Below are 66,214 nucleotides of genomic sequence, written 5' to 3' on the forward strand. Positions count from 1 at the left end.
GACATGTTGAATGAGAACCACTATCATGCGCACGCAGCTGCATGCAATTTGCCATTCTACAGGCGGAATTTTAAACGTTAATAACTTTTTTAAAAAGTCTCAATCAACAAATTGGCATTCTTAATTTTCGTCTTATTTTGATCTCCAGAATCTACCATTACAATTTTTCCCAGAGGTGGCCGAACACCCTGTATAAAAAATATAACCAATGATTAAAATCGCCATAGTGTACGAATGTCTATACTCTATGAAACAATTATAATGAGAATAGCTACTTTTTAACTCGCTTTCTCTTCATGTTTAATAAATTATCCTAAATTGTTTATTCACACGAGAAAAATATATTTTATATTTTTAATCCAGAAACATATGTTCCCACCTTGACAAAAAAGGTACCAAATTCAAAACTGAATATATTAAAACTTGAGTTATTCGTCAAAAATAGCTTGACATACTCAAAGTTTTACTCAAATACCTAATTAAGTATTTTCTTTTGATAAAAGTCAAATTTCGAGTATTTAGACAGTTTTATAGTTACTATATTTGTTTATTTTATCTACGTGTTTGTTAAAGCCTTTCTTTACAAATGAGCTATCGACGTATTCATCAGACATGCGCCGTGGTGGTTGGAGAATCTTCAATGAAGTTTACACTTTTACAGTATTGGCAGATTAACCTGAACCCTGAACCTGAACGCACGTTCGAGAGTCGAGACATTTTATCGTCTGCTTCGGTTGCTGAGAATTTGCATTTTATTGAAATTAAGAAGTTTCATATTAAAAAATGTTCCGTCATCTTTTAAGGCCAGTACTTCAAACTACGCGAAGTGGTAAGCCAAGAAATATTACAGCATTTTCCTATTATAATTCTGAAAATATTTTTCATTAAGGTGTTCTTACGTAATATCGGTTTCCGTTACTTTTGTCATTGTTCGAAAATGTTTGAAAACGATTATAAATCGCGATTTATACATATATATTTTTAAATTAGTAGAATGCTTGTACTATTTTTTACTAAAATAAATTTGAAACCCATTTTGAGTTACTTTCAACTTGTAATCATAATGTGCTCTACCTTCTGTAACATTTTTATTTGTAGTAATAACTGAAATGTTTAACAAATGTATGACATAAAAGAGGGTTTTTTAAACAAAATTTTTGACGAGATATTTTTGATTTTAGTGTTAGTAAATTCGCGTAAAACAATGTGTTTTTATATTAATTTAAATCAAAAGCTTCGTTCACTTTTTAATGTAATAAATTTTGTTGCAATTATTTTATTAATATTCTCTATTATTTTTTAACTGCTTAGTGAATAGCGATAAAAAAAATATATAGTGTACATATTCACGTGTTTGTGCTTGATGTGCTTCTACACACTTGATACACAATATTTATTTCCTTTGCATGACATTTTCAAATTATCTTGTGGCATATGTTACTGTTCATCATCGTGTTCATTTATATTTTCTAAAATTTTGCTAGATAAACTAATTACGGAATATACTTTTGCTAAACTTTTGATATTCTTTGCTGTAGTTCTATTGGATACTGATTCATCGAGTTTCTGCCAATATTGTATTGTTTTCTTAAGCAATAAGACATTAGTCGACTGATGACGGACAATCTACAAACTGGGTCAATGATACCCATCATTCGCAATTTGAGAGTTAATTGACACAAATTAATAATTTATAATATATGATTAAAGGTACACGTTCTTCATCTCACATTCCCCATGATGTCAGGCCACCAACTATGGATGAAGTAATTGTTCCAAGTGGTTCATGGCAAGAACATTACAATAAAGCTCAAACCAGATATAATTTACAGCTAGTATCGGGTGTTGCTCTACTTGTTGTTACTATCGTAATTGTATGTACCAATACAGCATAAATTTCTTTTTTAAATTTTATTATATCATTAATTTTTAACATTTTAATTTTCAGGGCAGAATCAATGGAACCCTTTGGCTTAATTTTGCTCCGCCAACTCCAAAACAGTAAATTATATCATTAATTAATTAGGTACTCAAAATGTAGCATATAATAAGTATTATAAGTTGTAATATTCCACTTGAACGAATAATACAGCACTTTTGTTCGTGATGACTGTTTTTTATGTTATTTTTAATATATTTACACACTCTCACAAAGTAAGAGTAGAAAAATTAATATTTATTTAAAAGGTACATTTTGTTTTTGATACCTGTGCCTTTGTTTATATTACAAAATCTATCTGAATCTTTAATAACATCGTCAAATACCATCAAGCTATGTTTCATTAAATAAATAATTCTGTTATCAACCTATTTTATAAGTTAATATAAAGTTAAACGATTTTTGTGAAAATTAAATATTTACATTCTATTCTTTTTAGAAAATTATATTACTTTATTGTTCTATTATTTCATCTAAATACTAAAATTTATTACGGTGTTTTATTTATTTTACAATTGGGTAGTAGACTTCTTAATGGGACCTGGCTATTTCTGAGAAAAATTCTAAAATGTCTTGTATAGTAAACTCAAGTGTTACCATACTATCTGGATAACATCTTTGAATCAGTTCCTCTATATATATATACTGCGCAATGAATTCACCTTGCATTTCACGCCAAACAACCTGCAATTAACAAATTCATAGTATATAATAATACAATATTAAATTAGTTGTAGCAAATTTTCTTTCTACTTACTTGTAATAAATTTTCTTCTTCGCATAAATGTTTCTCAACTTTTCTATACAGATTTTCTAAACCCTTTTTAACTTCTCGGGCTGGGTATTCTTTTACAACGCGTCTAAGTTCTTGTTTACTAAAAGCCATTTGATAACTGACTTCGGATTCTTTAACTCCAGCGCCGACTTTGGCTTGTACGCCTTCAAAGAATAGCTGCAATGAGAGTTAACTATTACAAACGAAGTCGGGAAAAAATTGTAAAAATAATTTAAGGAATTTAAGCAACAGACATTAAGTTTTTCTAGAGGTCTTCCAAAGTATTGTGTAACGTACGCACGTAGAGCATCTTGATATTTTTGTTTAGCTTCCTTACGTTCATGATCAAGCACAGATATTTTTAATTGTGATAAAAGATCGTATAAATGATGAAAATTTTCTATAACACAACATAATTGTTACATGATTAATATAATGAGATAAAAAAAATTAATAAATATCTTACCCATTTTCACAACTTCTTGCGGGGTTTTATGGTGTTCTCTACTGTGGATGACGATAGCTTCAAACATTGTACTCACTACTTTAGTATACCACTTCTCAAGATCAACTTTTCTATCCGAGTTTCTGAAAATTTTTTCTGCTATTCTTGCAAATGGTTCAAAATTTTCAACATATGGCAATATACCACATTTATTTCTACGATTCACTTTTGTATCGCATAAAATTGACTGCAACTGTGTTTGCATGAATTTATCGAATGCTCTCTTAACTTGAATTAAAGCAGAAGCAAATGTCATGGACAAAAAGGAACCAGTGTCTTGGGCTGACATAACATGTTGCGATAAACGCACTAAGACATACATACACCAACTGTAAATTTGATATCAAATAATTGTTATATAATAATAGAATTATTAAATAAAATTAAAGAAAAGCTAATTTTAAATATAAAAATGTTGTCAAATAAACTTACAAACTATCAATTTTGTCTAGAAAAGCAATAAAATTATTCAATTCAGTTTCCAATGATGGAAATATAGCTGCCATCGTCGCACGCACCTCTTCATTTACTTGTCTTTCTAACTTTTTACTTGCTGTAGAGGTTACTGATCCAGGACTTGCAGCTCCATTACTGACATTATCTGTTTCTTCTATTTCACTACTCTAACACATTCAGAAAAATATTTAGTTTTTAAATGACGCAATAAATCTTGTACCAGTATAATTTACGTACTTTCGACGGAGAAAGGACAGAATCCAATTGTAGAAATGAAATACAAAAGGCTTGCTCTGCAAGACAAACTGGTTGCATTTGTGAAAGCATACAGTCGAGAACTGAATCCAAAAGATTTCCATCCCCTACAGGTGCCCATATATCGCCACTCAATAGACAAATAGGTGCTGGATTTAGTAATTCTTCTGCTTTCTGTCCGCTAGATCTTGATGTATTAGCTTAAAAAATGTTGCTTTATTAGAAAATAAAATGCATCGTTATAAATACGAAATGTTTTATTATACCTTGGAGACGTTTGCAAATAAGTTTATTTTTTGCTTCCTCAAAAAATCGTTTTAAATCCCTTTTATATAATTTGCTCATTGTATCTGTATAAACTTTGGTTAATTGTATAAAAGCCTTATTATCTAGTGCTCTTAGTAATTGCATTAACTCTGTGTATGGTTCAAGTTCATGATGAACTGCTTGATGCGTTGGGAGAATTAAATCTGCCATAGACATTGACATGTCTCCAACATCATTACCCTGTAAAATCGACAATTTATTACACATCTTTTTGTTTCTAACAATAATATACTTCTTTTCTTTACTAAGATATATTACTCATGTTAACACACGTACCAAGTGTATAAAAAGGTTATTTAAATGCCTAGCCACAATTACAGAAAATTTTGCTCTGAGCTTATCCAGTCGTCTTTTTTGTTCAGTCACTGCGCTCAACTTATCGAGCCCTGGTGGCAAAGGAGCTGTTGTTGCTTTTAAAAGAGCAGCACCTGCTTGGCTAAGTCCTTCCTTCTCTCCTGGAAGCTCGGCTTCGCTCAAAATACGTTGATGAACTAGCGAAACATCTAACTGTGACTTTTAAAACAAAAATTAAAACTTTGCATAAATAAAATAAAAGTTTGAATAAGTTTATTAAATAATAAAATGTAGTCATAATACACTATTAAGAACGTGCGAGTAACCTGAAATTTGAGCTTGAACAACAGCTAAGAAATCGGAAAATTGAGGCAGAACCTGATACATTTCAGGCCAAATTGCGCCAAAAGGTCTCGAAACAATCTGGCTGCTCGAGATGCATTGGGCTCCACCTGAATTCGTCTCTTCTTTGATTGTCCAAACCTAAATTTTAAGCTATCTGCACACCTTTATATATTATACTATAATTATTATACATAATAATCATTTTGTACATTTTTGTATAATTTAATCTAAATATCTTTAAAATTAAATGTTTATATAAATTTAAAAGAAGAAGGCAGAATTATAACTTCCGTGTAATAAATTACTTACAATTACTGTGTTTAACTGATCTAACAAAAATTTTGCATTATTATTGGCTGTATGGATAGCTTGATTCTTTTGACCTACGCGGGCCATAACTTCTCTAATTCTCCCAAGCGCTTCATCATATGCTGCAAGACGAGCCTCGACAATAGAAGCTTCGGTTATTGCTGCTTCTATACTATTCATCAGTTGAGTTACTCGAGCTTCCGATGCCAAAACTGATTGTACATTTTCCTGTATTTGTTAATTATTAAAAATTGATTTCAAACTGAAAGTCATCAATATCAAATCACATGTTATAAACAGAAAAATTAAATTTTAAATATTATTAGATACAAGGTGTGTCTAAAAAATAATGATATTGATTCTCTAAAAATATTTATTACTAACTTAATTATAAATTAATATTATTCCCTTTAGAAAAAATTTCCTTGAGAAACTACACCTTTTCGGATATACAATCTTTCACTCTTAAAAACAGTACTGAAAGGCTTCAACTAAAATTACATAGAGTTAGTCTGTTACTAATCTTTTAGATGCTAAAAATAAAGTAGGAACATGCATTTCAACTGGCATTGAGTTTATACAGCGTTGCTAGTTCTCAAGAAATAAATTTAGTTTTATTACTTTTTAGACACGTTTTATATGTAATTGTAAATCATAAATGATAGAATTTATTTGAAATTGTTTATAATTAATTTAGTTAGTTAATAAGACTATATGATTCGCTCCTAATAATTTTTTAAATCTATGATTTTACCCCATCAAGAATGGAGAGATCTTTGGAAAGTGTTTCCATAAATAGTTCAGCATTAGAAACAGCATATTCACAGTTTTCCATCATCTGTTTTAAATCAGCAGTCTCTTTTTCAGTAATAGGTTGGTAATCTGATGAGATTGGCGATGTAAGAAGTTCTACACATATCAAAATATTAATATAAAGTAATTACTTAAAAATGTGTAATATTAAATAACTATTTTCATTTAAACTATAAATTCATTTTTGTATAATACAATAATAATATAAGTTATAAAAATGCAATTTGAAATATAGATTAAACTTTGTTATTTGTTACTCCATGGAAGAATTATTTAAAGTACAATGAAATATCAAATTAATAAGCAAATAAATCCAAATGATATTCATATTTCTTGAAAAAGAGAATTAATATTTACCTGGTGTAAAAGTAATACTGTCGCTTTCCTTCAATGAACTTGGATCTATAAGCCATTCCTTAGGAATATTTTTAAATTGTGGTCTTTGGGCTAAACTACAAGAATAAGTATACAAATTGCTTATGAATGTTCTTCGTTCTTGAACTGTTGTCACTGACCACTTGTAGATTTTATCTATATGTAATTCTATATCCATGGAATCATTTTTAACTCCATCCACGATTTGAATATCACTCAACGACCATGACTGTTTCTTTTTAAATACATTTTTATCATTTTTCTTTACTTGATATAAGAGCAACGATGGAGGTGTATCTGTAGTTGTGCTCAAACATAGAAAACTCATTTTCTTCTTTTTATATGCCTTACTCACATAACACACGCTTAGTAATTTCTCATCGCTAGGTGTAAACACTTCTCTTTGCAGTGTATGTCGTATCGCTGCCATAATTGTAGTTTAAATTTTTATTAACTTTCTACATACAACTTGGTTGGTAATTTACTTATCGATTTATAATTTAAAAATATCTATAAAAAAGAAATTTGAGTCATTATTATAATAACTTTTATAAAATTATATAACGTTTATGTACTCTTCACATATATTCTTGTTGTCAAATATACATAAGTTCATATACCTTAATTTCAGGACCATATTTTCATATGATATTATCAACAATTATGAATCAATAACAATGTACTAATTATGTCTTTGTTAAATTCTGATAAATACAGTATTTCTCTATGACAGTTCTCTATCTCATTGATATAACACATATTACAAATATGTATATGTTTGTATATTTTAATATACGTGGGCTCTTAAAGGTACATTTTCACGTGGCAGTAAACTGTTGTGACAGTGTAGCGGGTTTTTTAACTACAGGGTGTCCCAAAGATGTTGCGGGTCCTTAAAGGGGGTGATTCGGGGGATGATTGCAAACAACTTTTTCCTTTGTGAAAATGCTCTCCGGGGTTTCGTTAACGAGATATTAACAAAAAGCACCGACCAATCAGATCGCGCGCTTTCCGCCCGAGCTCCCATGCTAGCATGGCTACGCGCCTCGTAGCAGACGTAAACTCAGGGTATCGGAAAGGTGAAACAGGAATGGTATGCATTTTCTTCTTTATAGCAACTCGAAGACTTTCTGTTTCTCTTCTCTTCGGGCCCTTTCGAACCGATACACGTGGTGTATGTTTTCTATCTCGAGGCAATGGGTACATTGGCAGTAGAAGGACAGAACGCGGGCTTTTGTGAAAGTTTTCGTTGCACTTCTGCAGGCCACGTGTTTTTTCAGCAAATGCTGGTTTCTTTTTCTCTAAATTTTGTCCTGGTGGGAGTTAACTCATAATGGAACGAGAGAAGCTATTTCGGGGTAGTGGAAGTTGCTTGAAAAAAATCCTGTCAGTCAGCTAGCAAACCCGTCGTAGAAATGTACACGGCTCAAGAGTACTATAGGATGTTCTGGGTGTACGCCCGGAACAACGGGAACGCAAGTGCTGCTGTGCGAGCATTTGCGTTAGAATTCCCTAATATTCAAACGCCAAGCGAGGATACATTTCGTCGCTTAGCGTCGAGATTGTATTCAACGGGGTCCATGATGCCGCGAGGCAGCGAGGTGGAGCAATACTTTCATTAATAACAATCGGCCCCTTTCGGGGCCACCAATTTTTAAAACGTAAGAACAATACGTTTCACGACAAAAAAATAAAGTGATCAGTGTTAGTAGCCGTGCAGTGAAGTGAATATTCGATACGTTGACCTGGACGCACCTGACATTGCGACCCTTAACTTTGGGTAGTGTCGTATACCTGGGATCAGCTGTGCACTGGGCTCGTCCATCGATGACCAGGATCGGTTCAGTGACCGGCTAAAGAATGATGTCTAGGGACATTTTGCCCGATCTGACAACACTGGTTCACTGGTCGGAAAGTAATAAAATTAACAAACGATGCATTCCCCGGTAATTCCAATATGTATACACATAATTCTGAACCTTATCTCTTGATGCCCCTACAGTTATATAACATTTCATTATTTTTGAAATAGTGTAGAGTAAAGTAATTTCAGTATTTGTTTGTGTTATTTATAAAATGATAAGGTTTGGAACTTGAATCTGAATCTCCTCGGTAAGGAAAGAGAATAGTGAGACTGAGTGAAAAAGAAATAGTGTGTCAAATAGCTATTAAGTCACAGAGTATACATGTTACTCTGTCATTCTGTGATCGAGTTTTAAAGATTAAAGTATCTACATTTTTCACTTTATCTTTATATTAATAATATCAATGAGTTCAAAAGCAGCATAAATTGAGTTCATATCTATTATTTTCGCTATCTGGAATATTCAAAGTTATTACTAGTAAAACTTGTCCGTTATGTTGACTATATTTTTGATTTTTTCAAGATTTACAAATTTTCCTTTTATTGTTATTAAAAAATGATTATACTGTGGGGGTTGGAGAATCTACCGATTCTAGAGTATATTTATATAATTACATATAGGCTAATGATAAGAGACTCAATTACCGTAACCGCCCCTGTTACCAAACAGATAATTAATTATGTAAAAATTAAGAAAAAAACATGTAAGTTGAGTATAAAAATTTTTGAAATAAAATTTAAGTTTTTTACGATTTTTAAAATTTGTTTACTTATGTTGTAGAAAGTGCTAAGGAAAAACGACTCATTGGCATAATACAAATTATGAAAATAAAAACTCCTGTGTTTCTAGTCTAAAATAAAAATGTTGCTAAAAATTCAAACAAATCCGACAATTGGTTCTAATTTTTTAAAAATTATTATATTACTAGTTTCCATTAAATAGAGCGCATGTGACTATCACAGTCATCGAATGACTAACATGTAACGAGTCACGTGCCAACGACATAACCTGTAATCGCTTTAATCTATTCGGCAGTGTTTCTAAAAAAAATTGTTTTTCTCTAAGAAATTATAGCTTGAAATTATATTTGCAAATAGACCTTCCACAATTTGAAATTTGACAAAAAGTTGAAAATGAGTAAAAAACAAAAACAGCTATTGCATTGATTATACAATATATGTACATAGTATTACATGGTTGCTTAGAGTGAAAGAGTCTAACGTTATTTCAAAAGATAGTAAGCGACGTTTACGGGCAATTCGATGGTGCAAAAGCAAGAAAGAAGACGAATGTAACACTGGTTTTCTCGACTTTGTTAAAACTGTTCGAAATCGCGCTAATTTTAAACAGCTTCGGGGAACCGAGAAAAAAAACGAATCTAAGTCTTTCTTTTTTGATTTTTCGAAACTGCCCGAATTCGTATATATGTACTTGTGCGTAATGTTTAATGCGAAGTCAATAATTTCGATCAATACACGGTTGTAATCAGACCATTCTGGTTTATATAGTTGTTTAACGCATAGTTAGGCGCGCATGTGTGAAAATTCTGTCAAACTTGACAACTGTACTAATAATTTCCCCTCTATATACATATAAAAATGATATATTAAATATAAAAACTATATTGGGAGAAATTCAGCTATTTGCGAATCAAGAAAACCGTTAGGAGCAGCACTGTATTGCTTAGTCAAGATAGAGTTGTGGAGTAGTAGTAATCAAAAAGTGTGCGTAGGACGGTATTCAGTTGTTTCACGTCAGTCGTAGAGAAGGATTACGAGTATATGGTATTCTTCGATTTGTATTAATAAAACAGTAGTGAATTTTGTATATTGTTTAGAAAACAAAGGTAAACAATTATTAACTTTCATTTATAATTTTAATTATTCAGCAATATCATGTAACAGTGGTGTAGTGCAGGATTCAAAGATAATGTTTCATTCCAAGTGATTTTATCGATTTAAAATACTAAGTGTGTGATCTAAGAATTTACATAAAATTGCCAATGTGTTAATATGATATAGTATAACTAATTTTAATGTTTAAACAGTAATATTTTATTGATATAAACTATAAATACCTATCTCATAACATGAAGCAATGTCTTCTTGAGTATATTTAAACAGTTCTCAATGTCATTATTCTACGTTGAAATTGCGAGTATCGTTAAAAATCAATAGAGATACAAGGCATAGAAATTATGAGATTGAAATATATATACTTTTAACAACTTTTATTTGAATATATATGTAATTCACAGTGGCGCAATAATAATATGATAAAAACATTTTAATTGTATTTCATTAAAAAGTACTAATTAATGAAAATGATGAAATATCTGTGATGTAACAAACACGTGCAAGGTTAATCATCAATATATAAATAGTTATAGTTATATTTTATTATAAATATATTGCCCGTTTATGCTATATAGAACACAAACAGAAGTATTTAATCTTATTTTGGATATTCATCCAAATGACACCTGCGTCCGATCGAAATGAAATTCGAGATACAGGGGGAGTCGGAATTGATGTTACATATAAAACTTTAGCTTTGGAGATTAAACAGTTTCTGAGATATTAATACAGAAATGTTGAGAATTATATAGTGTCATTTAAATATATATGTATATACGCACACAAATATCTTCGTTATGTTCTAGCCTTTGCGTCGTCGTTGATTACGTATACAATGTTTCAGTGGCGGTATGATTTTTGAGTCTACTAGTGAATAAATCTATAAGGTGTTTAAGGAAAGGGGGCTCTTTTTACGTTAAATTTTTATTTTATTGGCCGAAGAATGTTTGCAATATACCATTCTAATCCAGCCTAAATACTTATAGCGCACGAAATAAAAAATAGTCAAACCTAACCTAGTATCACGGAAACTATTAAAATTCCGAAATAATTTTATGTATACTATTTAAACCCGCTTCTCACTAAACCTAAATTTCATATCAATCGACCGCAGATATCATTCGAAGGAAAATATTTTATTTTATACTACATACTGAATATGAAGGCTACATACATGAAAATGCCCATGGTATATAAATTGATATAGTCTAACAAATTGTAAATTGAAATTTTAATGTTTTCAATAAATAGTAACAGTGCAAATTTATACAATCTGTTTATTAAAAATTAAAGTATTATTATTACTATAGCGTGTATTGGAATTTTTATTATATTATTTTTATTATTTGTTACTTTACATTGTGTCAAGATTATCGAACATTTAAATGTCAAAGAATCTGATTTTTTTTAGTAAGTAGCAAGAAACATGTTTGATGACTAATATTTTAAATGCTGTTATTTTACAGCATATGTTATTGGTAATTTTATATCAAATTTCAATGAGAATTCTTTGCATGATAATGTTTTTTTAATGTTTTAAATGAAATAATATGTACAACGCAATAATCCACAATTTTTAATTGATTTCTTCCTTGTACAAGGAAAGAATCAAGATTGTCTCACATAGATTTCAAATAAAATCGAAGACCATAATTGTGATAACAGAGCAAAATATAGACGATCACATTTAAAAACAATGTATTGTTTCAGCAAAAGCAATTGTGGTATAGTTGCATATCGTCTGTATATTAGCTTCTCAATAAAATTTAAATAATACTTGAGTAAATTATTTTTATTTTATTAACTGTTAGTAATATCTTTTTTAAAAAAAGCAGGTGGTCATTTACACCTAAAATGACTGTTATGGTCTTCATAGGTAGAAATCTAATATAATATAATAGAATCGAACTCTATTGAAATCAGTGTGAGATAGTCTTGACCCTTTTCTTATTGGTCATGAGTCATTAAATCTTTCAACCAACAACTTTCCATTAATAATTACATATATCTAAAAACAAAGTAGAACATAAAGTGTGCATTAGGAGAAACAATATTAAATCTTATAGGGCACTTTTTGGACTTAGGAAAGTGCAATGATTTCAGTGAAAAAATTGAATTAAAAAGAATAAAATAATACTACGTCTAACTTACGAATATCTTTGCAAACAAATTTAAAGTTTATAATTTATGTGCTTGCCTAAGTGTAAGGTACTTCAGATGCATTACAGTGAAAAAGCAATAACATTCAAAATATTAATTGTCACACACTTTTCACTAAATATAAAGTTATATAGACCTTTGTTGCTAATTAACAAGCTATAAACTTTGGATCTATTTTTAAAAGTGTTTTTATCTAATTATTTGGTTAGACATAGGCTCATTCAAATAGTTTGCATACTCAAATATATATCATACTCTAAATTGTTACATACAATAGGTCCAGAATGCCTTATAAAACTTAATTTTATATTGTTCTCTACAGATTGTAGGTGAAATGTGTCATTGTTATAATGTAATACAATCTTTGTATCATTTGCATAGATTTTAACAAAATACTAGATATAGAGTACAGCATAATTAATAATAAAATCGAAAATGAAATGATTTTTCACAAAAAATAAATCAATAATACAAAATAAAGTTTTTTCAAATAACGTTTTATTTTCAGAAAAAATAACTTCGAAAATTTATTGATTAGACATGTAATTGATTCAGAATTAATGCAGAAAATCTCATTTTAAATCATATCTTGTTTATTTGTTTTACATATGTTTATGGTAGGTTTATATACAATATATGTATATGGGTAACTTACATCATTTTTAAGATTTCTTAACACGTTGACGGCTACGTGATCCACATCACGTGTGACTCTTCACAAAAACCTCGTCATTCGTTTGTAGGTAATAGTTCTACTTATTAAATTAAAAATGATTTTACTAAGAATTTATAAGAATATTAAATAAAAATAATATACGAGAGTTATTAAAAATAAAATTTTTTGACGTAATGATATTTGAAAAGATATTTTTAGAAACTCTGATTATTCTCTTTGATTTTTTTCCTGTTATAGGAAAGCATGCCCATTCGATTTTTGGTGAAATATAAAATCGAGAGCTGTTTACGTTTTCTTGAAACGATTTTGGTATTTAAGTATTAGATATTTCTGTAATCTTCAGTATAAACTATTAATTGAATTGAACTGCATAAATTAAGAGAAATATGATGGAGTTGCATTATGATGAAATATATTTTTTCTAATAGTTAAAGATATGTCTAACTAAACGTGTTATTCATCGCGTAAAATGTTTAGATATGATATTCTTTTTAAGTTGTGCGGAAGAAAATGAGGTTCTATTATTTTATTTTTGATTATTCCTGAGAAAATGTTCGCATTCTATTTCTATTAAAACTAAGTTTCTACAATAGAAGAATTTCTATGATCTTATCATTATATTGTGCACATTGTGCGCATTAAAATATTTCGATCACTAAGATGTTGGGGTAACCAATGACGAATAGTCCTTACTTTCTTTATACTTTCAAAATCCTGTTCTCATTTAGAATTCGTCGAACTGTTATTTTATTGACGTCATACTATAAAAAAAGTTTCTCGTACTACTTTGAGGTTCATTAACCCATGCTTTGTGTATACATAGTCCACCTTTTAAAAATATTCATAGAAAATTTTCTTAGAAAATGAATTAGTACTGTACATGTACAGTGGCGAATATACATATGTATGTATACTTACGAACATGTGAATAATTACATTTTCATTGTCTCTATTATGTCTTACAAACTTTCTGTAATTTAGTTCATTTTATTTTTTAAATATTTCATGTATATACTACTATTTCTTTCTGTATTACTAATATAATTATGTTGTTATAAAGTATTATAAGTTCATGTTTACAACATTTGTTCTGAATTTTTTGGTCTCGCAATCGGTTCTTATTTGCTTATCCGCGTGTTTAGACAGTGTATATATTAGAAAAAATTAAAATGTTAACCACGAGTTTGGGTAAAGATATAATACCAGAGCAAAAATGCCAATTACAGCTTTTTAAAACCCAAAGACTGACGTATTCAAATATTAGTTAGAAATTTTGACCCTCAACGCGAGGACTTAATTTTAGAGGTTAAAAGAAGAAAAAATGTTATATGAAGTTTGCGAACTAATGTTTTGTTACAAAAATATAATCAAGAATAGATACTTAGTGATTTATTTTGAATTTCAGTATTTCAGTCATTTCTTTTAAACTTTTGGGGTTACATTTTTATTTCAATAGTAACAGATAAAAAATTATTCGTTATTCGAAATTTTTATTTAATATTATATGTATGCATGTTTTCTTAATTTTTGTGCACCGGTGATCATTGGAATCGTTGCGAAGTCACAGAACTCTAACGCCACCGTTAGCACTAGCGATGTTGCAACAACTTCAATGATTATCAGTATAATTATTTTCATATTGAGGTAATCTAATGTGTAGAAAAATACGAAATTGAGTTTTATCTTAAACTATAGTGTTTTAGTCAGATTAACGGATCTGTGATTAAAACATTAAAATTAAAATTAAACCTATTGAAAAAGCCAACTATTTTTGCAGTGATAAAATTTTGTATGCCTTATGACTCGAGGCACATTATTTCATTATTTGATTAAGTTAAAATTTTGCAGGGACTACTCTTTTATTAATTAAAAACATTATAGGGAATAAGCAAAATATATTACGAGATAATAAATGAAAAACCACCCTAATATACGGGGTCGTTCCTGTGTTATTGGCCGCTCAGGTGCAAAAACAATATCGTCGTCTTCATTAGTATGTCAAAGAAACTATCGCCCTTCCACGAGAAGAAGGCATAGCGTGTTTATATCCCTACTCTTACTACAATCCGCTGATTGGCTGTCACCGATCTTCGTTACCGTTTTCGACCAATATCTGTGAGTCAGCAGACTGCAACAGGAGTGGGGATTGTAAACACACTGTGCCTTCTTCTCGTGGAAGAATGGTACTTACTTCATTAGAAATTACTCTTGAGATACTTCTGTCAGGTCTTCTCGGGCAACCAAGTCTTTGGCTCGTTACCCTTTTTATGTTGTTTAAAACTTTTAACTAATTTAACGGTTAACTAATAATTAGAACAGACACTTTATTAACAAGAAAGAATATTCAACGAAAACGGATGTCTTTTGCAGGAATTCTTTTAACTTTTCTAACGGACGTTCCTTCCATCCGGTTCTCCTCTTTTTTTTTTTAAACGTTTCGGTATTCAGACAACCAACTCGGCTACTTTCAAAGGCCAAATTTAGGTATCAATTAGGAAAAACATAATTTTATTCATTCAATGTGAAGTAACATGAATATCGGTAATAAAAACTTTCTAATGATTAATGACAAATATAATATTATTTAATTAAGAATTTGATATCCATATAAATTACAATTCAACTGATGTAATACCAGAGATGGATACCAATTAATTTCTTGCTAACGATACGTTTGCAGGCGATTAGAAAAGCAGATGCATTCCTTTCAGGATCATCATACAGGGTGTTCGGCTACCCCTGGGAAAAATTTTAATGGGAGATTCTAGAGGCCAAACTAAGACGAAAATCAAGAATACCAATTTGTTGATGGAGGCTTTGTTAAAAAGTTATTAACAATTAAATTCAAAAATTTCAAATCATTCTGGAAAAATTATTTTCGGTTGTGGGGATCAATTACAATCATTTTTGGTGAATAGACATACCCCCGAAATCTTGCGCATTTTCGAGAAAAAAATTCAGTACAGGCGGAACTTCAAACGTTAATAACTTTTTAACAAAGCCTCCATCAACAAATTGGTATTATTGATTTTCGTCTTATTTTTGCCTCTAGAATCTCCCATTCAAATTTTTCCCAGGGGTGGTCGGACACCCTGTATACAATGTATCGATAACGACCGGCGTCAAATTACGCTCGACACGCTCGATATTCGAAGCCACTTGGCTTCTAAGAATTGGTGGGGATAACCGCGATCACTTATCTGGGCAAAAATCCGGTCCCTTATGTGGGCACTACTGTATAAAGATAGTTTACTCGTATACACGAAGAGCGCTGCAAAGATTACATATAAAATTAATTCAATTAAATACTGTTTTCCTAAAAGGTGAATTATCATTCAAAAAATTTTGATTATTATTCTTATTAGTCAAAATTTTTCATATAATAAAAAATCTGCGGCTGCGGCTGCATTCCCGTCAGGGTAGTCGATAACTGATGGTACAATCGGACATAGGGATTAGTTGCGCATGAAAAAATGTTAAAAATACACAATATTTTTATATATAAGGCTTGGTTTTTGAAACAATTATTTACAACAAAATCCGTTATCTAGAGACATAGGTAATCGAATTGTCGTGAATTCGGTAAAGATTTAAAGCTGATTTTCTCGAAAAACAAACCTTGTATGGGAAAATATTATTCCATATTTTCAATTTATTTTTTCATGTATAATTAGCTCCTGCCCAGTTGTATCACTTATTGATCACTTTCTCTTTCTTCTCACTCTCTCTTCGCATGCACATCTGTGATATTTTCACAATATTAAGTAAAACCATGTTTAAATAATTAAAACATTTATGTGCCATTCTATTTAAAGAAATAACAAAAATTCTTATTCTAATTACATAATGAAACTATATAGGTAAACAATGGACAGCACATGGCAAAATGCTAAAGAAGTAGAGATTCCAAATGAGGCTCTTAAACAAACATTGGAAAATGAGCAATCATTACAAGATAGAATGTATGGGTTTGCAAAACGATCGCCTTTCCTTATAGCAGGTACGTGTTTATTAGATGTACATAATAATGAGTAATTTTTGCTGTTTTTAGATCTTTCTATACCATTCATAATTTAATAATTTATAAATACAAGTATATTGAAATTTTGCTTGCAAGAAAACAATTAAATATCAAGTGGAGAATATTATCTTTCTAAGAATGTAAATAACATTGACATGAATTCAATATCACATTGTAATTACAGTCACATTAGATTCTCTCAAAATTATAAATATTTAAGGCACTTATGAATAATATTTCTTTTGTAGGTATGTTAGGTTTTGCCATTGTAGGTGGAATAGGTGCCTATAAATGGAAAACGAGAAAAATAATACCTTCATTGTTTCTTGTACAACTCAGAGTTGCAGCCCAAGGTACAGTAATAGGATGTTTAACAATGGGAATGATTTATCAAATGTATTTACAACATTCAAAACCAAAACCTGATGATAAATGATGATATTCATCAGTATTTTAGTATTTAATTATATTACTTTGTAACAAAATAAATAGAAAGTAGGAAAATTCTAATTTAAAAATATTTAAATGTGTAATTTATTTTGTTATACAAATTACCTCAGTTATCATGGTTCTCAAATTTGAAAAATTGTGTAATTACAAATTCTATAATAGAGAAGTACAATAAATGATATCGTTTAATTTTATGTAATATTTTCGTATTTTCTGAAATGTATTATATATTTTATTAAAGAATCTCTTGACTTGTGTTATACTTTATTATCCCTATATGTTTTAACTACTAAATATTATAAATATTTAAGTGTAATATTAAAATAAATTTACAATTAATAGAAAATATAATAAAGCGGTTGAAATGATTAAATATTTCCGTAAATAAATTTTATACATTGCACATATGTGAAACTGCATGTGTACTTAATACGTGTAAGTATGTATTGAAAAAACTGTAAAACACGGATTTGTTTCAGAGACAAGTAGAAGATATTGAGATTTAATTGCATCAAATGAAATACAGCAATATTAATTTTTTAATTAAATTAAACTATTATACTAATTATTCATTGCATACCAACATGTAGTACAGATTATTTTATTACTAAACGATATTAAAATAGAAAAGTTCTTATACGCGGTAAACAATAATCGGCGCTGCATGACATTTTGACGCGTATTAAGTAACGAATGGAATAATTTCTCATTAAAATGGATAATTCTACGAAATACGTAATATTTTGTAATTAGATTGTATCATGATCAGTAAATACGTAACATTAGCTGTGAAGGAGCTTACTTTGAGTTATCAAAATTCGCAAAGATGGCTGAAGAAAGTGACAGGATTCAACTGCCACCCGGTTGGGAATGCAGATATGATACTCGAAGTGGACGTCCGTATGTAAACTTTATCAAAAACTTCTCCTATATCACTAATTAAAATTGTAAATAAAAAAAATGTCAATCATTGAAATGTTTCGTTACTGCGAATGGCTTGCATTATGCAATGATGACTTCACTTCGTCGTTTAGCTTTGTTATCACATAAAAATTAATAAAAAGAAATATAAATGAATGAGATTGTTCGTTATTAAATGATTTCTTGATGTGTCTGCGAATGTAGAACATATAATAGTAAAAATGTTTATACTCAAATATTATATAATTTAGCAAATAGAAACATTGTCATGCCTGTCAGTTATTTTACAAATCAATTCGATCAAACGTTTTTCAGATATTTCATAAATCATTTTAATCGAACAACAACATGGGAAGATCCAAGAGTAAGGTACTGGCAGTATTCTCAGTATGTACAATCACAAAACTCAATAGCACTGAGTTCTGCTACTACTTCCCAAGATATACCTATGCAGGTCAGTAAATAATTCCTGCTATTTATTACTATATAAATTATATGTTAAACTACCATGTAATGAACACATTCATTTTCATTTATAAACTATATTTGGATATATTTAAATTGCACATATGCACGTACTTAAAGCGTTTGTAATTGCACTTGCAATATATGTATTTTTATCATACGCACATGCTGCATTTGGATAAAATATAAAATATGCTACAAAATAATAGTCCGGAGGAAATGGAGGTGGTGGACATTTAGGTTATACAGGGGCTCACAGAGCACCGCAAATTTATCCAACACCGTCTCCCTATCTTAATCCGCAATTTGCGTTTTTACCTCCTAGTTTACAGGTAGGTAACGTTTAACTGCAAATATATTGTACGTGGTATAATTTGGCATATGAGTTTTTAATACAACGAAATTTTGATCAGTTTTGTATTTTAATAATCACATTTTCATATTTTTTATATATTAAAAAAAAGATTATATCTCTTTACAATATATTAAATTTTATTTTTCATTTTGATGTCTTTTTTGTTAATTGCTGTTTATATAGATTAAAATTTTAAACAAAGTAATAAAATTGTAAGCTTTATATTAATATTATTGCGAGCACGGATGAATTTTTTCATTAAATGAGAATATTATTAATTTACATTTTATGATGATACATTCTTCGGTTGATAAAGTTTATAAATGTTATGTAACACTTAATCCCTCAAATAATATTTGTATAAAAAGAAACTTTCCCATATTAGTTTTTTAATTTCATTCTTTGAAAACAAATGTTAAATGTCAACAAAACTGTTGCAATTGTATATTAACATGTTTACTGCAATATTGAACATATATATGTATTGTGTCTCATGAACTCTATTTAAATATCTTGACTATTTCAAACAATGCAAGAAAATATTACTTATAGAAGTTGTTTAGGAAAGTATATAATATGGTATAAATGGTATTCTTATAAGTGGAGACATATAGAAAATATGTATACAGGTCAACTTCGTCTTTTTGAATGAAATGTCTAAGTTTTTATGCTTGATTTCAGCAGATATTTTGAGTATAAAAGTGCTAAAGTACTTTTGTTCTAAAACGTACTGTTTCTGAGATGTTTGACTGTTTTCATTCTATTACTTTCATTATAGTATGTCATAATTCTCATATTAGTTTATATCTAATTGAGTGAGAATCTGCAATCAGCAAAAGTAGTGTATTACAAATTCTCGCTCATCACAAATGTCATCCTTACCATATTAGCCTTTACCAGAAATCGTGTTACATTTTGTGTATGGGCTAAATTGTTCTGTCTGAGTCACTTCACTGAATCTCTATTACATGTTAAAAGAATGTTTCCATAATTTTTCTATTATTTTGATTTGAATTTACAAAGTGCACTGTGAGTTTTAAATGGAGTATAACTGACCTATATCATCAAATGTAAAACTATATAAAGAAGGAACAGCAATGAACATGTTAATATATGACAACATTTGACAGGCTATAGATTCTTTTCTTGGATGATTGATCAAAGATTTCTAATATATAAATATATTTGTTAATATTAGATATATAATGAATACAAAAATCAGTAGTAATTAAAAAACATAATTTATGTAGGAGCTGAAAACTCCCTTATCACTGAAATCAGTTAGTGCAATGACAAACAGATTTGGGGATATGACGTTAAGATCACCAACACCAATAAAGAACATGGAGACAAGTTTAACACAGAATTCAGATTCTGAGCTACAAGTTGCTAAAATCAATGCCATGTTTCCAACAGTCTCTGACATCCACATTCGATTTCTTTTAAGAAAGTAAGTTTTGAAATGTAAAAACTATAAATATCTAGAACACTATTTATGTTGTGTATTATTACTAACATCTTGATGCAGAGTTCTATATTTTGTACATATTCTGTGTCTTAACTGAGCACTTACACTGTCCTTATGTTCATATAAACTTCAACAATAGTATACATTACATATTTTATTGACTTTGTAATCTAATTTTTGATATGTATAATTTGTATACATAGATTTAATTGTTTTTATCGTTTTAGTTATGGTTTCAAAAAGTAAAGTCATAAGTCCTACAATAAATTTAGGTACTGATTTGAATGACATTTGATTTGCTGACTATGATTATAATGGTAGTAAAAATTATAGAAATGTCATTGCAGTTAATAGTATAATTATTTATTATCATTTATTAATGCATAATGTTAAATTTATTCTACACTGTGAATTTGTGAAATGAAAACTATATTTAAATATCAATATGAAGATCTTTTTAAGTTATCATTATTTATTCATGAATATACGCATTGACAATGTGGAAAATCTAAAACATACATGTACTGTCAAGTGGTACTATTTACATTATTTAAATTAATGTATAAATTTACTGCTAGTTATAAGTATATTAAATACTTACTGTACGAGGTATGGATATGTACATTTTAGATGGTTAACTAGGTCAGAGTAAGACACAAGATTGTATGTTAAAGGGTTAAACAAACTTTAATTAATCTCTTTTTTAACTTTTATGAATTTTGCTTCTTATATCTTAATATCCATACAAACTCTGCTTTTTTATGTAATGTGTTATGCTGGTTATAGTACATTGTTTTCTTCAATAAGTTTTAATAGCACTGTATCAGACATAGTGCTAAGGTAGTAGCTGATGTCTTTCAGATACCATAACAGAGCAGCTTTGGTTGTCAGCGCTCTCCAAGTGGAAAAGAATCCCCTCTGTGCTCCTGGACCATGCACAGCTGTGGGGGTGCATTCAAACTATGCAATACCAAGATGGCGATTACCGGCTCATGCCATACATGCAGCTCTAACATTGAGTCCACCACGAGGGGTCCGGCCAGCCCCTAACTCCCCAAAAATGAAACTTAGGTTTTTCCCATATTTACAATTTCAGTTTCACCGAATATGGATGCTAGATGTTGATATTGTATTTTGTCATAGTCACATGGAAATATATCAGGTAGAAAATGAAGCACTATATTCACTTGTTCATTTTGAGTATCTGATATATTTCATATATGTATATGTACATATATATATGACCATTCAGTACTGTGTAGCAATAGCATGTATGTACACATTGCAGACCATTTATATAACTACAAATTATTAGTTAACTTACATACCAATTACCTATGTATCTTATTTTATATGATTCCCATATAATGATTAGAATTTTTTACTGTTATCTGCAATGTGTTCAAATTCTTCAATTAAATACAAACTGTAATATTTAAAATGTCAGTGTAATAAGGGAATGCAAAACTTTTTAGTGCGATTGACTTAGCAAGATTTTGTAAGACTATAAATAATGCATAGTAGAATAATTTGTATGAAGTAGTATTGAACAAAACAATATTATCAAGATGGCCAGTTAAACTTTCTTTAATCTTTATTTTTTATTTTTTTGAGTTAATTTTGTGTTCTTTATGTTTATAATTTTCATTTAATTTTTGTTATACACAGTATATATTATTTAGGACTCGTTTTTCATTTCAGTTTCTTCCTGGTTTACAGTACAACACATGTTGGATAGTGTAAGATTTACACAAATCATAGATAGGTTGGTTTCAGTTTTATATCATCAATGTAATTTCTGTTCAGTTTTTAATGGCAAAATTGAAGCTTTAATTTTTTATTAATATATTATATGTTTGCTATTATAAGAAACTTCACAATAATAAATGAGTTTTTTTAGAGATTTATATATATATATAAATATATGTATGTAATAATAAATATAATTAATGTATATACATAACATGTGTTATATATATATATAATTTTTACATATCAATTTAAGATTTCAGATTTAAAACTTTTAAATCTGTTTTAAATCTGGAATCTTGAAAAATAAAAATATGTTATGTATATTGTAGAAAACTCATTTATTCAAAAGAAATGTGGTTGCATGGTAGTATGTGCATGTGTATTATGATTTAAAATACCTATATATTTTATGTGCAGTCAAAGAATATTGTTACCACAATACTTAAAACATTCGAAAACATTTAAATTATTTGCAACAAGTATACAATTATCTTGTCTATTTTGAATTGCCAAACAATCACATGTGCATACCATACAGATTATTATGATTAGTATTTTCAGTATACTTTAGTTATTAATCACCAATGTTTATTAATATTTAAATTATTACAATAGCTGTTCGTATATGTGTTCTGATTTATGAATAAATTTATCAATTGCATAATGTCCAATCTTATATTGTAGACTGTGTCCATACTTGTACTTGGTGCAAAATTAAAGCAATTATTATAGTAATTGTTAATATATTAAAAATGTATGTACAGGTACCTGAAAAATGTATTTCCAAAAGTGGAAGAGACTATGTTACTTGATATTTTGGAACAAAGTGATAACAATGTTCAGAAAGCTTCTGAAAAACTGATTGATTTAGGCTATGAAAAGCGAAACCCTACAGCTCCTAAATCATTAGCAAAGAGAAGAGAAGAGGAACAAGTAATATATGAAATTTCATGTAGTATTGTTTAACTTCTTTGATAATTGTAATCAATTTTTAACAATATTTTTATAGGCAAAGAATGAACAAACTGCACCTACACCACCACCGCGTATGAAAAGTTTAGAAGAGAAAAATAAAAGTAAGTACAGAATGTAATGCTTTACAAAAGTTTAATAATAATATTAATATTGATATTTCATCAATTTCGATATCATTATCTTTTAGTGAAAGCACGTTTAATGGAAAAATATAAGTCAGTGCCAGAAAGAGTAATAGTTCTTGCTATGGATAGTGTTGACTATGATGAAGAAAGAGCAATACATATATTGAACATCATGGTTGCAGAAGAAGCTACAAAACCTCTGTGCACATCCAGCAGTCATAGGTAATTTTAAATTTTAATGAAGCACTACACTAGCAAGTACACTAAAAATGAATAAAAAATTTGTAGTAGTAGGAGCGATGAAAGGAAAGAAAGTCCTCCAATAACTGAAGCTGTAAAATTAACTGCATCACCAGTTAAGAAAATAGTAAAGGATGTAGATTCGGAAAAATCTAAACGATCTAAAACTAAAATAGAAATACCAAAGTAAGGGATATTATATGCAAGAGCTTATGATAACACAATTGTTTTTATTCAACTGAAATTAATTAGTAATGCAATATACAATTACATTTCTAGAGTTTCTCGAGGAACCAGTACCACAGAAGATAATGAATATAAATCTCCATATTTAACCAAACCTGTTGGACCAAACTCCGATTTACCAAAAGGAGCTAATAACGATTTACTTTTGTAAGTTTCCAATTTTCTGTTTTAATCATTTAAAATTCGTTCCTTTATGATTTATACATGAAATGGATAAATATAAAACTAGAAATATTAAAATTATTGTTATTGCAAACTTTTTAGACCTGATTATGTACCATGGTCAGGACCGGATCCAAATTTATTAGTAAATGAAATATTCAGCAAAACAATAGCAAATGGACACGATGCAAGTTTAGTTTCTGGGAGTCGTTATGTTGCAAAAGGTCCGAATCCAGAAATGAGGAAAGGTCCACTACAAGGATTAACACAAGGTTCCATTTATTCTCAAAGAAACGTGGCTAATACTGAAAGTCGTGGTAAATGAAATATATGTAATTGCTTTTTTCTTAATTTCTATGTTTGTTAAAGTAAAAAGATTGTTATGTTTTAATTTTATGTACATCGTGTTTTGTTATATATTATTTTATTTAATATATTCACATAAATAAGCAATTAATAATCATTAGTTAATCACATTATTAGCGTCTCAATTTTTTATTCGTTAAACAAGAAGTTTTTCCTACAAATAGTATCACTTTAAATAAATAATTATTGATAGATTTCATATTTTATTAATTGCCTATATTGAAGTTATATCGATGAGTACTTGTTATGTTCATTTTGTTAGTTAATAAATATTTATTTTTGATTACATTTTTATGCTTGTTTCAAAACGATCATTTTAATGCATTAAGTACAAAAAAATATATTTGGTATAATGATTATAAAGTAGTAAACAAGTTATTATTATAAAAAAAATGTGCAAAGAAGTGTTCAAATTTACTTACATATAAACATTTTAAATCGTTTAAAAAATATCACATTATCGTACTCTTCTATATGTTATCAATTTGAGAGTATTGTAATGCTTCCATTTATGACATATCTTGTTGACTTTAATATGTACATGAATGTGTCCAAATTTCTATATCTTCAAAAGATAATTTAAAAGAACTTCTGATTGTTTAGGAAATTCTCCAAACTCATATGTATTTAAACAAGAGGTTATCGATAAACTTCTTTGCAAATGTGAAGGAAGTTTTAATTGTTTTAATTCAATTGTGGCATAATAGTACTTAGTTATAATAGCGACAGTAGCTGATTAATCTTATGATTGATCATTCTACAGTATTGATACCAATTTTAGTATTTGTGGTATAATGTATTTGTTTTTTTTAGTATTATGTTATTTTAAGGAAACAAAGTGTTGAAGTATATTAAAATCGATTATAAAGTTAAAGTATTCCGTAACCTATCTTTATATGAATGGAATTCTATTTGTAACAGTAAATATTCCATTATGCATCGAAGGATGTCAGTATTGCATAGTTTGCAAAATGTATTTATTACGTCATGTATCTGTGCTATAAGTTTAAATTGTTCAATATGTTAACAACACAAGCTATTCAAGTAATGATTTATTTTTTTTCAAAAAATGATATAGGCATGTTATTACACATGTCTAGATAATTTGTATTTCAACACTGATAAAAATTCTCAACATTATAATAATTAGATTTCCTTTGTTAATTATCAGATTTATAACCAAGATTTATATTTAGAATTAACATATGCAGTATTATCAAATATTTAAAATAAATGTAGACGTGTATAGAAATTTAATTATGCGGCAAATATTCGAAAAGTTATTAGTTTTTATAAATTACAAGAATTTTAAATGATACCAAGTAGAAGTGATATAAATACAAATTTGCATATCCATGATGCAAACTCCCAGTCGATTATTACATATGATACAGGCCATAACCGAAATAGGGTTTCTAATAATAAACTAAACAAACAAGAAAAACTTAATATTTATATGTGCTGTAATTAAATCGATGTACAGAAGTATTTTCATAGCTTAATCCAGAATAATCCTGCCTTTAAGAAAACCTAATATATGAATAAAAATTAATAACAGATGGGCTGTGGCTGAAACATTAGTTGGGAGCTATTTTTATAGCTTTTTGACTCTTGAAGAAACTAGAAAGGATAAAATAATCTATTTTGACTATATTTTGAGTATTGCCACATATTACATGCAAAAGATTAACGTTAAAGTGGATGAATGAATAATTCAATTAGACTATTACTGCAATTTCATATTCCAATGTAAAGCGTACTCTCGCATAGAATTGTTTAGATTTACACTGGTTTGGAGTTTGTGTATGGAATATATTGCTATGGAGTGACTATTAATCATATGTAAATTGCCAAATTCGTTTCTACTGAAACTCTTCCATCCAAAAAGTCTTTTTTCAAAATACTATTTTACAAGGGTATAATACGAAGAAAGATTTTCCTCATAATTTCTTTCAAGTTGCATAGAATTTAGATGTTACAGAAGATAGTGTGTATTAGATGTTAGTTAAATTGTACTATCATTAAACTAATTTACTATATGACATTTGTTGATCTACGGTGGATTTTCTGTTATGTTAATAACATAAGGTATTCATACACTCAAACAATAATGTTAAATATTAATGGTGTCACCCTATTTCGCAATTAAGATTTCAAGTTCCAAGCAATTTCTCTTACATATGCATTATTTTATTTACAGAAATAAAACTATTTTTAATAGATATTATGTGATATGCATATGCAATATAAAATATATTTAGATATTCTGAGAATTATTTTTTGTTTAATATAATCATTGTAATATTGCCAAAAATTATATTTGTCCTGGTATTTGGGTGATTGTTTAAGTCAAAAGATTATATTCTAGATACCTTAAACTAAATAATTAATACACTTTAAAATGAGCAAAAATAACTCGTAATTAGAAATATAAACGTGATGTAAATGCAGATTGTGTATACTGAATATCACAGTAATGGAAACATTGTATTTCATTGTATTTACACATATCTGTACAATAAAGACATCCATAACCATTCTTCTGGTGAAATGATTTATTAACATAATTCTGTTAAGTATAGTTTGTGATTTTTTACATACATAACGTAATAAATATGTAATGATGATATATAGGTACCACTTAATATATAATATACAATTGTTACTAGTCTATAATATTAAAAAATGCAATTTCGTCAATTTAACATACTTATTTTATTATACCTATTATATAGTGTACTTTTAAATGATAATTATTCTATGTTACACTACTTTACACTAAATGATAATAGAAGTATAAAATCAAATTTGTACATACTGGAAGAAAAACAAATTTCTTATATACATGTAAACGTCTTCTAATTATATGAAAGAAATAGATAGTGTGTATTAGCATTTAAGCTGCTTTTCTGTAATTTTGACGTCTAAACTTCATCTTCGTTTAAGAGCATATTTGGTATACCATCGTTAATAGGAAATTTTCTACCAGATTCTGGACATAATAGATCTCCATTAATAACTTCAACTTCAAGCAGTACATGGTGCACTTTCTTCAAAAATTCTTCATTTGTTTCGAAGTCTTGAATTAAAGTTTGTGGCAACTCTCCAACATGACCTATCTGTTTTAACATTCTGTATGTTACTTTCGAAAAAATATAAAACAAAATTTGAATCTATATTGCCGTGAACTTAAAAGTATAATGTTAATGGTTAATAGTATTAAAAAAAAATATAATAATTTTATTATAATGTTCAAAAAGTAAATAAAAATTAAATTCATATTTTATTTACTCGCGACAATAATTTTTTAATATCTTTCTATTACTGAAGCATTCATTAAATATGTTGTATTTTGTTGTATAAGCCTTAAATATTTTTTTCAATGTGTCCATAAATTCCATAAAAATTATTACTATTATGTTTTAATTATATTTATTTATTATGTTTCCATTCTTTTTATACCGAGATATTCGATACGATAGAGATTTAAAAAACTGAACAATAAAACCTATTTACTTAAAACAAAACATTTGATTTCATTTAATTCATTATAATCTCTTGAAAAATCATTGATTAATTATGAAATATGGCAAATTTTTTGATAGCATATTTAATATGTTTAAAAATTAGTAACAATTAATTTTTTAAATTAACATAAAAAACAACTTACACTATCCGCGGCTTTCCAAAGCGTGGCCCAATCAAGTTTTGGAATTATTCTTGCAATAAATTCTGAATTGAAATCCACCTCCGATACTTTAATATCTTTTGCCTAAAAAATTATATAAACACTTTTTTTATCGCGAATCGAACTTCTTATCATTAAATAAAAGTGTCCCAGAAAATATTCAAATTAATTTTAATTAAAGTAACCTAAAAATTAGAGAAACGTTAAAAACTCACAATAATTCCCAAAGGATATCCAACAGTTACACCTTTCAAGCATTTTGAAGTCAACATATTATGCGTTAAAAGCTTCATTTTTGTTTATCAACGAGAATAGTTGATTGGTAGATTAAAAAAAATTATGATTTTCTGTCGTCCAGGTTTCGTATTACAAGCAAGAGTTCATTGCACGCCACTCTGAACGCCGGCTTTTTAGCTTATGCGCGCTTTGATATTTTATCATGAAAACTCCAATCAGTATACTTTTATAACGTTCTTGACGTCTTCGAGATAATATATAAACTCAATGACGTTGAGAAAATAATAAATAATTGATTAATCTTTTATACCAATGAAATATAGCTGAAATATTATGACAATTTAAATTTAAGATTAACTTCCATAAAGTGCCAAACAGTCACGTGATTTCTCGTATTTAATTGTGTTCTTGTTATGAGGTTAGTTTTTCGAAGGAAACGCTTGTCTTAATTGTGAATCGTCCATTGCATTTCGTTAGATTTTCTTCGTACACGGTTTCTAGAATAGGTATATCGTATCTACTTTCAAGAAATTTAATTTTAATGTAAAACTATTATAAATATTACGAAACATATGGTGTTATCTACAATAAGTATATATCGTACTTCGAGGTGGAAAATCGTTTGAATAACAGCAAACTGACAGTAGCCACATCATCTGGCTTTTATGAAAATACGTAATCAGCTGTTAATACTACCTATTTATCTCTTGTTGTATTGAGTTTAAACACATATATATCCCTCCTACCATCTGCCAGTCATATTTTGACACATCACCAACTTGTTCGAAAAATGTTCAAGCACTTTATAACCTAACACAGGCAGTATATCCACTTAAAATTAATTTCTCGATATTTTATTCTTCCAAGTGTGCTTCAAGTTATTCTTAATAAATGTCAATATTTGAACGGTGTACATTTTTGCTTTATTGACGACTAATACTGTATAGAAGATTTATATTTTACTAAGTTTATGGTGTGGTGTAATTGTCTTCAAAAGATGCAACAAAAGACAGAAAGATAAAGATTGATAATAAGCAAAATAAGCGACGTAGATTGGTGTATTTACAATATATAATGCATCATATTATTTGGTTGTCATGCAATAGTGATTTTTTTGGAATATAAATCACAACAATCTGTGAAAAACAATGTGTACTATTACAAATATAAGATCTTGACATCGAAAGGAACACATTGTCTTGTATAAAAAAATGGCTTGTGATTGTTTTATGTGGGGGTTACTTATGTTTGGATGCAGCATACAAGCATTGTTAGCTGCATCCAAAGATGACCCATTGGAATATATGAACAAGGAAGAACGAGAAGCATTAAAGTTTGTATTACCATACAGTTTCATATTACATATGTAATTTAATTTTATTACACATTTATTACATGTATTGTTTCAATTGCAGGGAAGAAGCCAGGGATATGTTTTATCATGCATATAATGCTTATATGGTAAAGTTAATAAACCTTTAATAAATTTTTAGTACAAAAAAGATGGTACAAAAACAAAGCAAAATTAAATAATATTATTCAAAATTTCTTTAAACAAAAGATACAGATTGCATTTTGAAAAATCAGTAAAATAAATAGAATTAACGTTTTTATATTCTTTTCCATAGAAGATGAAAAATATTTTAAAAATTTTAAGTCTGAGCATTGTACATGTATTTTATTTAAATTAATTCTTATACTTCAGAAACTTATATACAAATTGCTAAGCAAATTACTTATTTGACATATTTTACTGTACAGTTTGTTAAGTATGCTTAATATAATAAATTGAAAATAATACAATTTTATGTTCAAGGATAATGCATATCCTGCCGATGAATTAATGCCATTAAGTTGCAAAGGGCGATATAGAGGATCAGAACCAAATAGAGGTGATATAGATTCCACATTGGGAAAGTAAGAATAAGATTTTATTATATATTCAAAGTAAAATAAATTTAATGCGATAAGTACATTATTTTTGTAAATTTTATTCAGAGTAGATAAATATTTTATGATAATTTTACTATAATAAAATTTGTAGTAATATTTTGATGCAGTTAAATTATTGTTTATTACAATATCAGGTAATTATGCAGTTTAAGTGTTTTTGTCAATTTTACGTCTTTCAGTCTATATTTTCTTTTAAAGTCTTTATTTTGTCACAAAAACAAGAAATTAAGCGAGGGAGCTCGAAAAAGTAATGTACTTTTACTAAATAAGCAGAATAATTTAAAACGTTCAGGTTGGTAATTTATAAGCAGAATTAAGTGTTTTGATCTCTGTGTAATTTTTTTTAAATCTTTATTTTATCACTGATGTATCCATTACGTATATTTAAAATTAAAAGTCGCTTGCCGCTATGGCTGCCTACAGCAAGCACGGTGTCACGCTCGCTCTGGGTCGTAAGCGGTCTTCCGCTCGGCGACGAAATAAAAATTAGTTGCACAAGGTACTGATAAAATTTACAAGAAGCATGTTCATCCTATGATTAAGCTTAAGTTAACTTAGTTTCTATTTTATTTGCTGCGGGCTGCTATGGTGGTGAAGTAGCATATCCTAAATCTAATTATAAATATATGTAATGGATATAATTAATATTAAGTTAGTATTAATAAAAAATTAGATCGAAGTATGCAAAATTGAAAAAAGCCGTTGAACTATACATATAATTACCTAATATTATACAGGATGTTCGGCCACCCCTGGGAAAAATTTTAATGGGAGATTCTAGAGGTCAAAATAAGACGAAAATCAAGAATCCCAATTTGTTGATGGAGGCTTCGTTAAAAAGTTATTAACGTTTAAAGTTCCGCCTGTAGAACGGCAATCTGCGAACAGCTGCGTACACATGATAATGGTTCTCATTCACAAAACTGTAAGACTGTAGATACGTTAGTAAGTAGAGTTTCTAATGCTGAATGAGAACCACTATTATGTGCACGTAGCTGTATGCAGATTGTCATTCTACAGGCGTAACTTTAAACATTAATAACGTTTTAACGAAGCCTCAATCAACAAATTGGTATTCTTGATTTTCGTTTTATTTTGGCCTCTAGAATTTCCCATTAAAATTTTTCCCAGGGGTGGCCGATCACCCTGCATATGGTTGCATTAAAAAATTACAACCATGTTTATGTATTATTTACTTTCAGTTTTTCACTTACATTGGTTGATACATTAGACACACTTGTGGTAAGTGTATTAAAAAATAATTTGTTTTATATACTAAAATTATGTATTTTGATACAAGGTAATTTAAATTGATTTATGTGTATTTAATTTGTTAGGTACTGGGAGATTTAGATGAATTTGAAAATGCAGTTAAACTTGTTGCCAGAGATGTTAGTTTCGACACAGATGTTATTGTTTCTTTATTTGAGACTAATATTAGAATGCTTGGGTAAGATATTTGAATTATTTCACCTTTTTGTATTAATTCTTTTTTCATTAATTATAATTTTTTGAAATAATTTGTTCAATAGAGGTCTTTTGAGTGGTCACATATTAGCAGAGTATTTACAACAAAGAGCTGATATAATGCCATGGTATCGTGGTGAACTTTTAAATTTAGCCAAAGATTTAGGATACAGATTTTTACCTGCATTTAACACAACTACAGGAATACCATATGGCAGAGTAATACAATTTTGTTTAATCATATCGTAATAAGTAAAGTATAAAAGTCACTAATCTTTATATTGAATGGTATACCTTGTACAGATAAATTTAAAGCATGGTATGAAGGGAGTATCTCTAGAAGTATCAAGAGAAACATGTACAGCCTGTGCGGGTAGCATGATTTTAGAAATGGCAGCATTGTCGAGATTAACTGGAGAATCAATTTTCGAGGTACAATTTCTTTTATATTTTGTGTTTATACATAAAACTTTTTATTATATGATATTGCATGAGATAGGAAAAAGCACAAAAAGCAATGGATGTTTTATGGAAAATGCGTCATCGTGGTACCGATTTAATGGGTTCTGTATTAAACGTACATTCTGGGGATTGGGTACGAAGAGATTCTGGAGTTGGAGCAGGTATAGACTCCTACTATGAATATTGCCTTAAGGCATATATTTTATTAGGTAATTATTATTTGGTAATTTGTATTTTCATGATTTTATAACGAAAATTTATGATAATATAATTTAATTTTTAATTTTATGTAGACGATGAAAAGTATCTTGGCCGGTTTAATAAACATTATCAAGCTGTAATGAAATATGTTAGCCAAGGACCGATGTTGTTAGATGTACATATGCACAGACCAAATACAAACTCCAAAAATTTCATGGATGCTTTATTGGCTTTTTGGCCGGGTCTACAAGTAAGTTTCGGCTATTATTTTGTATTTGAATACTGCCTTTTTATCAATATTATTGTATTTCTTTAATTTTCATTTTATGTTTTAGGTATTAAAAGGCGATATTAAACCTGCTGTTGAAACGCATGAAATGCTGTATCAAGTTATGCAAAGACATAATTTTATACCAGAAGCATTTACTACTGATTTTCAGGTTGATTATTTCCTTAATTAATAAATACAACTTTTATTTAATATTGAAAATGTTTTTCAATTTATGTTATTAGGTACATTGGGGACACCACCCATTAAGGCCAGAATTTCTTGAGTCAACATATTTCCTGTATCGTGCTACAGGTGATCATTATTATTTGGGAGTTGGGCGTAAGGTACTCAAGAGTCTGCAAACTTATGCCAGAGTACCGTGTGGTTACGCAGCTGTATCAGATGTCAGAACTAATAAACACGATGACACAATGGATAGCTTTGTATTATCGGAAACTTTCAAATATTTATTTCTGTTATTCACGGAGCCAGATGAATTAATTTTAGATTTGGATGAATTTATTTTTACAACCGAAGGACATTTATTACCGTTGACACTTGCTTCTATAAGGACTAACGTTTCTTCGGTAAATATATAAATTATTAAATCAATAAATACATTATAGTTAATAGTCAAATCGTGAAATACAATCTTTGTTAGACTACTGAAGTTTTATTATATACTACAGTTTCGCAATATTTATATTTTATGAAATCAAGCAAGATTTTGAGCGCGATGTCGTACACGTGGACGAAATGGATCGCACTTGCCCCAACAGCCTACATCTGTTTCCTGCGTCGGTGCGACAACCTTTGAGAAACATGGTTGAAGATGTATGTCCAAGACGGGCAATAAAAAGGAGATTAAGCGCTGCACAATTTCAGGTAAGAAAATAATAAATAGCATTTGAATCAGTCGCTTGTAAGTATTATTTAAACAAGTATTAAAAACTATTTTCCATCATTGTAGGCAAATAATTTGGAACATTTAAAGTTGTTGAGTGATATGGGAATAACAACTTTAACTTTGGCAGATGGACGTGTTCAATTTTCGTACACATTTTCTAAAGTAAAATAAAAATTTCTTTACTAGATATTAATATACACGTAAATATATTATGTACAATATTTTTATTTATTTACAAAATAAAAGCATATCTAATTTAATTTCACAGGCAAAAACACCACAAGATTCGGAAGAAGGTTCACTATTCATGCAAGAAACAGTGGAAATAAATATAATGGAGTCCCAACAAGCTGAAACTAAACCACAAGCAGTCACATTTGTAAAACCAAATACAACTCCACCTCAAAAAGTTACATTATTAGCTGGGCCAGCACATTTTGGATTGAAATTACAAGGATCAAATAAAATAACCGAAAAAGTTATTTTTACATATCCGTCTGCTGCTTGTACCGATCTTCTTAATGCTGAGGAAATCGCAGGCAAAATAGCAATAATGGAACGTGGCAGTTGTATGTTTATAGAAAAGGTAAATATCTTCTATTCATATTCTCAACATTAGGATGATTTTTATGCCCTTGTTATAATTACAGACAAGGCGAATTCAACAGGCTGGCGCCGTTGCTGGAATAGTATTGGATAATGTTGATGGTTCTAGTGCCGCAACTTCACGTATGTTTGCAATGTCAGGGGACGGAAAAGAAGTGGATGATGTAATTATTCCAGTTGTGTTTTTATTTAGCATCGAGGCTTCTGAATTACTAAAATCTATTGCTGCTGCAAATGGCGATCTCACAGTTACTCTTGGTAAGAGATTATTGTATTTCATACAAATATAAGTTATAAATAAGTAACTTGTTATACAAAGTAATAATCATTTTTTTATACCATTAATTTTCATGTTAATTTTAATATTATTCATTTTCATATATTAAAATTCCTAATATAAAATATTTACGAACGGTTTTTACTTTCATTATTATGCTTTGCGATTGAATTACACATACAAAATGATGTTTTGTTACATCAAGTTCAATAAAACTTATTACAAATATTTTTGTCAACCGTACACGAAAAGAGAAAACAGAGTTTTTGTTTTTCTATTTTCAAGTTATGCCGAACTATACCTGTTTTGTTTTGTTTACAGGAAGTTTCTTTCCAAAAGACGACGTTCAATTAAAAGCACCCACACAACAAATGACACCACAGGTCTGTATTCCTTGGTGTTTGGTAATAATTTTCATAGAATATGTTCTCCTATGGATTTTGATTTATATAAAGCGACACGAGTACGATATATAATTCACGATTATAGATACAAGATGACAATATTGAATGTCATTTGCAAATTAGTTAAAGAATTCTGCACATTATTATTTGAGAAGATATTTTCTTATTTAGTACGTTCAGTGTGGATTTAAAAATGAGATTTTCGATAGTAACGGACGCAAAAGAAGAGTAGCGCAGTACCGTCGGAGATATACAATTATTCACAAAAGTATCCGATCACCTTATGAGTATAACATATTTTGCTCATTTAAAATTAACGTTATATTCATAATTATCCATTGTAAACTATATTGGTATAATCCTTGATTAATATACATACTTTACATTATAATTTATTAAATTGAAACATTATGTATATTTCATGAACAAAATATTGTTACTTGCGTATGTGACAAAAATATACGTATGAAAATATCCGTCCACCAGAGAATGTGAAGAGAAGAGTGTCATTGTTTTCGTTTAATTTTGTTTCTTTTTTTTATGTTTCCTTGATTTACATAACGTATGTTAAGTCAGTTGAACGAAGTTTGGTAGTATACACGCATTATAAGAAATATGATGAAAATCACCATAGTCATATTGCCAGAAAAAATCATGGGTTTCTGAAAAGAACAAAAGGAAAAAAAAAAGTGTAGAATTCCCAGAAGACTCTTGGAATCAAGTTATTTTTAGTGTCAAATGTAAATTTTAGATTTTTAATTCATTTGGTAAAAAAAAGGGTTTGGAGGCAAGCAAGACTTGAAATGAATAAAGAAAACTTATTACAAATAGTCAAATACAGTGGTGGTTCCATAATGGTTTTGGGGTACATGGTAGCTTTTGGAGCTACCAGAACTTTTTTAGTTTTATCTTTCAACAAGATAATGACCCAAAACATTGTGCACAAGTTATAAAAGAATGGATCCTTTACAATGTACCAAAATCCTTAAATACACCACTTGAATCGCCCAATGTCAACTCCATCGAGCATTTATGGGTGGAATTAATATGTTTTGAATAAAAAAAATGTTAAGAAATGTATTGACAACAGAATGGAACAAAATAGATGTAAATTTTACAAAAGAAACCAGCCCAATTGATATCCATGTGGATATCACACAAAGTATTAATTGTAAATAAGTTTCTATGAAATAAATATTGACTCTGGGCTGATAGCTTTTTGTTATTTCTTTGAAAGATATACATTTTCATATAAACTACATATAATTTCGTAATTAAACTGTGACCTAATTCGAAGTACATTAATCGAGCTTTAAACTAATATAAATTGTAATAGATAATTATGAACGTAACATTAATTAAGTAAACAAAATATGTTATACTTGCAAAGAGAATGGATACTTTTGTGAGTAACTGTATACTGGTGTCTCTGTCAACGAACATACCGATCCTAAGAATATATACCTCCTTCTCACTGAACATGTTAATATTTATAATTTATATTTTCTTTAGTTATTCTTAATATTGTGTAATAAAAATTGTTATTCGAGGTTTTATATTTGTTACAGAAATTAAATTGTTGATTTTTATATTTACTACATTTATTATATTTTTTATTATATTCTTATTTCCTTCTTTACTTCGTTAATAATTACTTAAAAATACGTATGCAATAATTCTATTTCAGATTGTTGATTAACACGTTCACTGCCAGATCAAAACCATATAATATTCTGTACAAATAAAATTTTGATTTTAGACCATTGTAAGCTACATAACTTAAAATTTGTTTCAGTACATATTTTCGTAATCTTGTTAAAACTCACAAATTCTATTCAAATTTATTTTCCTTAACGTCTTAACTTAAGAATTAATTTTTCTAGTATCATAATGGTAAATCCTGTGACCCATACAGGGTGTTCGGCCACCTCTGGGAAAAATTTTAATGGGGGATTCTAGAGGCCAAAATAAGTCGAAAATAAAGAATACCAATTTGTTGATGGAGGCTTCGTTAAAAAGTTATTAACGTTTAAAGTTCCGCTCGTACTGAATTTTTTTCTCGAAAATGCGCAGGATTACAGGGGTTTGTCTATTCACCAAAAATGATTGCAATTCACCCCCGCAAACGAACATAATTTTTCTAGAACGATTTGAAATTTTTTTTTCCCGTCGAGAAATTTCACACCTTCCCGAATTATTTTCTAGAAAGTGGGTAGGATTTCGATGGTACATCTATTCATAAAAAATGATTGTAATTCACCCCCGCAACCGAAAATAATTTTTCCAGAACGATTTGAAATTTTTTTATTTAATTGTTAATAACGATTTAACGAAGCTTCAAATGAAAAATTGATATTCTTGATTTTCGTCTTATTTTGGCCTCTAGAATCTCCCATTAAAATTGTTCCCAGGTGTGGCCGAACACCCTGTATATGGATGACGTGGCAGTCAAAGTGTTAATGTAAATGTTTTTAAAGTCGCATTTTTATATATTTCATATAATTTGTAAAATGAAACTAAAAATCGATAGATATTTTTTTATAACAGACATCTCCAAGCAGCGGGACACATTTGGACGTGGTCAAACATCGACCAGACATAGTCATTGTTCATAATCTACGTGCAGAAATAATCAAAGATCCACTCGGTGGGGAAGTAAGAATTACGTCGTCGTATTTGCCTACTCGTGTTACAAGCAAGTTGGAAAGCAACACCTTAGTAGAAAAACAATGGCGACAGTTGAAAGAAGTGTTTGTCAACCAGATATATTCAGATGTAAAGCACAATACAGGTTTAGAAATCAGAAGTTTTATATTAGAAAGTTATTATAATTGGATAGGAAAGTCACGGGGTGGAAACGCTAATATTCTAAAGATATCTTTACGAGATAAAGTTTTATGGTTCTTAGAAGAACTATCTGAAATTGTACCTAATCCGTCCATTATGAAAATGGGCCAATTAATGGATTTCAATACGCAAAAACTGCTAAAACAATATTTACTTACAAAGATGGACGTTGTGGTTTTAAATATGAAAAATGTCATGACGGTGTTGAAATCAATAAAATCCGACAGTCTAAATAGCGAGCAATTGTTTAAAATTTTTGAGCTTAACATTTCTCAAGCTGGTAATTATAAAATTCTCAGACAATTGTTACCAGATATTTTTGACATAGAAGACGAAAGTATCACCGAGCATCTTATTTTACTAGACTATGTTAATCAAGCCGTGCATAAAGAGTACCGTGAAATATTAGCCGACGGAGCACAAGGAAATTTGGAAAAGTCAGTAATAGAAAAAAATTCTTACTACGATATACTGTTTGATAACTGGCAAAGAGATTTGAAAAATTTAGAAAAACTAGATATACTAAAAAAAACTAAAGAGCATGATTCTACAATCGCAGAATTTATGACGGATAGCAATGAAAGTAGTAAAACAGAAATGAAATCTAAAGACACTTTTAAAATGCCTAAGAAAAACGAAGATGTTAAAGTTGGAAAATTCGAAGACTTTGAATATTTTATATTAACAGAAATAGAAAAAGCTGTAAGGAATTCGGAACAAAATAGTATTCGAAAATATCAAGAACCCATTGATATTTCAAGAGACGCAGTAGATAGCGCAAGTAACGAAATCGTTAACTTGAACAATGTTATTTTAAATGTTTCTTCTCAGAATCAAAGCGAGGTTGATGAATTAAAAAATAGAATAAAATATCATATTGAACTTATGAGAAATAAAGAAGCGTCCAAAGATTTTAAAAATCAAATATGGATGTCCGAAAAAGAAAAAAGCAAGCATTCTGTTCGCATTAAACAAGAAATAAAAACTTCCACTTCAGATTTTAATTCTGTAGAAGAGAGTAAATCGCAAGATAGTCAAAAATATGTAATTGAAGTTGAAAGTAAGAATGTCGATGTACAGAAGCATGAGAGCAAACATATCGACGATGAATTATAATAAAAGCTTTCAAATGTTAAGATGAATTATAAATATTAAAAAAAAAATAAATAAATAGATTTCTAAATGTTACGATCCTGGCAATCCTACCCACACTACATTTGATATTTTTGCACTAAAACTCAAATGTGTGTGCAGTGAGCTTTAATGTTTTTATATACAGGAAATCTTTTAGGAAAAGAATGAGTTATTTAATGAAGAAAAAATATTATGAACGACCAGACTATATCAGCATAATGCTAATTCTGTTAAACTTGGTGCTCAAAAGAGAATCCAATTTCATTTGTTATTTGAAAAAGAAACGTAGCAAAGTTACAAGGAAATGAACAACACATGTAGACAGCGAGTGCAAAATATTTCTCCTAACGAGGTTGTGAAAGAATATTCTGTTAAGGCTTCGACAGATGTAAATTTTATATATACCACTTAATAATTAATATAGTATATTTCTTGTACACACTACAGTACAACATATTGTTTTCTCCTTAGGAAAGGAATTACGGTTCTATTTTTATTTTTCATTTTTCTGTACTTCAAACATGTGCCATGATGTATAAATGAATACTTCAACAAATAATGGGTATTGTGCTGTTTTTCTATAGTGCAACATTATCTTATATTCTCATCGAGAATATAGATAACGTTTATTAGAAAATAGTTTTAAATTATGTATAACTATACAATCTGTGTTTTGTTTTTAAGATAAAAATGGTGGCAGATTGGTTATCTATTCAAATGTAATTACTTGTTTCGCTTAAAACATATGTCATATCTTGTTAATAACAAAAAAACCTATTATATAATATTGTAAAAATTTGTTAGATAATTGTAAAGCTTAATAGATTTTTTAGGAAGTGATTTCTTTTATAGAAATTTTTGCTGTTGCTTTGAGCTATACTTATCAACTTTAAAGATATTACTATATTTTTAATTCCATATTGCTGTAACAATTATACACATTTATTTCGAATTTATGTATTAATATATATGCCTTATGTGTACATAAAATTGTATAAATAGCAATGTATATACATGTCATATGGTATGTAACAAAGTTAATAACGGTCAAAATTATAATAGATTAAGTGATGTTCAATAATTTAAAATATTTCAGTTTTCTTACAAACTATCCACTTATACTTCTTCTTTTAAGTATTAAATGTTTATATTACACGTTGTATAAAACAGTTCTAAGTTTGCAATACAAGAATTAAGTTATATTACGTGCCATATAAAATGCACAAAAAATACATGTTATAAACCAATCCAATTGAGAACGACATGTGTATTTGGGTTAAGCCAGTGTAACATGTGACTGACTGTAATTGTAGATATTATATAAATAAGTAGGTAATAAGTCTGTGTTCTATAATTATCATGTAAAAATTTGTATACTGAATGCCAAAACGGACATTGCAAAGTTTATTGTAAATTAAACTAGTTACAATTTTGCATAGATTGTATGTATAGACAGAAATCATATGCACATACATATATATATTTATGTATATACAATATATATATTGTATTGTTTGTATATATGTGTATTTATGTATGTATCACTTGATTTGATTGTTGTCTATAATGTAAAGATACATAAGAAAAATAGACATGTATGATACCAGTATGATACGTTAACAAATTTTGGTACAGAAATAGAACACAATGAGAAATATAAATAAAATCTCTGTTACAAAGAAACATCTCATTACACAAAGTCTCAAACTAACAATGCTTACTTTTTAAATTAAAACGTTTTTTTTTTTCTGTTATCCTATTCTTAAAATTTACATTTTTTTATTAATAGTTTCTACAAACTTAATTACAATAATAATAGGCAAAGCATAGATATTTGATAAATCTATAGAAATCTTGTTTCGTCAAAGTTTTTTTTATTAATAAATTTAAATTATATTTTATATAAATAGATTATTAAAACTTCTTGTTTACGAGATAATGAGTTTTCTCCATTTGAGCGTATAAAATAAAATTATGAAGGTTACATTAAATTATCCAAGGGTTTTATTTATTATCTATTTTTTATTTATACTTCTTTATTATTATTTTTATCTATTGTTTATAAAATAAACAAAGTTGCGGATGAATTGTCCAGCGTATGTGTAAAAACACTTTGCATTGATTAATAATATCACCTAAATGATAATATCCAATATGTTGAAATACAAAATTCTTATATAATTGAAAGAGTTCGTAATATCGTAGCAAATAAATTTTCAAAACATCGTGTAATATTACTGCTGAAATTACTAACTTTTGAGTTGCTGTACTATGTATGAAAAACATTATGATACAAATTAGACTAAAATAATGCATGAGTAAACAAGTTTTAATTACAACATTTTGAAAGAAGAAATATAGTTTTACGGTTTTACTTTAAGCCGCTTTTCATTGGAGTTTGCGTGTTCAAGTTACGACAACCTGTCGTCAGATGTTGGTTGTTGGCTTTGCGTCAATGGTAAGGGAGCTATTTTAATTTCGAATTTTGGACGGCCCTGATGTGCTCAATCAGATACACGACACATTTGTAACACAACTCGACAGTCTAGTAATCAAATTCAAGATTTTTCGAGAAACAATCAACAATATCAAAGGTAAGGTATTGTACCTAATTTTCACAATTTAAAGTAGGTAACGTGTATAACAACCATGTGTTACTAACCACGCAACCGATTTACCAATACGAATTTGTAATTCTGTCATGTTTGCGTAATCGTATTTTTATTATAGATCAGTGACTTTTAGAAATTTAGATCACATATCTTTTTTATTCGTTTTTAATTTTTCTTAATATCTAATATGATACTGGTAAAAGGCACTTTTGATTTCTAGTTTAGATGGGTGAACCACTAAAATACTATGGAAAAAGAAGGAGCATTGTTCGTAGAATTGGTTCGTTGTTACCTTTGAAACCTCCACCAAAAATATATGTCAGTGTTACACCTTTGCATTCAATGACAAGTTCCATGATTAACGAAGAAACTAGTAGCGATTATAAAGACACGAATGGATATGGACAGGCAAAGTTTGTATATATAGTTTTATTATATTTTATTTTGTTTCGCCGATTTAACAATTTATTAACTTAATAATATTTGTTTATACCAGGTTTTCTAACGTTAGGCCAGATTTATTGGAACCTATCAGTTTTGGATCTGAAGTTAGATTGCTCGCTTTGGAACAAGAACTTCAAGAGCTCAAGGAACAAATTTCAGCAATAGTTAAAAACAAGAAACAATCTAGATGTATGTATATATAGGAAAGAATTTTTATTTTATTGTTTACTCTACTATAAGCGCATTTTAAATATATTTCAATTAAAAAATCTTTTAGATACATCCACTGCATCTTTAGTGAATGGAACTAGTACTGAAGATGTGACGGAACCGCCGCCACCGCCGCCGCCTCCATTACCACCGCCTACAACTCCACATATTGCGAGAAGAGCAAGTTTGCAAGATCATAAAGTCGAGGAACGCAGAAAGCCTCCATTAAATTCTCAGGCATCTATGGGCAATGTACTTAAGGATATTGCAAACATTCAACTGAAACCAATTACTAAGTAATATTGATTATTCTAATTACCACATAGGGTTGGGCATATTTTTATCTAGATGAAGGAATACCGAATGACGCTTTATTCTGGTACATTGTTATTCGTGTTGCACGAATAAAACGTTATTCGTTATTTGTTACTTGTTAATAAGTATTCGCGTAACCTTTTCTTTTAATAGTAAAGATGGCTGAATTTATTTGTTATGCAAATAAGAAAACAATTCTTTGCGCATGCATGCGAGTGTTTGTTGTCTGTAGATGTATAATGTCTGTGTAGTATTATATGTAGTATCTGTGGACTGTATGTGACTTTTGTGTGAAATTTGTGGTTTGTACACTAATAAATATAAATCAATACAAATACGACATATAGTACACAAAACTAAGGCTAGTGCCATACAAAATACATATTCCATATGAATATAAAATAAGTAAAATGTAAAAATTATACACAGCATATACATACTATATTTAATATTTCACAGACGTATATACTATAAACGTATGCTAAGATAAAGAATTGTTTTCTCATTTCCATAATGAATAATTACTTATTCATTCATCGTCATTTAAAAGAAAGGTTATTCGAATAATGAATAAGGAATAGTAGATAAGAAATTAATGGGTAATGTTTTTATTATTGGTCCTTTATTTGATTAAAGGTTATGCAGTTGTGTATCTAGATAAAATTTTATTCGTCACCGATAAATTCTGTGGCTAATATCGACTATTTGGATACCTTATTTGGATAAAAATGTTTTATCTAGATAAATATCTAGATAAAGATTTTTTTGAAAATTATTAATATAACGTCCAATTCTGTAACTATAATTGTACATTATTGATCGATATAAGTTACAGTATGGTTTAATATGAATTTTCTTAGATCACCAGGAGGTCGTCCTCTTCGCGTTAAACGTGAGAACAGCCCCTGTAACGACTTACAGGAGATATTAAGAAGAAGATACATTGCAATGAATTCAGACGACAGCAGAAATTCTTCTACTACTTTGGCAATGGATGATTCATTCTCAAGTGACGCGTGAAAACATTCTATAGATAGATTCCCAGTGTGCATTATGTGAAAAAACGTGCCATGTAAAATTTTGGACAATGCTAACAACAGGATAACGAATCTGATCGATTAAGTCAAGCAAGAGCAGCATTTAAGATGCAATAAGAATGCAAAACAAACGTGGCAGGGATCTTTGAAATTGTGATTAATAATTTTATATTGCAATCTAATTTCCTTGATGTAATATTAATCACATTTTTCAAAGAGCACCGTTGCTATTAAAACATGTATATACACTAACCAAAGATATAACGTATTGCATATTTGCACGGACATGTGTCTCAGAATATTGAGTTGTAAACTATGAGTAATGGATAAGGTATTTTTAAATTTGTATGAAACCAAATACAAATAACTTCTCTTTTTAAAGTAAAAAAATTGAATCATTAATTGAAATTGTGAAAGAAAGATCATTGAAATATGTATATTAAATCAGGGGTGGCGAATTTTGCTGAGAGCCATAAGAGTTTCACCTCTTTCGCCCAGCGAATCTCCGTCCCAACTTTGCAGAGCAAGCATAGTGGGGACGGTTGTACGCTTGCGCGGAACAGAAAAATAAGGGAAGGAACCACAACTAGCTCTTGGGCCGCCAGTTCATCACCTCCGTATCAAATCATAAATAGTAAAAGTTTATGTTTTATATTTGAAAGAAACTACGAATCAAAAAGCATCATAAGTTTATATGTAAACTTTGTTGTTAGTTTTATTTTTAGCAATCTATGGTGAACTATAGATTATTATATTTTTAAGTGTTTCTTTTATTCGATTACTTCGTTATTTTGGAATTTTTATTTCATTAAATAAATAACTATATTTTTAACAAATTTTTAAAGCAAGGAAGGAACATGTATTCAAATGTTCGATGCTTTATATAAAAAACTATGAACTATAATAATTATTTAATTAATTCTGGTGGTATTAATACACAGCCAATTTTACATATCAATATTTTAAAATCCTTCGTATAGTGTGATTTTTAACCTATTAATAGAATTATAATGGATTAAGTTTAATACCGGTTGTGTTAATGCATACAAATAAAATTTTCATCGCAGAAAATATTCTGATACAGTTTATAACTCAATATTGTTCAAATATAATATTGAAATTTTTAAACAGGAACCACGTTTGAACTCTATATAGTAAACAGAATTAGTTTTTATTCTAATTTTGATAAGATGCAGCTGATCGAGCACTGTCCAATAACGTCATGTTAGTTTATTTAATATTACGTGTATTCAAAATTACTTATTCAGATTCCTAGGCGAGAGTGGAGTGATATTAGTCATGCGATAACTTCTGATACCTTAGATCCTGCCATAGGAAACAGTACGTATACTCTCTGTAGATATACATTAGCACTGGCTTGTCACACAATAGATAGACACATAATTACTTGTGTCATTTGTTATATGAAACATGTTTTCATAATAATGAGTGATTGAACATAGCATGCGTATACACAATGAGAAGATAACACGAATTATGTCTTACGACATTATGCTCTTGAAATATCACTGTGTGATAAATATTAAATTTATTTGACTTACAATTGCTCTTATAAAGAATTTAAGAACTACCTTAATACGAGATCACGTTAGTAGTATGTGATCAGTTGAAAGCTGAAAATATTTTAAGTTCTGCGTATTCTTTATATAAGTAACTTGTAAAATTTTTGACTATTTTCTGACACGAATGTATTTAGGATGTATAATTTTCAGTTGGAAGGGACGTCATAATAGATTTTGGAGACTGAGTGAATCTTCAACGATATTACAAATGTACAGAATATCTGTTTTATACATGAAGCTTTTATCGATAATTAAAAAATAAACGTTATTGTTAAACAAGAAACCTTATATTTATTTCTATACTTATTGTTAGATTAGATTATTACAAAGTAACGGAAAAACATTCTGAATGATTATGTTCTTTTTAAAATAAAATTTAAAACATTTATTGATTGTTTTTAGACATTTATTTCTATACAAATCTAGTCTTATGTTTGATTAATTAATTTTATCCACTATTTCGTTAAAATCAATTTTTTTGTTAAGGTAAATCATAATTGTATACATGATGCGAACGTAATCATGAATTTATAGGTGATTATTTTTTCTGTATAAAGAAATTATACTGTATTTTCAATATTTTTATAATAAAACTTTTCTATACCGATTGTTCCACGATATTGTCTTCAATTTGTAAGGGAACTTGGGGTAATATTGTTATAATTAAGTGTATTTTACAAAATAAAGAAAAATACACAAATTTAAATATTATAAACGAGTGCCATTTGTAAAAACTATACAAAGAGTCCGGCAACCCCTGGGAAAAATTTTAATGGGAGATTCTAGATGCCAAAATAAGACGAAAATCAAGAATACCAATTTGTTGATCGAGGCTTCGTTAAAAAGTTATTAAAGTTTAAAATTCCGTCCGTGCTGAATTTTTTTCTAGAAAGTGGATAAGATTTCGGATAGGTCTATTCACAAAAAAATTATTGTAATTGATCCTCACAACCGAAAATAATTTTTCCAGAACGATTTGAAATTTTTTAATTTTGTCGATAAATTTCACATCTCGAATTTTTTTCTCGAAAGTGGGGAGGATTTTGAGGGTATGTCTAATGACCAAAAATTATTGTAATTGACCCCCGCAACCGAAAATAATTTTTTCAGAACGATTCGAAATTTTTTTTTTACTGAAAACTTTAGGCACCTACCTCTGTCGATTTTTAGTTTTAGTAATTTTGTTTGACGCTTTACAGAAAAGTTGTCTAATACTTTTTTGTAGGTACCCATGAGCTCTACTTCCGACAAAAGTTTCATTGAAATATATTTACTATTGCAGAAGTTATGGCTGTTTGAAAATTGGACCATTTTTATGGGGGTTTTCTCATTTTCCAGGGTCAAGGATCAACTTCTCAAATATTTTTGGAATTTCTACATATTCTTGACCAAAATACGCGTTGTTTGCATTTTGAAAAATTAAAATTCTTCAATCCGTTCAAGAGTTATGACATTTTAAAGATTCGCATGAAATTTTGGGCTAACATTCTGGCCTTACATTAGATTTTCGATAAACAATTTTTTTCTGGAAAGTGCGTAGGATTTCGGGGCATGTCTATTTACTAAAAATGCTTGCAATTGACCACTGTAACTAAATATAATTTTTTTAGTATGATTTTAAATTTTTTAATTTCGTCTAAAAATTTTTTTAGACAAGACCTATTCGAATTTTTTTCTCGAAACTGGGTAGGAATTCAGGGGTATGTGTATTCACCAAAAATGATTGTAATTGAGCCTCGCAACCAAAAATAATTTTTTCAGAATGATTTGAAATTTTTTAATTTAATTTTTTAATAATATTTTGACCTCTAGAATTTCCCATTAAAATTTTTTCTGTGCGTGGCGGAACACCCTGTATACCCTTTATAAACTTTGCATATTGTTTCATACAATTTTATTCTTGTAGAAATGTAATTAGTAGTATCCAGTCTAACATTGATGAAAGTTGTTTCACTTAAAAAATTCTTTTTAAAGGCAGTCCAAGTTATGATTAATAATAAATTCGTAATTTGATATTGAATTTTTCTGAAGCTCTTCAAATTGATTATTCGCCGTTTTTTGATATTACCCAATTGTGGATCACGCGGCATAATACAAAGTTACAAAATGTTTTATATATATTTAAAAAAAAAAATATTTTTGGATACCAAAGAAACCTAACAAAAGCAATTTTATAAATAGTCCACAGTTTATAAATATTCACAGTTCTATGAGGTTTGTTTTGTAACATTAAGCAAACAGTTTAACTCTGGAATGGTGGGCAATGACTGGGTTATTTTGATCCACAGTAAATGTTTTGGTACCCTTGTGTTAGAATAAGATTTCATGTTGATTTCAGATCATTTCGATTTCATCACAGCACATTTGGTACGAAATTTCCTAAAGTTATTCGCTTGATTTTTTAATTCAAATCTATTCCGAGACTTCCTAGGCCAACAAACAAAATGGCTGTCTCACATTCCTAACCACTTCCTACAACAAGTAGAGTTCAATTATGATTTTCTTGTCTTAACAAACGTTATTTATCTCGTACAACAGATCATCACTCTGAGGATTTAATAGCCTCGTAGAAACTTTGAACGTCTCAATTAATATTTATTTTACAATTTCCTATAATTGACGCGATTGATTACAATACTGCCTAATAATAATTAGTGCAATATTATAGGTTTTATTGATAGTTACTGTACAAGGATACTCTAAACTTTTGATAATATGTTATAGATTATATAATGGATCGATTGAAGGGCTATTAATTCTGGGCTGTTAAGTCCTGTAAATCGAGGGTGAGACAGAATTTTCCTATATAAAGCTGGTTCAAACGGTCAAATGCGTCAGTATCTCAAATTCACCTAACTCACCACGATACTGCCAATCTCTGCGTTGTCTTTGGTCAATTTTAAGGTAAACGAACATTTATATTGACGTATAGATATATATTAAACATCGTTCTTTTAACTTGTTCTATGACGAGTCGATGTACTGTTTGTAAATGTATATGATCAGTAGCCCTTTTCAAAAATAAAATTTCAATATGCATCCTCTCGTATATAATAGAATTAATAAAATTAATTTTACCTCGTATCCAATAGAATTAAGAAAAATTAATTTTTTGCCGGTGAAATCTTTTTTTACTACGTTTGCACGGATTGCAGTTTTAAACGATCGATGTCTTTGGTTGTGTAATGACTTGTTCGCGTGGGATTCCATTGGTCGCGTCGGTTTTTTTAATCCGTTAACAAAAAATTTATTTTCAAAACGATCGGCACAATTCGGCGTGGACATTCGAACAAGCAAATCTTTGTTTCAATCTCCGGTTAGTGTTACGACTATTCTGTGTTGAATGTGTTGGGATTGTGTTTGGTTCATTCTAAACAATTCTAAACAACTCATTATTATTTCAACACATTTATTTCTATTTTAACAATGAACGTACATAGGTATTTTTACCTACACGTGTTCCCGCACAACGCCATTACATACTTCACGGGAGCTCTACTCCGGTATTCCCCCTCATATCCCTGTTCCAGCGCTACAAACTCCAATCAGTAAAAAATAACTACATAGAATGGATCTCAATTTTTATAATGCAAATTTTATTTCAACGAAAGGCCTCTGATATAATTAACATAAGACAAATATGCTCAAGTTTCCTAGTTTAATATTTACAATTTTGAATAATTTGTTTAAATATCAAATATAAAATTAATCTTGGCTTAAATATATGTCTATCACGTTTAGTGAATTTTTAAAAAATGTGTGGGGGTCCTGTTGATGAGAAATGGAAAAGGAAAGGAGTACGGCATTCTAGCAGATCCTACCTTAGACTTCGCGATATTGAATAGCTGATTAAAAAGCGTACATATCACTAGATTTACGGAAGCCGTCAATTTGACGGATGTCTGATTCCATATTTAAAATTGCAGAACGCGTAAATATTATTTTTTAACAACTTATGTTGAATTTGATTGATGCAATGGCATGAATACATATTCTAATTAAAAGAAAAATCGTATTGTAAGGTAATCGTCAACATGAAAGGTATCAATACATACGATCAATGCCCGTAAATCTAGCGATATAGAAACAGAAGGTTGGTCGAGCGCTTGCGAGAGAGACAAGAGCGTAGCCCTCTAGTGGCGAGCACTGGAGGCGATGGACCCCACAAATGTCACATACGTATACTCAGTACAGATAGCCCTCCTACAACACGGTTTCGCTATAACACGATTCATAAATTGTGAGAACCCTCCTACAACACCGCATCTTATAATACAGTTTCGCTTTAACACTGTACACAACACTGTAGTCCTACAGCACTGGATAACATGATTTTTGCTTACCTTAAAATAATGATGCGGAGGAATAATGAACTATAGTGGTTTTACATTAAAAGATATAAACAAATTATAATTTATTAAATTAAGGTTGCGTTAAATTAAAATAATATTTTTTGTCTTTTGTTTTATTTTGTTTTGTGTTATACATACATTTATATTCTTCATAAAAATTAAGTTGCTTATGTAGAATTAAAAAAAAATATTTGCTTTTAATAAGTTTTCGGAACGTAACTCTCCTTTTTATACTGGCTTTGGGTCTCATATAACACGGTTTCACACAACAGGACATTTTCTAGGAATCTATCTACCGTGTTATAGGAGGGTTACCTGTACTCGACTCTTGGAATAAGTTAATGTTGGAAACAGTGATTTTTAACTAGTCTGGAACGAAAAAGTAATAAATATTTTAGCCGTAAAAATTGTGATACACGGTATACACAACTTGGTCATGCTGTTTTAAAATTGCAAATGCGTAATCACTTATGGCTACACTTTCATACATATTGTGCAATACGCGTTTCGAATTTGTTTCGACGGTCCCCACATTGTAAAACAAATTGTTTTCGTTCGACACTACTAAATTTTTGTCGAAAACCTTTTTCGTAAGACGACCGTAAACGGCTAAAAACTAAAACGATAAAGTGAGAATTGCGAAGTGTCCGAATATTAAAGTTACTCATTGTACAGTAGAGCCTCGATAATTGCAGGGAACAGAGGTTGAAAATTCCTGCAATAATCAAGGCAACCAATCCAACGAGAAATAGCGTATCCCCACTATTTATGGTCCATGCCTAACGTCTCCAGTTTAACTTGTTGCTTAGCGGTAATCCCCTCCAATTGTCGACGCCATACAACGAACGAGTCTCTCGTGCAATAATCGAGATTCTGCTACGTATATTCTGGTCTTTAGCGCGCTATAAAAAGTACTTGGTCGTACGGTTTCAATAATCTGCACGAATGAACGGGTAAGCCAGATTCGCATAAATCGACCGTGTCGACGCGGACGGCGTGATTTCAGTGGCAAAAGGATCGCATGCGCCGCCATTATTGGCTAAAGGTCGAACAATGCCAAGACGCGGGCACGTTTCGCGCCTTTTTTAACGACACTCAGAAATGGCTCGTCTCTATGCGACAGAGATGCTGGTCACGTTTCTTATCCACGGGACACTTAGTAGCACTTACTCTTATCTTAATGACCGGGGACGCGCGTAGCGTTAATGGTTCCTTTAAAATTAGCACGTGGAAACGTACGAAGGTACTCTGAAATTTTTCGAAAAATCCTCACGTGACGGTGTACGTACGCGCTTGTCAATGCACGCAGATAAACGACTGGGTTCTTTTTCTTCTTCTTCTTTTCTCGAGTCGCGATTCTGGAGCGTCCGTAAACGGATGATCGAACCGGCCATTAATCGTAAAGTAGCCGGTCTCGAATCGAAAGCGTGAATGTTAAGTAAATGCGTCTTAACGTTCCTGAAACATCGGAATCGCGGCTTTCCTTCCTTTTTCTTTCTTTTCTTCACGTGGTCTGGTAATCGGAGAATCTGCGAGTTAATTTGTGGAGTGGACGGAATTAAGGGGTAAGACCACTGTAAAAATCTGAAATAAAGCGTTCTTTTACGTTTTTTTTTTCGATGGATGGAAAAGTAACAGGATAATAATATTCAAGATTGTTATTAACATTAAAAAAAAACTATTTATTCAAAAATAGTGCAAAATGACGACGCTGAAGCCATTCTCGCGAGGCGTGTTTTGAATTTGAGGCTCTCTGCGGTACACAGTATAACTGACGCGTATCTGGAAAAAAACAAAAAATGTTCTCTTATTCTACATGAGTATAGCTAGAGAAATATCTAAGGGATTTTTGAAAGATTAGTTTTTGTGTGATTGGCGAGTATTTGAAGTAGAAAGTTTAATTTTGTACAAAAAATGGGGCAATCATTTGTCAATAAATAATGTTAAAATTAACTTATCGAAGATCCTCTACGTATGTCACTAGCTATACTCATGTAAATTAAGAGAACATTTTTTGTTTTTTACCAGATATAAAGCATGAGTTACACTGCGTGCTGCAGAGCGCCTCAAATTCTTTTTTTTAACACTTAACGACATGGTTAATAACAATCTTGAATATTATAATATTATCCTCTTACTTTTCCATTCATCCAAAAAAAAACGCTTTATTTCAGGTTTTTACAGTGGTCTTACCCCTTAAGCGTACCATAATTCTTGAGGATTTTGAAACAGTTCTTAGCCCGTTGTCTGTGTCTTCGTCAGTAACGAGCGTCCTCGATTAATTGAAAACTACAGAAATTAATGTTGAATGGATTTCTGCAAAATTCTATTGTTCATGGAAAAAACTTTATTCGAATAAAAGTAATTATTCGTATATTTAGATACTGATTATTTAAATTATTCGTTATTCGTTGTTCATTTCTTATTCGCGTCTATTTCTCAACAAATTAATTTAATCCTATTATATTATACTTTCGTTGAATAATATTTTAGAATATAAATAAATAATATAATTTAATGCTTTCAATTTTTCAATGATAATTAGTGTTTCTTTAGACTTTTGATTCCATTTTGTTCGTCCCAAACCGTTAAAATGTAGATACGAGAATTGCAAAATAAATTCTGGGTGAAGATCCAATTTGGAAACGTATATAAAAATATTTCTTTTCATTATTATTTGACTTATTCGTTTGAATCTTGAATAGTTATTTTTTGTTTTTATTTATCATTTAAAATAAAGTTTATAGAAAATATTGCACTAAAAACGCAACTCTCTTGCGTTTGCGAATTTACTGCTTTCCGATTACGTATCGTTAATTATATTTCTTTCAAGTGTAGGGAAAAAGCTTTAAAGAATTGCAATATGTATAACAAGGTTAATGTTTGAAACTGAAAAATGCAGATGTGCCGTTAAGAGAACGAATTCTATCGATAGGTAAAGTTTGAAGAGGAAATCTAACTGTGCTTCGTAATTAAATTATCATCGAATTCGATTTACTGTACACATAGGATCGGACATTTCGCTTTACGACGTTCCACCGACGATTTCATTTGAACGAAGCGAAAATTGCGGTGGTGAATTGCGCAAGAGTGTATTGTTTCGTTTAATCTGTTATTGCATCACCGCGGATATCACGTTCGATTCTAAATTGTTCTACAAGATTACTCGAGATTTGAACATTTCCTTGTATATTCTATCAACAGCATGAAATTTCGAAATTTCTCGTCGTTTGGGTTTAGGCTCGAAGTTAAATTCGAATACCAGTGCTTCGACTTCGTATCGATTTTTATTTATCGATATACTTTTTTACATTACGTATCATAGTGCACATATTTTACATTAATAAAAATAAAAAGTTAAATTCTATAGCCATCTTGGTAACACAGTGGAACCTTTATTATCCAAATTAATACTAACGTTGTAATTGTTAATTTGTCGAATGTTTCTGTAATATAAATTAGTTATAAACACACTTCGTACGTATTTTATTAACGAATATACTTGCATGATATATGTATTATAGTATATTCGTGTCTCCAAATCAAATAAACGAAAACAAAAAGCTGCTTAGTTGAAACAACATGGTTTCTTGGAAATATCGAAGGGAAGTTTACGATTATTTGCAGTACGTATTGTTCGAGTATACGTGTAGCTTGAATTTTAAAACAGGTGGCTGACACATTAAACAGTTGGGGCTATAACCGTTCTTAAATTGTACAACTTCGAACGGATCGTTGATCCGACAAGTCAGCCGTGACGCAAGAACAGTCATTGTTTCACGTTCACGATCAGTGCGCATCGTAAGTTAAAACTGTGGAAGGAATGAGGTCAATTACGTGTAATCCAATGTTGTTATTTTGGATAATAATGAATTATATATTTAATATATAAGTAACATAAATTTTTTGCTGTACACAACTCTCATAAGGCAATGGAACTGACGCGTAGATCCCCTCGCGTGCCAGTGCTGCCAACATTAAGCCTACTTCACATTACATTCACTCACCAGACATACAACTAATAAAAATAACTCTACAAAATCTACTTATTATGATGATGGATAATGTTATTAAACTCTTAGTTATCTAAATATTGTATAAACATGATTTAATTTTGTGAAACTTCTTAAAGTTAGAAAATTGCTTGGTGTAAGCAATAATAAAACCGTGTACATATTATTATACGTAACTTTAATACAAGAATAAAGAATGGTCAGATTTTTTAGCGTCCAAAGTTAAATTTCAATAAGGAAAAAATATTTTTGGTAAAAATATTAGTGCATATTAAAGTAAAAATTTGGTACTCAAAGAAAATAACAACCCTACAAAAACTACCTTTTTCGCGTTTTGACCGCTGGAAAATAACGCACGAAAGAGGCACAAATTCAAATCAGCTGTCGTGGAATACTTCCACAGATATGCTTTCGTATCGAGTTACCTCATAACAGTACTTGGAACACGAAATATTTGTTGCCATGATTCAAATTAAAATGGTTTCGAATAAACAAACCAAGCAATTGTGTCGTTAAGTCCTAAGGTATTTGGATTTAACCTGGTGACCTTTAGTATAATAAAATTTTGATTTTTAAGTTTATATTTTGAGGTATAGTATAATACAGTAAAAATTTATTTTCGCTTTCGACGACTTTTCAAATGTAATACATTGGTTAGTTGATGTGTTTGTGCCTTTTATCATCGTAATTCGGCAACATTATTGTTATTAAATTTATCCTTAAATAACTTTAAATTACCCGGTGTTTACGGTTAATTTTGAATTTAAGAACAAATTGAATTCGTTTGCCATGCTTCCTTTTTTGGTAAATATTTCTTTAACGATAACGTGTACATTTTTTTGTCTTTTCAAGATGGCTACCACACGCGTACTGGCTTTCTTCGTTTTGTCGTTAACGATGACAATGGTTGTCTGTCAGACGTTCCAATATAGTCACGGTTGGACAAACGGAAAGAGATCGTCGTCCATGCTGGAAGAAGTGGCAAATCCTGCCAGTAAGAATGCAGGTCAATTAGACAATGTCCTTGTTAACTGTGAGCTACAGAAGCTGAGATTACTGCTTCAAGGAAACCTTAACAGCCAAGTAAGTAACGATACGTATAACGTTCTGTGTCTCGTAAATTGATAATTTTAAGTTGCGAAACTCGTGAATTATACATATTTTTCTCGTCGAGGGACCGCAAAGCTTAAATACATTTTAGCAGACGAATCGATATTGCAATTATCTATTTTATTATATTTCTTCATTACCATCGTGTATCTAAATTAAAAAATTTTGCATTTTCACAGATATTAGAACAACTTCCCTGTGAATTCTTCATGTCTTCGAAAAGAAATTTTCCGGAAGGTATTACCACTCTGGATCATATGCGACAACAGCCTACTCCTGTCAATAATAATTATTAAATATGTTAGTAGTGTGTTCTTCGTCATAGCAGTTTTAATTAATAGCTAAATTGTTCTAATCAAATAAATTACTACTACGGTACTTTTGTTTCGTTTAATTCTACTTGCCTTTTAAGCGTTTTCGATCAGTAACTTTAATTAGTTTCTTATAATCAGAATTTAAATAATAAGATTTTTTAAAAACATGTAACAAAAAAATTCGATTGGAAGGTACATATAATACTGGACCTCCTAATAACTGAAACAAGTGTCATTGGTTTAGAAAATTTGATATTCGTTAAAAAGATGGCGTCAAGGACCGCCATAAGCGCCCCGAATGTGGGTATAAATGACATTTGTTTTTCTTTACATTTTGATAACTTTCCTACTTACTTTTTTTGTATATACTTTCCTATTTTACAATACTAATGTTCTTTCTGTATTTTTTAACAATTTTTTTCACAGATTATTATATTTACATTCTTTACGTTTTACATCTTATATGTATACATAATTCTTTTGAATTATAAGTTAATCGAAACATCGACGATATACAATACTATCACTGAAAATTGATGCTTTCTTTTTTTTTATACCATATCAAGCTTGTTCTAAAGATTAATGAACACCAAATTTACAATCTATACCATAGTCTGGGTTAGGTTTGTAGTATTTATGTTTGCATAAAATATAATGTTCATTAAGTAATTTTCTATGCACTGCACGAACTTCGTAAAATGAAAAAGCAAAGTAAGATTTAGATAATTACGCTTTTCAGGTTTACATATCAAATTATGATTATTCATCAAAAAAAAATTCCAAAAATACATGTTACAAATTCTTGAAGAGTTACAGTGAAAATAAATCCGACTATTTTCCTTTGTATATCAATAAAAGCAAGATTCAATTAACTATTAATTTAAATATAGACAAGATGTAAAAACAAAAGTACAATTTGACGTTAGCAAAACTTTGTATGTTTTGTTAGTATAATACGTAAAGTAAATGTCCTAGTAAATTATACAAATTATATTTTAATGATTTAATTTTCATTGGTGTTTATTAGTATTTATTTGAAATGGCAGATTCTGTTCCATTAGAACCTAAAATATTACTTTTGATGTAATTTAACATATTATTAAAAATATCGAACATCAATTAGTAAATATTAGTAAAAATGTTTAATACAAATGAAAATTCAAATGATCGTTTAACCACTGGGACGGTTACCTTAAATGGAAAAAGTTGTTTATCTTTTCCTTGAAAGTAAATCCGACTATTATGGATATTAATAAACGCTAAATTCAATTTTGATATTAAATTTAAATACTGACGTAAAATTAGAACTGGTAAATCAGCGTCAGTGAACTCGATGCTTGTCCGTAGTTGTTAGCTCACCCCTTCTTTGTTTCTGTACAATTTGTCGTCAACGTTTTCAGCTGGCTTTATTCCCGCCGCGCGAAATTATATTCATTTCGTCGATAATAAATGAATTATTCATCGATGTATAGTTTACTCGTGCATGGGGATGCCTTCGATCGAAATGTTAATTGTTTATCAATCATGGTTAGCGGATAATTGTTTTTATCGAACGCTGCACATCTGGATTTGTATTAATTATCGAGTTTTCACGCGGGGGTTCTACGGGCCATCCAGTTTTCATCGGGTCCATCGCAACGGTTAATTAAGTTTTCGCTGTCCTAATTGGACAGACGGTCAATAGGATAGATCGCGGCGGCCGTTGCTGCTCGGCGTAGGGGATTTTGTCTGTCAACGGAAGATGGAGTGAAACCCTGGCGAATCGAGACACTTGCTGAGTCCATGGATTATCCCTACGGACAACTTATCTCGAACTGCAATTCGGCACCTGAATTCGCGGACTTTATATAGGGTGGACTGTAAAAGACGGTCCCTACTAGAAAGGAAGAGATTCTATGGCTTGAAATAAGGAATATAGTTAATAATCTTGCCTCGTGCATTATTATTGGTTTGGCAACTAAGTGATTGCGTATTTTAAATAAGAAGGAAAATTCAAAATTTTTGCTTAAAAATATAACTTTATTCAATTAGGTATTGTCCGTTTTTTTCGATGACCTTTTGCCATCTTTCAGGCAGTGTCATAATTCCATGTTCATAAAACTTCTGATTTTTGCCAGCAAAAAACTGAATTAAATGTGATTTTTCATCATCAGCGCCATTCAAAATTTTACCATTTAAGGAGTTCTGCATGGAACTAAATATCCCAACCTAGTTCCAATAATTTTTGGCGAGTGACCAAAGATGTGTGGAACTTTGCATTATCATGCTGGAAAACAACACCCTTACGATTTGCCAATTCTGGCCGCTTTTCTTCAACTGCATCGCTCAGTTTGGCGAGTTGTTGAACGTACACGTTTGAATTAATCGTTTGGTTTCTTGGTAAAAGTTCAAAATACAGAATTCCCTTATAATCCTATCAAACTGACAGCATAATCTTTTTTTGGTGAATCTCAGCTTTTGGTGTCGTCTGGGCTGGTTCATTTTGTGTTACGAGGTAACAACATTAATTACAGCGGGACCCATGTACGCCCGCCAAAAGGTCTAAAGAAACCCCCTGACTCGTAGCAAGAATAAGTTTATGAAGCCATCGACCATCGGTTGTCTTCCACGCCGTTTTATAATCCGCAATTTGGTTCTCTATTTTAGGCTTAAACATTTTTCAGTTTTATTTCGTCTTGCATGGCTTAGTAAGGTCAAGGCGCTTCATAAAAATTATTACCTGCTACGGTCGAGGCACGCGGAATTTCCCGGACGTCATTCGATGGTGCCCTCGGTACCTAACGGTGACCGATGGCTTGGAGGCGGTCACTTGTAATATGTTCAACAAATACTTCTCCAATCAGGGAAAACGACCGCCTTCCCTGACAAAATTCAAAACACCACAGCAGCCAATCCGCGTGCCTCATCCCCGTCAGAACCCAAGGCCGATTTGTATTTAAGGGTAGCTTTTCTGACGGGGAGAGAGATAACAACAAAAAGTTTGAATCGGTTACCATCATATATACATTTTTTAAACCAGGAAAAAAAGTTAAACAAGAAACGTGAAGACCGCACTGTAGTAGACTAAGATAGATTATTAAATATTAAAAATAGTTAATTGTATCTCAATTATTACACCAACCACCAAATGTTCAAGCGCTATTAAGTTACCGCTTGAAGCGCATCACAGAATCAGAAAAGGATAAGTGTGCGCCTTGAACATTTTGCTTCACCCACGATCTTTTCCGATTAACGTTGTTATAAACTATCCACATTTCGTCACCAGTAATCAGTCGTTTCAGAAATGGATCAATTTCGTTGCGTTTCAGATGCGAGCCGCAGATGCTAATGCGTTGCGTCAAATGAATTTCCTTAAGCTGATGAGGAACCCATAAATCGAGTTTCTTGACATAGCCAAGCTGTTTTAATTTTTGTTGAGTGCATGTATGCGATACATTGAGCTTCTCTGCAATCTCACGTGTTGTGCTATGACGATCTGAATCGATAATGGCCTTGATATAGGTCTCATCAACTTCAACTGGACGGCCAGATCGTTGCGCATTTTTCAGTGAAAAATCACCAGAACGAAATTTGGCAACTCAATTTTGACCCTGCTTTTCTTTCAAGGCTTCATTCCTATATACGGTACATAACTTTTTGTGTGCTTGCGATGCGTTCTTGCCTTTTCGGAAATAATACAATAAAATATATCTGAAATGCGCGTCTTGTTCTTCCATTTTTAAATTGGGATAAAAACGAAGCTAAATAACTAATCGATACAATTTTTTTACTAAATTAAAGGTGGAAGTCCAAACAACAAGAAAACAATATAGATTAGGTGCTTTGAACTATTGACATAATCTGCAATCATTTAGTTGTCAACCCAATATATGTATGTTTTAGAGTGGCTGGAACGTATTACTTTCTGTACATGAACCTTTAAAGCAACCATTGAGACACGTGAAATACTTTTTAACCGATCAAGGAATCTCTTTCGATATCAGTTAACCCTTATGTTGGTAATCAAAATTTATATGCTCGTTTATAGTATTCCCTCGTTAATGTTCGCCAGTTCCGTGCTGCGAACGTTATCGAGGGAGGTGTACTATTTCAGGAATCGTCAATTCTTATCTCTGTTAACCCCTTGACGTACTATTTAATTTCGAATAATTTTTCAAACGTATACTATTTACTTTTGTTCAAATTTGTTCGTATAAGGAACAGTCACGAGAAGGAATAGATTTGCTTTATGAATACCTCGTGAAGGTAAAAATCTGTTGATTTTAATATACAAGACTCGATGACCAGTGAGCGGGCTCATGATTGTGAAACTTGACATCAAGAAATGTAACGAGTCAGACACGTTATTGTACGGCAAGAGGTTAAGCTTGATTGCATTGCAGACGAAAGTAAGAGAAATAGAGAGAAATGTTCGACGTTTGTTTATTCGAAAGATTCTAAAATCGTTCAGAAATCAAAGTATATGTACATGGAGTTTTTTCACAAGGTTGATTTGTTAATAACGCTACGCCTTTTAGTATTCACCAGCCGATCATCAATCTATTCCTTCGTATCGCATTTTCAATTGTTTTGTACCTTTTTAGCGAGTTCAACATTTAGTTCTTACGTATTTCTTCTTATTCTTAAATTTTATTTATCACGTTTTCAAAGATGTGTTGTTAGTCTTATGTATGTGTTAGGATTGTGTTTGGTTCATTCTAAACAATTCTAAACAACTCATTATTATTTCAACACATTTATTTCTATTTTAACAATGAACGTACATAGATATTTTTACACGTGTTCCCTCAGAACGCCATTACACACTACCGAACACTCTACTACGGGATTCCCCCTCATATTTTCGTTCCAGCGCTACCAACTACAATCAGTAAAAATAACTACACAATATGAACATTTAATGATTAGGCTTGCAACGTACACCTCGTCGATGTAGTTATAGTAATTGATGTGGATGACTTAGCGAACAATATCAAGGAAGAAAGTAGAAAACATTAGTGAGAGACTACTGTAGTAAAATGTATAATAGAATTACAGTTTCCTTTTCATACTTTCACAAAACTATTAATTTTCCATTTCTATAACTCGATAGATATAATTTTGAACGATCTCTGTCAAAAAAATTGTATGAAACTATAATATAGTCTGATACTAAGGTCAATTAGCAGTGTCGTCCATACATATCGCGTTTAAATTGTATTTTTTCATTTTTTTTATCTTGAATAGTTCAAAGTCGATTTTAGAATTATTATAAGATATATTTATATTAAATTAGCAATATAAGGTACTGTTATATGTATCGACTCGATCCTTCTAAAAAAGTATTCCCAGCAAATATAAATTATAATTTGCAAAAATTGTTCTTAAAATATGTAATTATTGGAATTTAGTTAGTAAAGAAATGATTTTGGTTACTAATTAGTCCAGGTTTCCGTCTATAAAATGTCCAATTACAATTTTTTTTTTAAAACGCAAAACAACGTAAAAATATCCAAAGATTGGGGATATCTAGTAGTTTTGCGATATTTTCATAGAAATATAAAAACATGTAAGAAATATGGAAATGGCTATCCAGGTACTCGATTACTAACATAAGGGTTGAAAACTAATATTTTTATATTTTTTCTAACAAAATTTATCGATTTGTTAAAAGACTCAATGGGAGATTCTAGAGGCCAAAATAAGACGAAAATCAAGAATACTAATTTGTTGATGAAGGCTTCGTTAAAAGGTTATTAACCTTTAAAGTTCTGCTCATACTGAATTTTTTTTCTAGAAAGTGGGTAGGATTTCGGGGGTAGGTCGATTCACCAAAAATTATTGTCATTGATCCCCGCAACTGAAAATAATTTTTCCGGAACGATTTGAAATTTTTTAATTTTGTCGAAAAATTTCACACCTACTCGAATTTTATTGCTCAGAAGTGGGTAGGATTTCGAGGGTATGCCTGATGACCAAAAATGATTGTAATTGACCTCTGCAATCAAAAATAATTTTTTTAGAACGATTTGAAATTTTTAAATTCCGTCTAAAAATTTCAGTTCCTACTCGAATTTTTTTCTCGAAAATGGGTAGGATTGCAGGGGTATGTGTATCCACAAAAAATGATTGTATTGAGCCCCGCAACGAAAAGTAATTTTTTCAGAATGATTTGAAATTTTTTAATTTAATTTTTTATTAACTTTTTAATGAAGCCTCAGTCAAGAAATTGGTATTTTTGATTTTCGTCTTATTTTGGCCTTTAGAACCTCCCATTAAAATTTTTTCCCATGGGTGGCCGAACACTGTGTATAAAGTAGAGTGCTGTTTGTAGTCTCTACCAGACTCAAGTTAATATCTCTAAATTTTTAATTTTGTTACCCACTCCAAGATTAAACAAATTGGAATAATATCGGAACCCTTCTTTGAAATGCCGTCATTTTGTTAAATTACATTTTCCATTTATATCCTCGTAGGGGCTACAGCCTGCTCATATTCTATAATAATTTGTTTGCTTTACTTATTTTCTATCTGTGAAGTGGCATCTCCTGTTTCAATATTGCAATGTATTAAAACATTCACGTTCAAATGTTAATAACTATGTTCACAAAACTTTTCGTTCAAAATAAATTCCAATACTCAAAGAACCGTATTCCTAATGGGAATTCTTCTCTGACAATTAGATAATTGGGATAAATAATAAATCGTAGTTATTTTGTACTATTCGTTGTAAACAGATGCAGAACAAAGGACGCAGTAAATAAGATGCATGGATAATTATAAATTGAAGAACAATGGCGGTTCACGCGTGATCATCCGAGTTACAGGCTGGAGCACTCACGGTTATTAGTTGATAGCGTCAGGACGCATATAACTATCATGCGCGGGCAATGCACTTAAAACTTGGCTGTTAATCAGAAACCAATTACGGGAGGCGGGTTGAAATGAGTTTAATCGCATTAAATATTAAAGCATCGTCACCGTACCATGGGGACTGGGTGTACCGCCATAGGTGACCCTCTTCTACCAGCCAGTCATGGAACAACCACACACTGCCACGTGACCTTGTGTAACGCTCTTCCGTCTTAATACCCCGGGGAATAACCGAGGATCCCTACGCCAATGTCTTTTATAGGGTGGCGCTTCCCATGACTGCAATACGCATGCACGAGTGCTGCGTTCACCGATAATGTTTCTTCGCGTTCGAGCTTATGTGCACATTCCCCCCTCTCTCCCTACAGATTGAAATATTCATTTCATTCGAGACGCAACGTATAAATCTCGTACTTGTGTAAACTCTCATTATTTACAATACGAGATGTGGCTATTAAATAACGAGACTGACGCTGTAAAACATTTTATTTTGATTTCATACATATTTACTTATTATCACTTTCAATATACACCCCTCCTTTATCCCTACAACGCTCCATGCGAATCTTCCACTGTTCGAAACAGTGCTGAAAGTTTTCTTCTGTCAGCTCCTTCAGGACACGTGCTGCTTTTTCTTTTACGGTTTCAACGGACTCAAATCTTGTTCCTTTTAATGCAGATTTTACCTTAGGAAACAGATAGAAGTCGCACGGCGCAAGATCCGGCGAATAAGGCGGATGGTCTAACACTGGGATGCAGTACTTGACTAGAAACCTCTTGACCGACAATGCGGAATGAGCCGGCGAATTGTCTTGGTGGAGAACCCATGACTTGTCCTTCCACAATTCGGGTCGTCTTTTCCTTATTCTTTCACGGAGTTCAGCAAGAACGTGAAGGTAGTAATGTTGATTAATAGTTTGACCTTCAGGAACCCAGTGAAGGTTGTGTACCCCATGAATATAGAAAAAAACAATCATCATTGCTTTGAATTTTGATTTGTTCATTCGAGCTTTTTTGGCTTTCGGTGAATTTGGGCTCTTTCGTTTCATAGATTGGCGCTTCGTTTCAGCATCATACGAATATCTGTTTCCTAAGGCAAAATCTGCATTGAAAGGAACAAGATTTGAGTCTGTTGAAGCTGTGAAAGAAAAAGGCTTCCAAAAAGTTCTGTTTCGAACTGTGGCCCGCTGCGTCGCTGCGTGTAGGATCTTGGAAAATTTTGTAGGAAGACAGAAAAGGAAAGGAGGAGGGCGCATTTCGATCGGGCCTGTTAGCGGACTCGTCAGTAAGGCTTTTCAGCAGGCCCTGCCTTAGACGACTGGGATATTGGGAAGTCCTGGGAGCACTTGTGAGAGCGCGACCCCTCTGGCGGCGAGCATGGGAGGCGACGCCACAGAACAATGGAAGATTCGCATGGAGTGTTGTAGGGATAAAGGAGGGGTGTGACTAGTATATTCGTCATGGGTAATAAGTAGTGACAATTTGCAGTTTAAATTGCAATTTTAGTGAAAACTAAAATATATTCGTAAACTTCAAGATTGAAATATTTTGAGGCCCGTCGATATAAAAGGAACAAATAAAAGTTTATAAATAATTAATATAAAAAAAATCGCATATAGTATGAATTATTTTTCGTAAATATATCGTCTTTTATTAGTCATCACTGAAGCAATTACGGATTCATATATTGTTTTAGGCTATACAATAAGTTGCGCGCCTGGTAATAAAAAACGGGATATTCTGTGTTTGACGAGTATACTCTTCATAGCTAAAGTGCGACGTAATTTAGATACGCATTTTCCGAAGAGGTTGAAACAGTTAACTGGATAATTAGTTCAAGCCCATTCTACACGCTTCAATCAAGATTCAATCAACATCAACTTTTTGTAATTATTGGAAATGGATGAAAAAGCAGTACTCTTTTATACTTTAAAAGTGAAACTTTATTGTACGGTTCGGAAGGACGCCACAGTGATTCCAAATCCTAAAAAGCTGGCCATAGTATGAAAGAGTTCTCCAATTAGGCAAAAATTTGTAGGCAGGGGTTTTCGAGGTCGCTGATTATGAATCAAAAGCCATAATTAGAAAAAACAAAATGGCGACTCCAATATAGCTCACATATATGCGAAAGAAATGTAGGAATCACCTGAAATTTGATACATAGTGGTTTCTGAGGTTGTTGGTAACAAATTAAAGGGAAAATTATAAATAAATAATCAATTACATTTATTAAATAAAATAACTCCACATATCTTACGCCAATTATACATATACATATATATTGCTAAGTTTCAAGCAGAATCATCGGAATCATTTTCATTATCAGATACATATGTCGCTTTCTGTGCTCGATTCTGTTATTGATATTGCCGGTTGAACTATTAAATTTAACGCCTCTGACGTAGGAATTTACAAAAAATGGAAAAGTTTATGAGTTAAGCGGAGTTGAGCTAAAAAACCAATTGGGGTATTTAGTTGACACTGCAATGCAACAGAAGTAACAAAAAAATGTTGCCCATGTCTGCCCTTCTTAGTGCTTTCACATGACAAATGTGAAAAAATGTTTTAGTTAGGAATTCTCAAGTTTTATTAATTGTTTTCGAAATAAATAGTTTTTCATCTAATTAGTTGAATGCACATTTATAGTCAATAATGAACTAGATCAACTGGTTCATTAAAAAATATACAATTTTGATTAATAAAAAATTATTTATGCATTAGTATCAAGAAGATTTATTAAATCTAATAATAAGTCCACCCAAAATTATTCATTTTAAAAAATTTGTTGTATCTGCCACAGTTTCCAAGAAAAAACCGCGCGAAATTGGTAACGCGGCCACCCTGCATTATAAAATAGGTCTGTACGATCAGGGTGGCATCTAGTGGCAGCTCATTTTTGCAAATTCTATAAGATCAAAGTATCAAATACAATTCTGAAGAGGAAATTGTGGAATATGCAACTTTTTGCTTACTTGTTTGCAATGTATGCATAAAATTTTACATTTTATTTTCAGTAATAAATGTACTGGTTTACGAACTTACTGGATAACAACTTTTAATATAATAGTACTCAGAAGAGTTCTACATACTTCCAGGAACAGCATCCATTTTGCAGAATTGAAATTGATGCCTTCTAAAAAAACTTATACACTTTTCTCTTCACGGTATGTACTGACGCTTACGCTTCCGACAGACGACTAACGAAACTGAAGTTTGGATCGCAATTGCCATACAGGCATAAAAATATGACTCACTTCATTTTCTCTACCCTAAAGAGACATCATTAAACTGACGATTCTAATAGGTCTAACCTCCACAGCGAGAATTATTTTTTGGAGTTTTGGTGACGATTTTGCGATTTGGGACCATTGTGGGACGTCTTGACTTGGTTAAAACTGAACGAGAAGTGAAGCAGCGCACAGTGGGGCCATTGCATGCCAAACGCGGCAAAAAGTGGTTTTATACAAATATACCTACAATGAAATAATGATTCACTAATAGTTAATGGGACACATGGGCCATGATTTAGTGTGATTTTTTTTATCATTTGTCGATTTTTGATACGACTACATGATTTTGAAACGTTCAATCTTAACATCATCCAAAATTATAATCATCGTTTATTGTTGCTTTGATTCTTCAAAGTAAATGATGAGTAATTGAATTAAATGTACTTAGTACGTATTTAAATTACGAATGAAGAATCATTCATAGATTCATAAATTCTTTCGTTTTCTCTTCGTAAAGGTCGTGGCGTCTATTCGCTAATTGCCATCTTCTCCTGAAACGGGACTTCAAAGTTGCAATTTTTGTTTTCAAAATTTTCTGGTACTCCACAGAATAATTATCCTGGCTCATTAAGAACGACTCTAAAAATTCTAGTTTATTTTCAAAATCATGATTTTGATGCTGTGTCATGATGTTATAAAACTGCATCATTAAAAACACACGTACTCCTGATGAACCTTAGGATTTAAAAAAAAATGTCACTCTATTAAAATGAAACTTTTGCTACGAAAACTGTATTAACAAACTATATAGAAGATGAAGAAAAATGGCGAAATTCAAATATATATATCTGTACCTACCTACTTCAATTGGAAATTCCATTATTTTAACACTAAATATTTCACTCACAACATACAAGTTAGGAACGTCAAACGACAAATGCTCCAAATTCGTGATCATTTTATGCTTTTATAGCATTCGAAGCAAAAACAAGGAAATGTATGCATTGTTTTCTAGTTTTTATGTATTTTTGAGAATCGTAACAATACTCGCAATCGCCGACGCTCGCACGTGCCGAAACAGTTGATCATCTTTATATTTTTCGCAGTAGCAGCTAGTAGCAGCTAATTTTTAAAAAAAAAAAAAGGTAAGGCTTCACTCTACAAAAAGCAACGAAAATGAACACTGAATCAC

The 66,214-nt window shown here is 30.4% G+C and overlaps 8 protein-coding genes across 12 annotated transcripts; 6 read left to right on the forward strand and 2 right to left on the reverse strand.

The window, feature by feature from the left end:
• Window positions 1-608: 608 nt before the first annotated feature.
• LOC122403590 lies at window positions 609-2,107 on the forward strand. The gene is made up of 3 exons (XM_043407190.1): window positions 609-829; window positions 1,711-1,874; window positions 1,949-2,107. The coding sequence occupies exons 1-3, from the start codon at window positions 784-786 to the stop codon at window positions 2,003-2,005; spliced, it is 267 nt and encodes an 88-aa protein (XP_043263125.1). The 5' UTR covers window positions 609-783; the 3' UTR covers window positions 2,006-2,107.
• A 289-nt stretch (window positions 2,108-2,396) lies between these two features.
• On the reverse strand, window positions 2,397-7,148 carry LOC122403589 (exocyst complex component 1). Its single transcript, XM_043407189.1, has 12 exons — window positions 7,014-7,148; window positions 6,376-6,903; window positions 5,960-6,114; window positions 5,206-5,433; window positions 4,534-4,770; window positions 4,197-4,437; window positions 3,913-4,130; window positions 3,652-3,842; window positions 3,181-3,548; window positions 2,969-3,114; window positions 2,697-2,891; window positions 2,397-2,623 (listed from the first exon to the last, which is right to left on the reverse strand). Exons 2-12 carry the CDS (start codon window positions 6,821-6,823, stop codon window positions 2,471-2,473), a joined length of 2,580 nt encoding a protein of 859 aa, XP_043263124.1. The 5' UTR covers window positions 6,824-6,903; window positions 7,014-7,148; the 3' UTR covers window positions 2,397-2,470.
• Window positions 7,149-9,866: 2,718 nt separating this feature from the next.
• LOC122403597 (HIG1 domain family member 1A, mitochondrial-like) lies at window positions 9,867-17,489 on the forward strand. Its single transcript, XM_043407205.1, has 3 exons — window positions 9,867-10,104; window positions 16,811-16,950; window positions 17,220-17,489. The coding sequence occupies exons 2-3, from the start codon at window positions 16,818-16,820 to the stop codon at window positions 17,405-17,407; spliced, it is 321 nt and encodes a 106-aa protein (XP_043263140.1). The 5' UTR covers window positions 9,867-10,104; window positions 16,811-16,817; the 3' UTR covers window positions 17,408-17,489.
• Window positions 17,490-18,082: 593 nt separating this feature from the next.
• LOC122403595 lies at window positions 18,083-24,568 on the forward strand. 4 transcript variants are annotated; one of them, XM_043407199.1, is made up of 11 exons: window positions 18,083-18,321; window positions 18,658-18,796; window positions 19,017-19,139; window positions 20,413-20,612; window positions 21,492-21,701; window positions 23,147-23,315; window positions 23,392-23,458; window positions 23,545-23,704; window positions 23,771-23,908; window positions 24,002-24,115; window positions 24,233-24,568. In XM_043407199.1, the coding sequence occupies exons 1-11, from the start codon at window positions 18,248-18,250 to the stop codon at window positions 24,453-24,455; spliced, it is 1,617 nt and encodes a 538-aa protein (XP_043263134.1). In that variant the 5' UTR covers window positions 18,083-18,247; the 3' UTR covers window positions 24,456-24,568. The 4 variants fall into 4 exon arrangements, with proteins under 4 accessions (XP_043263134.1, XP_043263135.1, XP_043263137.1 ...); XM_043407200.1 differs by having other exon boundaries at window positions 23,774-23,908; XM_043407202.1 differs by lacking the exon at window positions 21,492-21,701.
• Window positions 24,569-27,166: 2,598 nt separating this feature from the next.
• On the reverse strand, window positions 27,167-28,536 carry LOC122403599 (multifunctional methyltransferase subunit TRM112-like protein). Its single transcript, XM_043407208.1, has 3 exons — window positions 28,400-28,536; window positions 28,167-28,268; window positions 27,167-27,615 (listed from the first exon to the last, which is right to left on the reverse strand). The coding sequence occupies exons 1-3, from the start codon at window positions 28,475-28,477 to the stop codon at window positions 27,421-27,423; spliced, it is 375 nt and encodes a 124-aa protein (XP_043263143.1). The 5' UTR covers window positions 28,478-28,536; the 3' UTR covers window positions 27,167-27,420.
• A 1,079-nt stretch (window positions 28,537-29,615) lies between these two features.
• LOC122403598 (ER degradation-enhancing alpha-mannosidase-like protein 3) lies at window positions 29,616-39,690 on the forward strand. Its single transcript, XM_043407206.1, has 17 exons — window positions 29,616-29,754; window positions 29,837-29,882; window positions 30,238-30,338; window positions 31,577-31,616; window positions 31,712-31,824; window positions 31,907-32,060; window positions 32,145-32,273; window positions 32,341-32,512; window positions 32,597-32,754; window positions 32,840-32,944; window positions 33,018-33,362; window positions 33,496-33,660; window positions 33,746-33,844; window positions 33,951-34,268; window positions 34,333-34,546; window positions 34,887-34,948; window positions 37,517-39,690. Exons 1-17 carry the CDS (start codon window positions 29,633-29,635, stop codon window positions 38,930-38,932), a joined length of 3,759 nt encoding a protein of 1,252 aa, XP_043263141.1. The 5' UTR covers window positions 29,616-29,632; the 3' UTR covers window positions 38,933-39,690.
• Window positions 39,691-41,220: 1,530 nt separating this feature from the next.
• LOC122403596 (mitochondrial fission regulator 2-like) lies at window positions 41,221-44,957 on the forward strand. Of its 2 annotated transcripts, none has more exons than XM_043407203.1 (5): window positions 41,221-41,544; window positions 41,783-41,975; window positions 42,059-42,195; window positions 42,284-42,512; window positions 43,392-44,957. In XM_043407203.1, exons 2-5 carry the CDS (start codon window positions 41,788-41,790, stop codon window positions 43,549-43,551), a joined length of 714 nt encoding a protein of 237 aa, XP_043263138.1. In that variant the 5' UTR covers window positions 41,221-41,544; window positions 41,783-41,787; the 3' UTR covers window positions 43,552-44,957. The 2 variants fall into 2 exon arrangements, with proteins under 2 accessions (XP_043263138.1, XP_043263139.1); XM_043407204.1 differs by having other exon boundaries at window positions 41,788-41,975.
• A 3,035-nt stretch (window positions 44,958-47,992) lies between these two features.
• LOC122403611 (pro-corazonin-like) lies at window positions 47,993-54,922 on the forward strand. Its single transcript, XM_043407224.1, has 3 exons — window positions 47,993-48,055; window positions 54,369-54,599; window positions 54,806-54,922. Exons 2-3 carry the CDS (start codon window positions 54,369-54,371, stop codon window positions 54,920-54,922), a joined length of 348 nt encoding a protein of 115 aa, XP_043263159.1. The 5' UTR covers window positions 47,993-48,055.
• The last annotated feature ends 11,292 nt before the right edge of the window (window positions 54,923-66,214 follow it).

This window comes from Colletes gigas, unplaced genomic scaffold, assembly GCF_013123115.1.
Source record: "Colletes gigas isolate AHSC1104 unplaced genomic scaffold, ASM1312311v1 Colletes_gigas_Sc00063, whole genome shotgun sequence".
Lineage (NCBI taxonomy): Eukaryota > Metazoa > Arthropoda > Insecta > Hymenoptera > Colletidae > Colletes > Colletes gigas.

Excerpts from the sequence above, each read along its gene's own strand:
- LOC122403590 (XM_043407190.1), top strand. The coding sequence starts at position 784 with ATGTTCCGTCATCTTTTAAGGCCAGTACTTCAAACTACGCGAAGTG. Across the intron at positions 830-1,710 it reads ACTTCAAACTACGCGAAGTG|GTACACGTTCTTCATCTCAC; the intron begins GTAAGCCAAGAA and ends ATATGATTAAAG. Across the intron at positions 1,875-1,948 it reads TTGTTGTTACTATCGTAATT|GGCAGAATCAATGGAACCCT; the intron begins GTATGTACCAAT and ends TTTAATTTTCAG.
- LOC122403589 (XM_043407189.1), bottom strand. The coding sequence starts at position 6,823 with ATGGCAGCGATACGACATACACTGCAAAGAGAAGTGTTTACACCTAGC. Across the intron at positions 4,771-5,205 it reads ATCAGTTAAACACAGTAATT|TCACAGTTAGATGTTTCGCT; the intron begins GTAAGTAATTTA and ends TTGTTTTAAAAG. Across the intron at positions 3,115-3,180 it reads GCAAGAAGTTGTGAAAATGG|AAAATTTTCATCATTTATAC; the intron begins GTAAGATATTTA and ends GTTGTGTTATAG.
- LOC122403597 (XM_043407205.1), top strand. The coding sequence starts at position 16,818 with ATGGACAGCACATGGCAAAATGCTAAAGAAGTAGAGATTCCAAATGAG. Across the intron at positions 16,951-17,219 it reads ATCGCCTTTCCTTATAGCAG|GTATGTTAGGTTTTGCCATT; the intron begins GTACGTGTTTAT and ends TTTCTTTTGTAG.
- LOC122403595 (XM_043407199.1), top strand. The coding sequence starts at position 18,248 with ATGGCTGAAGAAAGTGACAGGATTCAACTGCCACCCGGTTGGGAATGC. Across the intron at positions 23,459-23,544 it reads TTTAGAAGAGAAAAATAAAA|TGAAAGCACGTTTAATGGAA; the intron begins GTAAGTACAGAA and ends ATTATCTTTTAG. Across the intron at positions 24,116-24,232 it reads GCTAATAACGATTTACTTTT|ACCTGATTATGTACCATGGT; the intron begins GTAAGTTTCCAA and ends CAAACTTTTTAG.
- LOC122403599 (XM_043407208.1), bottom strand. The coding sequence starts at position 28,477 with ATGAAGCTTTTAACGCATAATATGTTGACTTCAAAATGCTTGAAAGGT. Across the intron at positions 28,269-28,399 it reads GATATCCTTTGGGAATTATT|GCAAAAGATATTAAAGTATC; the intron begins GTGAGTTTTTAA and ends ATAATTTTTTAG. Across the intron at positions 27,616-28,166 it reads TTTGGAAAGCCGCGGATAGT|ATAGGTCATGTTGGAGAGTT; the intron begins GTAAGTTGTTTT and ends ATGTTAAAACAG.
- LOC122403598 (XM_043407206.1), top strand. The coding sequence starts at position 29,633 with ATGGCTTGTGATTGTTTTATGTGGGGGTTACTTATGTTTGGATGCAGC. Across the intron at positions 32,513-32,596 it reads TAAGGCATATATTTTATTAG|ACGATGAAAAGTATCTTGGC; the intron begins GTAATTATTATT and ends AATTTTATGTAG. Across the intron at positions 34,269-34,332 it reads GTTGTATGTTTATAGAAAAG|ACAAGGCGAATTCAACAGGC; the intron begins GTAAATATCTTC and ends TTATAATTACAG.
- LOC122403596 (XM_043407203.1), top strand. The coding sequence starts at position 41,788 with ATGGGTGAACCACTAAAATACTATGGAAAAAGAAGGAGCATTGTTCGT. Across the intron at positions 42,196-42,283 it reads AAACAAGAAACAATCTAGAT|ATACATCCACTGCATCTTTA; the intron begins GTATGTATATAT and ends AAAATCTTTTAG. Across the intron at positions 42,513-43,391 it reads CAACTGAAACCAATTACTAA|ATCACCAGGAGGTCGTCCTC; the intron begins GTAATATTGATT and ends GAATTTTCTTAG.
- LOC122403611 (XM_043407224.1), top strand. The coding sequence starts at position 54,369 with ATGGCTACCACACGCGTACTGGCTTTCTTCGTTTTGTCGTTAACGATG. Across the intron at positions 54,600-54,805 it reads AAGGAAACCTTAACAGCCAA|ATATTAGAACAACTTCCCTG; the intron begins GTAAGTAACGAT and ends GCATTTTCACAG.